This window comes from Aethalodelphis obliquidens, unplaced genomic scaffold (genome assembly GCF_003676395.1).
Source record: "Aethalodelphis obliquidens isolate GAN/ISIS:26980383/991018 unplaced genomic scaffold, ASM367639v1 scaffold1, whole genome shotgun sequence".
In the NCBI taxonomy this organism is placed as follows: Eukaryota; Metazoa; Chordata; class Mammalia; order Artiodactyla; family Delphinidae; genus Aethalodelphis; species Aethalodelphis obliquidens.
The window spans coordinates 104,170,534-104,241,375 of NW_020837945.1; the positions used below are offsets into that span (position 1 = coordinate 104,170,534).

General features: G+C 44.8%; 2 protein-coding genes and 1 long non-coding RNA gene across 3 annotated transcripts; 1 reads left to right on the forward strand and 2 right to left on the reverse strand.

Moving 5' to 3' along the window:
• Positions 1 to 12,099: 12,099 nt before the first annotated feature.
• On the reverse strand, positions 12,100 to 17,130 carry LOC113623566 (uncharacterized). The gene is made up of 2 exons (XR_003433994.1): positions 15,407 to 17,130; positions 12,100 to 12,306 (listed from the first exon to the last, which is right to left on the reverse strand). It is a non-coding gene; the product is annotated as an uncharacterized LOC113623566 (long non-coding RNA).
• Positions 17,131 to 19,325: 2,195 nt separating this feature from the next.
• On the forward strand, positions 19,326 to 56,482 carry LOC113623562 (NACHT, LRR and PYD domains-containing protein 1b allele 3). The gene is made up of 16 exons (XM_027113037.1): positions 19,326 to 19,679; positions 28,961 to 28,992; positions 31,774 to 31,818; positions 37,741 to 37,782; positions 38,117 to 38,146; positions 41,573 to 41,617; positions 42,188 to 42,234; positions 42,331 to 42,380; positions 42,667 to 42,884; positions 42,998 to 43,248; positions 45,594 to 45,728; positions 48,398 to 48,536; positions 49,834 to 49,887; positions 50,146 to 50,226; positions 53,000 to 53,272; positions 54,989 to 56,482. Exons 1-16 carry the CDS (start codon positions 19,648 to 19,650, stop codon positions 55,006 to 55,008), a joined length of 1,494 nt encoding a protein of 497 aa, XP_026968838.1. The 5' UTR covers positions 19,326 to 19,647; the 3' UTR covers positions 55,009 to 56,482.
• Positions 56,483 to 62,267: 5,785 nt separating this feature from the next.
• On the reverse strand, positions 62,268 to 69,779 carry IL12A (interleukin 12A). Its single transcript, XM_027113058.1, has 7 exons — positions 69,374 to 69,779; positions 68,566 to 68,720; positions 65,259 to 65,372; positions 64,848 to 64,889; positions 64,731 to 64,772; positions 64,485 to 64,628; positions 62,268 to 62,959 (listed from the first exon to the last, which is right to left on the reverse strand). The coding sequence occupies exons 1-7, from the start codon at positions 69,387 to 69,389 to the stop codon at positions 62,804 to 62,806; spliced, it is 669 nt and encodes a 222-aa protein (XP_026968859.1). The 5' UTR covers positions 69,390 to 69,779; the 3' UTR covers positions 62,268 to 62,803.
• Between the last annotated feature and the right edge of the window lie 1,063 nt (positions 69,780 to 70,842).

Here is a 70,842-nt window from a genome sequence, read left to right on the forward strand (position 1 = left end):
AGCACTGGCTTCCTTATTGGAGAGTTTCTCCAACATCACCCAAGACATAATGCGTGTTTCAGGTTTCAAGATTATTTTATGTCCTTCAGTCATAGAGGCAGCTTCAATCAATGCCCAATAATAGCAAGCCAATAATTGCCTCTGAAATGACTTGTACCATACTGCTGCATCTGAAAATTTTCTGGCCCTAAATCCCAGAGGTCACCACTGGGCAGTGTTCCTGGACTGTTGCCATAAACTCCAGTCTGTGTTACACACGAGTCGAAGATACTTCCAAAATCTTATCGGAGTATGAATCATAACGGCCCAATTTTGATTGAGCCATTGCTTTTGGCTGTTGTTACGACTCCCTTTCAAATACTGCTTTCTTTCAGGTAGTTTTACGATAGGAGTTAGCAATACTCCCAGATGTGGCATATGCATTCTCCAAATCCAGACCCTAAAGATGCTGTGCTCCTTACTTAGTGCCAGGGGTAGGTATGACACCTGTCTATTTTCAGTTGCCTGTGGAATGTCAGGGGTGGCTTCTGCCCAGGTTATTCCTAAGAATTTTACTGTTTGGGTGGGCTCTGGGATCTTTGCTGGATTTGTCAGCTATCCTCTGTTGGTCACGTGTGTTGCCACTGCATTTAAAATGTGCTTGCTTGTTCCTCAGTTCCTGATATTATCATGATATCATCAATGTAGCATATTATCAAACCAAATGATGGCAGTCAGCTGGTGAATTCAAATAACCCTGGGGCTTAACAATAAATGTAAATTGGGATCCTTCCCAAGTGAAAGCAAACTGTGGTTGGCTCTTTTCTTAGATTGTGTCGAAGAAAAAAGCATTTGCAAGATCAACCGCTGAGTACCAATCCCCTCTCCATTGTATTTTTATACTGTTGCAACCATAGCAGGGACTGCTAATGTTGTAGGCGATACTGCTTTATTCAAGCCTTGATAATCTACTGGTAGTCTCCACGAGCCATCCACCTTTTCATGGGCCACACAGAGCTAATGCACAGAGAATATGTTGGCAACAGCACTCCAACTTCTAACATGTCATTAATTAAAGTGCAAATCTCTTTTTGTCCACTAGGCCTCCAACACTGCGTCAAATTAACAACCTGTGTTGGGGCAAGCAAATCTATAGGTTGTCGTTGAGAATGTCCAATCAACGAGAGCCAAAAGGCAAACTTACATGCCTTCAGTTTCACAATACAGGATATAGGAAGTGTTCCGCAATCAGACGCAATATCCATCTCAGTAATACATTCAGGTGGAGGAAACACAACCACTTCACATTAAGTCTGTTCAAATGTTCCAATTTTCATCCAAACTTTCACCTTAATCCCATCACGGTTGCAGCTCCACATGCTCCAAAGCTAACTTAGGTTTTGAAATCGCCCAGAATAGTTTTTGTTCACCCTCTGGTCACTTTACCCACACACATGCACATGGCCTTTGGTCCCCAGCTAGGGATCAGGCCAAGGGACCTTGGTCCTTTTGTCAATCTTCATCCCGATTAATTTGCTGACCATCGTCCCCTGTGATAAAAGGTCAGGTTTTTCATTGCCATCTTTTGCCTTCTAGCTTTAAAAATTCCTCCAGACTAGAGTAAATAGAGTAGATTTGTTTAAGGCCCTTTAATGTTGGGGTACCAGCAGGAGCTCCATCAGTCCACTCAACCTCCAATAGAGCCTCATTAAGATGTTTTGACCCCATCAATGTCCTCCATATTCTGCCCATTTGTTTTTTCTTTTTTCTTTCTTTTTTTTTTTTTTTTTTGGTGGTACGCGGGCCTCTAACTGTTGTGGCCTCTCCCGTTGCGGAGCACAGGCTCCGGACGTGCAGGCTCAGCGGCTATGACTCACGGGCCCAGCCGCTCCGCGGCATGTGGGTCTTCCCGGACTGGGGCACGAACCCGCGCCCCCCACATCGGCAGGTGGACTCCCAACCACTGCGCCACCAAGGAAGCCCCTCTGCCCATTTCTTAATAACTATATGAATATTTCCATCCTGGTGGGACTAGCCCCTTTGAAACCACTAGGTGTTGTTCTGCGGGACTTTGAAGAGCTTTGCTCTTTTATGTTTCAGAGCAGAAAGAATTTAGCAAGAGGCAAAGTGGTAGATAAGAAGTGATTGATGAGAATAGGATGCCTGTGAGGCTTATAAGCGGGTAGGCAAGAGGGTGCCGCACCCTGAGAACTTAGTGGGCTACAGTTTTATAATTAAAAGAAAAAAAAGGAGGGAGAAAAGACCACCTTCTTTCTCATTCTTGAATAGACGTCACGCTTCCATCATCAGCTCCCACTCCAGGTTGGGCAGGGGAGTTTTCTTGTCCCTACAAGGTCAAGCCAGGACTGTCGTGGCACGATGGAAATGAGCGAAAAGGCAGTAACATACGCTAAAAATAGTAAGTCATCTCAGGTTTTAGTATAATGTGACCTTTTCCTTATATTTTTGTTTTTAATGTGCCCAGAAGAGTATGTCCTAGGAATCATTAACCTACTGAGCTCACTGGGCAGGATGTTTTATTTTTTATTGTTTTGGGGCATCTCTCATGCTTCTGTTGCCTGGTTTTGTTGTTAAGCAAGCCTGCTTGGTTTTGTGGTTAAGCAAACCTGCTTTCTTGAGTGATCATTAACTTACATGGGTCTCCCATACTTCTTTTTTTTTTTTTTTTTTTACTTACAATCCCCTAGTGGGATTAACTATTTAATTATCTACTTTGTCCCTTTACCCTGTCCCTATCACCTTGACTATCCCTTTCCCCCCTATGCTTTTGTGAATGGATCCAATTTTCTTAGACTAAGGGTGAACTGAGATAACAATTCTGTTATGGTCTCTTGAACTGTTGCTTGATTTTGCAGCAGTAGGTTTACACGCGGTGTCTGTGCAAAAGGGGCTCTCTTGATCACAGCATTTGCTATGATCTAAGTTAAGGAGCATATTACATAGGTGCACATCCTGGTCATCAGAGAGTCAACCCAGCGTGGACTGCATATGCAGCATAAGGGCTGCCTCATCTGGGGAGTTCCACTCAGCATTTAAGGAGGGGAGCCATCAGCTAACATTCTCAGGGAAAAGAAACCTTACCGTGGCTTTTATCCAGTCCCTCAGGCTAGCTGTCCCTTCAGGAACAACCTACTGTGTGTTTGGATCATATATAGCCATCTCTGATTTCTGATTGTTCAATAGTAAGCTGTAGGTCCTGGATCAATCAAACATGCAAAGCCAAGTAGACCAGTCCTAAGTTAAGTCACACTCATTACCCATTTTAGTAAAAGTTCAGGAAGCTGATGATATCGATCTACAAAATGAGATAGCTCCTTCACACTGTATCCTTTGGTTTAATAGTTTCTTGGTTTTTCACACCCTTAATACCTGCTTCCCTTCACCACCTGGACTACTTCCTTGGTGACCAGAGGTTGTAGAGGTATTATCTGTTGTGCCAGCATCATTTGTCCCTTTGGTAGTAGCCCTGAGGGTAGCAACCATAGCTCAGACCCACCAAATCCAAGCATGGCACAGTGCCAGGATCTGCTTCAATGCTCCTTTTACTTTCGTTTTAGTAATTACAGATAAAAATAAACAAGGGGTTATATATTTAACTTGTTTCTCATAGTTTTGCATTCTTTTCTGTATCCAGTTGGCCAGCTCTCTGGGAGTTGGGGCCATCATTTCTAATTCCAATTGGTAACCTTTATCTCTGTAACTGACAGGAGTGTAGCTGACGTCTCATCCCTATTTTGAGAGATGAGAGAACTAAAGTGCAGAGAGGTTATGTAGCATGCCCAAGGTCACACAGCAAGAGAATGACAGAACCAATATTTGAAACCAGCCCTATCTGACTTCACGGCCCTGCCCTTAACCATTAGCAACACTTCCTTCTATAAACAGATTCTAAACCTTAAAATCTAGAAGCTTCTCCCATCCCATTGGGCATTTTTTATATTATTCCATGGAAATTCCCTCTCTTCAACCTCTTCTCCCTTTGAGATTGGACAGTCCACTCAATCTTGCTTAGCTTCAGATGTGTATTGGGGGCCAGGAACATCCTCTGGGCTCCTCTTTGGGCTTCTTATCTGTTTCTACCCCAGGACCTTTGCTGGGCAGGAGGAGATGGCAGTTCAAATAGATTAGTGATTCTTAAACTTGGTTGTATGTTGGAATTACCCAGGGAGCTTTAAACAATACTAATGCCCAGGGTCACTTCCTAAAGAGCCTGATTTATTTGGTTGATTTCTGTCTTAGTCTTTTTGGGCTGCTATAACACAATACCAGAATACCAAATAAGTTTCCATATAAAGAATGGAAACTTATTTCTCACACTTCTGGAGGCCAGAAAGTCCAAGGTCAAGGTGCAGAAAATTTGGCATCTGGTAAAAACCCACTTTTTGGTTTATAGACAGCTTGTCTTCTTGGTGAGTCCTTACATGGTGGAAAGGGTGAGGGAGCTCTCTGGAGCCGCTTTTATAAGGGCACCAATCGCATTCATGAGGACTCCACCCTTATGACCTAACCACCTCCCAAAGGCCCCACCTCCACATACCATCCCACTGGGGATTAGGTTTCAGCAAGTGCATTCTGGGGGGGACATAAACATCCAGTCTGTAGCAATTATTAGTGGGTTGAATTGTTACTCCCAAAAAGTTATGTTCACTTCCTAGAAACTGTGAATGTAACTTTATTTGGAAAAAGGTTCTTTGCAGATGTAATTAAGCATATTGAGATGATATCATCCTGGATTATCCCAGTGGGCCATATTTCCAACAAGTATCCTTATAAGAGACACCCAGAGGAGAGACACATGCAGAAGAGGAAAAGGACAGGTGAAGATGGAGGCAGCTATGCAACCACAAGCCCAGGAACATCTGGAGCTACCAGAAGCTGGAAGAGACAGGAAAATCCACCATCCCCCCCACCCCTGAGCCTTCAAAGGAAGAGTGGCCCTGCTGACACCTTGATTTCAAACTTGCAGACTCTAGAACAGTGAGAGAATAAATTTCTGTTGTTTTAAGCCACCATGTTTGTGGTGATTTGTTGCACAGTCACAGAAAACTAATACAGTTGGGGCATGGCCTGGGCATTGTATGTTTTAATCCCTGGGTGATTCTAATGCACAGCTAGGGTGGGAAACACTGGAATAGGGCATTTAAAAAAATTTTTTATTGGAGTATAGTTGATTTACAATGTTGCGTTAATTTCAGGTGTACAGCAAAGTGAATCAGTTATACATATACATATACCCACTCTTTTTTAAGTTTCTTCTCCTGTATAGGCCATGGAATAGGGCGTCTTGGAAACATCTCCCCTAGCAGTTTCCCTCAGGTCCGGGAGTAAATGCTTTTTGCAATATTGTGATGTCTTGGGACTTCCCTGGCGGTCCAGTGGTTAGGACTCCGTGCTTCCACTGCAGGGGGTGTGGGTTCGATCCCTGGCTGGGGAACTAATACCCCACATGCCATGCGGCGCCACCAAAAAAAAAAAAAAATTGTGATGTCTTCTTACTTACGTTTTTATTATCTTTGAACAGAGCAAATATTTGGCGCACTATGGAAGCAGCCAGGGTATACAAAGTTTATGGTGCTTAAAAATACATACACTGCATACGTATATAAGGTGTAAAAAGCTTTATGTACAGGTATATAGGTATCTGTATCTTGAGTACAAATCCCTACACCCAGGATTTTTCCCTTTAAGCCTGCTTGGGCTGTATCTGCTACTGCTTTGTCTGATTTATGAACTATCCTGTCCCTTTTTTCTCCTGCCTTCCTGCTGCCTGTTCTTGAGCAGTTTATTCCAGGGCTCATTAGCACCGCTGGAAAGACTAGCCTGAGGAAGGAAAAGGGACGATGCCAGCTGCACACCTGCGGTTGCTCCGTCTGCAAGGCTGAGGGGAAGTTGAGTGACAAGGAGGAGCTGGCCTTTGTGAGGTTTCTGGTGTTCTGCCCTGTCTCTGTATCACTAGACAGGGAGATACTGTTTCTAATGTATAGTCACTTTTCAGTATAAACCTTGAGGATGAAAATGCTGGAATATGTTGGGCAGTATCTGTACTCAGATAAAGAGACTTTGTTACTCTCTTAAGGGAGTGGGGAGTAACTGAACTGATATTCTGAGAGTTTCCAGGGACTGGGATTCAACACATATTTTTGTTTTTATTTGTATTTTCAACACAAATTTGATAGTCTCTGAGGCCTAAGATTTCTCCATCATACCCTGTCTCTTCACACACACACACACACACACACACACACACACACACATGCTATATCTGTATCTATATATATATACACACTCATATTGATATATATGTAAAAACATATATATTGATACTGATATATACACCGATATATTCTACAATGTGGATTACCCTCAAAAACATTATGCAAAGTGAAAGAATCCAGGCACAAAGGCTACATATTGTATGATTCCATTTATATAAAGTGTCAAGAAAGGGCAAACTTATAGAGTCAGAGAGTAGATTAGTGGTTGCCTGAGGCTGGAGGTGGGAATAGGGATGAACCATGAATAGGTAGGAAGGATCTTTCTGGGACGATGGAAATGTTCTCATGGATGAAAATGTGATGGTTGCACAACCTGGTAAATTTACTAAAAATCATGGAGTCATAAACTTAAAGTTATTTTATGGCATGTAAATGATACCTCCATAAACTTGTTTAAATATATGTATATGTATGTATGTATGTATGTGTGTAAATATATATATATGTAATATCGAATTTAACCCTGTTACTATCAGAGTCGCACATTAAAATTTTTCATCTTTAGTGGCAGAGCCTCCTTCGCTTTGAAGGGCCTGGGCACCATGCACCTGCCCAGTCCTGGGAAGTCAAGAGGCCAACACCTGTGAGTGTAATCTGACGCCCAAGGAGTTTTACTCACCAGGCCTTCAGGTTAGTCCAGGGCCTTTCTCCTGCTGGATGGTTTGGAAAAATGACACTGTATTTTCCTCCTGTCAGCATCATACTGGGATATGTACAAAGGTTTTATTATCATCTTCCACAGGAAAATCATTAAAACCATATTAATACTATAAACTCTACATAGGGTCTTGGTTTTACTTCCTGTATCAGTCAGAGTGGACTGGGTTATGCTGCAGTAGCAAAAGATACCCAAATCTCAGTGACTTAAAAGAACAATAGTTTATTATACACTTTTGCTACATAATGTTGAGGGTTGGTGGGGGGCTTTGCTCTGTGTGGTCCTTACTCAGGGATTCAGGTTGACAGAGCCTCCACCATCTAGATGTTGCCAGTACCACGGCAGGAGGAAGGAAATATGAAGGATTATATACTGTTTTTTTTAAATTTTAATTTCGTTATTATTATTATTTTTTAGTTGAAGTATAGTTAATTTACAACGTCATGGTAGCTTCAAGTGTACAGCAAAATGATTCAGTTATACATACATACATATATATGTATATATATTCTTTTTCAGATTCTTTTTCCTTATAGGTTATTACAGAATATTGAGTATAGTTCCCTGTGCTATACAGTAGGTCCTTGTTGGTTACCTACTTTATATATAGTAGTGTGTATCAGTTAATCACAAGTTCCTAATTTATCTCTCCCCTGCCTCCCCCATACTGGTTCTTAAATGCTTCTACCCAGAGGGCACAAGTGTCTCTTCCACTCATGTTTTTTTTTTTTTTTTGCAGTACGCGGGCCTCTCACTGTTGTGGCCTCTCCCGTTGTGGAGCACAGTCTCCGGACGCGCAGGCTCAGCGGCCGTGGCTCACGGGCCCAGCTGCTCCGCGGCATGTGGGATCTTCCCGGACCGGGGCACGAACCTGTGTCCCCTGCATCAGCAGTCGGACTCTCAATCACTGCGCCCCCAAAGAAGCCCTCCATTCATGTTTTATTGGACTGAGCAAGTCACATGACATCACCTAACTTCAAAGGAACAGAGAAGTGTAATCCTCCCTCCTGTGAGGAAATAGAGAGGAACCCGAAGTGGGTGGACAGTAACAATGCCTGTCATACCCACTCTCACCAGAAGGCAGCAGAATGGTAAGGGCTTACAAGATGCCCTCTGCTGGGGGAGGGTGACCAACTGTCTCGTTTTGCCTGAGGAGTTTCCTCAGGACATGGCACTTTCTGTGTTAAAACTGGGAGAGTTTCAGGCCAATTGAGATGGTGGGTCACCCATGCTATGTTCTGCCTTGGGTTGCACATCCTGAGGATGGTGGATGGAGGCATCTCTCTGCCCATGAATACACCTTTCAGAAAGTCAGTTCCAGGGACTTCCCTGGTGGCGCAGTGGTTAAGAATCCGCCTTCCAATTCAGGGGACACAGGTTCGAGCCCTGGTCTGGGAAGATCCCACATGCCACGAAGCAACTAAGCCCGTGCACCATAACTACTGAGGCTGCGCTCTAGAACCCTCGAGCCACAACTACTGAAGGCCGCATGCCTAGAGCCCATGCTCCACAACAAGAGAAGCCACCACAGTGGGAAGCCCAAGCATTGCAACAAAGAGTAGCCACCGCTCGCTGCAACTAGAGAAAGCCCGTGTTCAGCAACAAAGACCCAACACAGCCAAAAATAAATAAATAAATGTATAAAAAAAAAAATCTAAAAACTGAGGTTACTACAGACTTCTCACTGGCTTCTAACTCTAAGAGGGAACTAGAGTACTGTCTCCCCTGTCAGGGCCTAGAAACTTCCCTTGCTCATTCAAAAGCCATCAGTGTTAGCCTTCACCACATGCCTGAGGCTTTGGTTGGTGAGAGCCCATCTCTGGCTTCAGGACAGCCACCTCATACTGTGAATGGGGTGGGGGGGTTGTCCTTGAACCACCATTCAGAGACAGCCTCCCGCCTTGGAGTAAACCTGCATTTCACAGAAGGACAATGAGGTCTTTCAAATGCTTTAATAACAATACTACCAGTGATCACACCTCTGTCCGAGTGCTTACACATACTGTTTTATTAAAAGCTTTTTAAATCCCAGTATGACAATCAAGGATAACCAGACTGGAGAGTTACTTGCACAAGTTCACAGAGTGGAAAGTAGCAGGGAAAGGGTAATAAGACTGCCTCTTAAATCCCCAACTCAAAGGCCTACTGGGCCCATTTCAGTCTATGAAGTGAGTCTATCCCATCCCAAGGGGGTTACATGCAGCTGATGAAGCTTAAGCCTTAGAGCTCCTTAACTGCACAGGGCACTTAAAGTCTTTCCATGGTCATGTGTTTTTGTAAAATTTGCAAAAGTAGGCTACATGTGTATTCTTTTTCTGAAAGAAGTGTTATATTCTTCAGACTCCACAAAACCTGATTGACTCCAGAGCATCAGAACATGTCCTCTAAGCTCTTCAACTCCTCCTCATGCTTCAGAGGGCGAAAGGGCATGACTTTCCTCTGCAAAACCTTCCCCATCTCTCTGTATAGCCATTTCCCCCTATTGTACATTTTCAGAGCACCATGTACCTCCCATTCATAACCAGAGCTGCAATTTTAACATCGACTTGTGCAATTATGTGATTAAAATCTATCTCCCCTGAGAGACTGTTCACTTCAGGAAGGCAGAGCCCATGTCTACCTTCACTTGTATCTCCAGTGCCTATCAGGGTGCTTGGTACATGGTCAGAGCTCAATAAATGTTTCATAAAATAATGCCAGAATATTGTGTATATTGTGTGCATAAAAATTATTTTAGTTAAGTTTATTTTGAAGAATTTGTTGTACCCTTAGAAATAATTGGAGACCACCAGAAATTCTGCAGAATTAGGGCTGAGTGTCACTGCTCTAGGTTAATATCTAGATATTGTATCTAAATATATCTAGATAATATAGGGTGACACACATACACTCTAGTGGGATCACCATTTCTACCTGGGGAAACTAAACCCCAGTTGTCTGAGAATCTGAAAATATCTCATTTTTAATACTCCATTTACCTCCAGAATTCCTTGAAATACAGATAGGAGAAAACTCAGCAATTACACAATACCCAGCAAACAATCCTTGTGGGATGCTGACAGTAGAGTTCAAGTTTGAGAGTCATCATACATCATTGTAGTTTCAATCTGGTGCTTCAATTATACAATCCTTCTCAATATTATCAGTAGTTAACATTTATTGAATACTTGCTTCGTGCCAGGCACTGAGCTAGTTACCTTACACGCACTAGCTAAATCCTAACAATGTGCTTATGATACTACTATCGTCATTTTACAAAGGACAAAACTGAGGCTCAGAGAGGATAAGTTAACTCGTCCAAGGTCACAGAGTGGTGAAGCTTGAGGAGGAAAAGACTCCTGGTTGTCCTAATATTCATTCTACCCTTCTTTCTTTCTTAGTAAAATCTATAAATTCTAGATGAGCACATGGCTGCCAGTATAATGTCTGTATTCCCCAGCCTTCCTCGGATCTAGCCATGAGATGAAGCCCAGACCCGTGGGAAGGGGGCAGAATTCGTGCTTGCTTGTAGAAGGAAGGGATGTGGACTTTTGTTCTTTCTTCCTTCTCCACTGGCTGGAAAGTAGACTTGGTGACAGAATTGGGAGAAACTGCCCTGATGGTTATGGCCCGACTAAATTCACTGGGATTTGAAGCCAGGTCTGTCTAATGCTAGAGTCTATGCTGAGCAAGGCCTTCAAAGGCCTTTCAAAGGCAACTGTGTTTATGAAGAAATTAGCAGAACTCAGCAGTAACCTGCTCCTGGAAACAAAAAGGCGTTGGCAATAAACCCGCATTGGGATGGATGTCCACTCCAAAACTTATTAACTGAGTGACCATGGGCAAGTTTCTTAACCTCTCTGTCCCTCAGTCTCCTTATCTGTAAAATGGGAATGATAATAGTAGCTACCTCATAAGGCAGATGTGAGGACTAAGCAAGACAATACACATGAAAGAGCTCAGTGCTATTGCCAATTATATTGTAAACAGCAGTGAAAATTAGTGATTACTATTATTGTAATTATTCCACTGTATAATCAACTGCAGAGCATTGATAATATTGTTGATAGTACCAAAGGGGATTTAAGATGATATATTTTATTTATTTTTTTATTTTTTTGCCGTGCCACGTGGCTTGTGGGATATTAGGTCCCCAACCAGGGATTGAACCCATGCCCTCGGCAGTGAAAGCATGGAGTCCTAATCACTGAACCGCCAGGGAATTTCCAAGATAATATATTTTAAATGCTTGGTATAATCTTTAGCATATAGTAGGCACACCACAAATGGTAGTTTTTATGAATACATACATATTCAAAATAGAAAAGGATCCCTCTCCCCACAAAAAAGGCAAGGAAATGAATGTGAATAAAGACATTTCAGTTTAGATAGGATGGTGTTAATATGTATTTTTCATCCTCTATTTGCAGAGCAGGGATTATAACAATAAAAAAGAAACCCTAATATTCCTTTCTCTACTGCTTTAACTGAAAAGCTATTTCCTAGGGCAGGCTTTGCCAAAGACATTTGACCTTGAGACCTCACCCAATTTAAAGCCCTGCTGAAAATCCTTTCACTTAAATGTAACATCAATGACAAAGAAATAACTAGAGTTAGTGAAATTCACAACAGATGATAAAAGAACTGTAGGGTGTGACCTACTGTTAAGAGACAGATGAAAGGAAACTATTGTGTCTTTCTAGAGAAAAAAAAACAGACTCATTATTTGAAAAACCCAAAATAAACATTGATTTTAAGAACAGAAGACTTGAATTCTGGTCTTATCATTATCCTGGTCCTTTAGCTGCCTTTGAACCTCCTAGAATTGGTCATAGGAACTTGTAGAAGAATGTGGAAAGTATGAGGATAAATAACAAATAATTGAAATGGTCATTTTAGTTCTTTAAAGTAGTTCAAAAGAAACATTTAAGATTTTCTCAGTTACTTTCTGCGGAAGACTCTAAACAATGAAACAACTTTAGTGTGATCATTTCCTTCCACCTGGGTTGCTAGGGTTTCCTTTATTGCTCATTCATATGCACATCATCACTAATATTAATTAGTAGCTTTTCCTGGTAATAGTTTTACCACAACACAAGGAGAGAAACACAACACAAGCTGATCCTGGGACCAGCATCTTGGTGGATGAGTCGATTCAGTTAGACGTGTATTTGTGGAATGTTACTCGAGTGCTAAGGAACACCTTTGATTGGAATAACACATTACAGTTTTCAATTTACTTTCACACACATGAACTCGTGTGGCTGTGGTTCCAGGGTCACAGTACGAGGGCTTGAAGATCTGGGGTCTTAGCACTCTCAGGTCGCTCTGTGCCTCTCTTTTCCAATATGTGAAATGGAGGTAATGCTACTTTATCTGTCATACGGAGTTGTCCTGTTGGTTCAAATGAAAATATATGCATGGGAATGCTTTGCAAACTGTAAAGTTCTGTGTCAATAGAAACTATCACTTTAAAGTAATATTAGAGATGAGGAAATCAGGCTATGAAATGTCCTTGCACTTGCTAAAGTTGTCTGGGCAGGTAATGGCAGAGCTAGACTCCACCATTCCTCCAAAAAGAAATACATAGGGAGAGGAGGTCTGTCATTCTTTTTGGCCACCCAGCAGCTGAACCCCCTTGCCTTTGTTTTGAAGAATCCCTCCACCTCAGAGGCACATGCCTCCTTTCTGTTCCTTGTCCTGGCCTCACCTAAGCCGGGGGTTGGGCTATGACCTGGGCCCCCAGGCTGCTGTCCTCACTGAGCTCCTCTGAGGAGTGACTTAGATTTTGTTCCAGATGTTAACATCGCAAATCTGGTCCTCCTGAAGAAGCGTCTGTGAACTACCCAGTATCTTTAAAATCAGTGCTCTCCAAACTGTAAGGTGGCTACAAATCACCAGGAGATTGTGTTAAAAGGTAGAGTGGGACTCAGCAGGTCTGGGTGGGCCTGAGATTCTGCGTTTCTAACAAGCTTCCAGGTGATGCCCCCGCTGCTGGTCTGTGGACCCCACTTTGTGCAGCAAGCCTTTTCTAAATTTGTTCTCAGTTTAACTAATACCCTAATATTACAGAGTCTGTCATCAAAAATGGGGGGAACAGGGTTTATACATAAAACAGTACTGAAACACATGAAAAGGAAAACGTGCAATTTTTCTAGGATGATAATTATTCTATTGTCTTCTAGAAAAAAGCCTGGATGATGTTTAACTTTCAAAATTAAGGTGAATCAAAATTGTGTTGAGGGACTTCCCTGGTGGCGCAGTGGTTAAGAATCCGCCTGCCAATGCAGGGGACACGGGTTCGAGCCCTGGTCCGGGAAGATCCCACAGGCTGTGGAGCAATTAAGCCCGTGCGCCACAACTACTGAGCCCACGTGCTGCAACTACTGAAGCCTCTGCGCCTAGAGCTTGTGCTTGGCAACAAGAGAAGCCACCGCAAGGAGAAGCCCGTGCACTGCAGTGAAGAGTAGACCCCGCTCACCGCAACGAAGAGTAGACCCCGCTCACCGCAACGAAGAGTAGACCCCGCTCGCCGCAACTAGAGAAAGCCCACCCGCAGCAACGACGACCCAATGCAGCCAAAAAAAAAAAAAACCAAAAAAAAAAAAGTTGTGTTGTGACATTTTATTGTTCTGTAACAGCCCTAGAGTTAATTGAAGACACAGTGATGTACTGTAAAATTAGATGTGGAAATGATTCTTTGAGGTAGTTACGTCTTCAGAGGCACGATTACAGTGGGAGCATAATGGGTGTAGGAGGGCAGGAATGCCAACTTCCTGACTAAATTCACTTTCTTGGAATCCCTTCCTCATACACTCCCTGTCTCTTTAAGTAACTGAGACAAAGAGAAAGTTCAGCTAGATAAAGGTAAAAGCAGAGTGGCCCTCCCTAAAATTATGGTAACAGGTGTCAGCCATAGAAGCCTAAAGACTAGTGTCTAAGTCATCTCGAGCTGCCATAACAAAATACCATAGCCTGGGTGGCTTAAGCAGACATTTCTTTCCCACAGTTCTGGAGGCCGGCAGATTTGGTCTTTGGTGAGGGTCTGCCTCCTGGCTCACAACTAGGCTGCCTTCTTGCTATTTCCTCACATGGTGGAGAAAGAGAGCTCTGGTGTCTTTTTCTCTTCTTATAAGGATATGAATCTCATTTTGGAGGGCTCACCTTCATGACCTCATCTAAACCTAATTACCTCCTAAAGGCCTCACTTCCTAATGCCATCACATTGGGGGGTTAGGGCTTCAACATATAAATTTGGGGGCCGGGAAGCGGGGGAAGATTCAGGCCATTACAATTAGATAAAAGATTCTTCTAGATTCTTCTAGATAAATGATTTAGCTTCAGTGCTGGGAGTCTGTCAGTTCTGGGCAAAGTTCCCTGTTGTCAGTGGTGGTGTGTTTTTGCTGTAATGAACATGCACCGTGGTGAGCTCTGACTGACAGTAGAACAGTGGGCAACACCCTCTTTCCCTGTGGAGCCTGGAGGATGGCACGTTTTGTCAGTTGGAGAAGCAGATGCATAGCAAGCCCTAGGATGCCATGTAAAGTACCTTAAACAAAAAAGTTGGATGCCCTTGTTCTAGAAAACAAACAATGCAAGCTCCAAGGTAGCTCAGAACTCAAGAGAATATATCAAATGGCCTTTAGGAAGAAAACCAAGAGTTGCTTGAACACATAAATAAAGATTTCCCCTGGCTAATGTCAGCACCCAAAGAACAGCTTACTGTTGGTTTCTTGTCTGCACCTGCCTTTCCAGGACGGAAACAGAAAACAAGAGTCTAGGACACAGAGAAAACAGACATGGAGAGAAAACTGAGTAGTTTTTTTGCCATAATTAAGTCAGAAAGTGGCTGGTCTTCTCTGAATCACAGCTTACATAAGCAATTCTCACCCTGGTATTGCAGTATTTAAGGAATTCTCCTAGATGTCTTCAGGAAATCCTCTCTTCAAATCTCTCTCCACTAACACCCCTTCTCCAAAAATTAAAATAAATAAACTTACATTTTTAATCTAAAAACGTGCATGACACATACAAATTTCATAGAGTACATTTAATATCAAAATCAGATAAAGTATTTTTAACAGAATAGTGCTAATAAATAAATAATAGTGTTAATAATAAATAAATAAATAGCAAAATTTGTTACTAAGATGCACAGACCTTTGAGATATATTGTAGCATAAGAACAAACAAATTGAAAAATAGTGCATATATCATACAATTTTTGAAGCAAACATACACACACAATGTTTTTTATAATATAGATGAAGATGCAGGGAAAATGGTCTGGAAGAGACACTGTCAACTGAGATGAGTAATTATCCCAGCAAAGGATTAAGCAGTAACCACCACACACACAAATCTAGTCATTGACCTTACCTAGAGAGATCCCCAAGAACAAGCCCCATTTGGGCCTCCGAGAACCAAATGTGCTGGGCAAAATCATACACCAATACATTTAAATAAAAGGAGAAGGAGATGGAAAAATAATCACCTTATCCCATTGCTCTCCTCTCCCACTCAAATAATGCCTTGGACTCCACTCTCTCAGGCAAAAAGAGTCGAAAACTAAAAAGTGAAACAAAATAAAGATGAAGAAGTTAGCTCTGGGCCAGGGCATCCCAATCATTTGTGGGACCCTGGGCTAGAGTACAAATGGACATCCATATGTAATATGTCTAAACATGTAAAAGTTACAAATTGAGTGAATGCACTGTTTAATGAAATATATTTTGTCTTCCTGCCTTGACAAATATTCCCGTCAAATATTCATTTGATTCATTTGACAGGAAGGACAGGTCAAGTGAGACTTCTCAGAGTCATACACCAGCACGAGGCAGCATTTGGAGAGCCAGCTTGGGGTCCGTGGGCTTCCCTCTTGGTTTTCCGCTGCTGGTCCGTCTGTGTGGCGAGGGGCTCTGTGCACGTGTGTAGGCCACTCGGCTTGCACACACAATCTACCCACATCCCTTTAAACAGCTGCACCTGGTCTCCCTGTGCCCTGGCATGGCTCTTTAGTGCTATGACCCACCCTTAGAAAGCTGGACCTGGGGAAAGTCCTATGCTGGCCCTGGAAGTGAGCTCAGGGCCATTTGGACAGGGATGTGGGGGTCTCTCATCCCCTGAGATTGGTCTAGAAGTGGGAGGCAGAGCACAGGCTCTGGAAGGGCACATCCCTTGGGGACTCCTTAGCCCGTGGGAGGTGTGATTGGAGGAGGGCCATGGAAGGGTCTTCTGAAGCCAGGGTCCCAGGGTTGGGCTCCCTCTTACACTGGTCTAAAGTCAGTACTATTCTTGGTTTGGGGATGTCCTGGGCTCGGGTCCTGATGAGTTAAGGGATTTCAAGGGTCATTTTGACTATGTTATATATAGATCCCAAGTCAGTGAATTAACTTATTCTTCCCACTTTGTACAAAACATGGATATTTAAAAATGTGCATTAAGACTTTCTTCTCCATGAGAGATGCCCAGGACTGGGTCAGAGACTGACTAATGAAACCAGATCTACCTCTTTCACCACATCCCCTTATTTCATTGGAGTAGCAGGCAGAATCGTTAACACTGTAACTTGTTCTCTCTCCCTCTTTTGCAGAGTATGGTTGAATTTACCTAAAAGTGCAAATGATGTGATTCCACCGCACTAACTCTAGGATCTTATTTCCTTTTGTATGAGTTATTATTTGGCTGCATAACAAATTACCCCCAAATATAACAGCTTAAAACAGCAAAAATTTATTATTTCATAGTTTGTGTGGGTCAGGGATATGTAAGTAGCTTAGCTGAGCGGTTGTGGTTCAAGGTCTGTGATGAGATTGCAGGCAAGCTGTCCACGAGGGCTGCAGTCGTCCCAGGACTCAGGTGAGGCTGCAGGATGCTATTCCAAGTCCACTCACATGGTTTTTCAGGCTTTAGTTCATTTGCTTATCATATCACAGGGGCCCCCTGGAAGCCAAAGGAGAATTTCCGGAAGGAGAGAAGAGTGAGGCAAGAGTCAAGTGAGACAATGGCATTTGGAAAAGGGTAACTCAGATCTGGCCGCTGCAAGGTAACTTCCCAAACCAGGGTCTGCCAACAGGTGCTGTGTCAGGCTACCTGGGGAACTTACGAAAAATATACCAATGGTATATATATCCTTAGAGTTAATAATACTGTACTGTATATTTGAAAGTTGCTAAGACATTATATCTTAAAAGTTCTTGGCACAAGAAAAAAAACTTTTAGGGCTTCCCTGGTGGCGCAGTGGTTGAGAGTCTGCGTGCCGATGCAGGGGACACGGGTTCTGTGCCCCGGTCCAGGAAGATCCCACATGCCGCGGGGCGGTTGGGCCCGTGAGCCATGGTCGCTGAGCCTGCGCGCCCGGAGCCTGTGCTCCGCAATTCGAGAGGCCACAACAGTGAGAGGCCCACGTACCTTAAAAGAAGAAAAAAAAAAAAAGAAAAAAAGCTTTTATAATTATGTGTGGTGATGGATGTTAACTGGACTTATTATGGTGATCATTTCACATATATACACGTATCGAATCGTATTGTTCACCTGTGACTAATAAAATGTTGTCTATCTCGATAAAAAAATACCAGTTCCTAGACCCACTTTTATTTTTTTTCTTTTGCAAGGAAGCTGAAGTCAAGAAAGTTAAATGACTTCCTCAAGTTCCCATAGCTAGAAAAAGACTGAACTGCAAAAGACTGGAATTCAGGCTCATGTGGAAGCCACAGTTCCTGTGAGGAAGAAACACACAAGCCTGGCTCCCCACAAAGCCAGGTGAACATGAACCCTGGCTCTCCATTGACCGCCAGGCAGCCTTGTGTGAGTTTGAGTCATAGGATCTGTACAAATCCTGGTTAGCTTATACGTGAAGAGGGTGTAATATTTACCTTGTGCTGCTCTTGTGTCGACTAAGTTATTTTTAATGCTCCCTTGCCAAATACCCCTAGGAATATACCTATAGTTTACATAGTTGAATTTATTACTCATTGCAGTGAGGGAAATGCACACCATCCTGGAGGTGTGTCAGTGAGAGGGTATTAGGAAATATTATTAAAGGATTTGGGTTTTGGTTAGCTGATTGGGGGAGGGCTTAGGAAAGCAGGGGTCATTCTGTGAGTGTGTATCCTTATAAATCTTATCCATAGAAGGGCAGACCAGAGAGAGGCTAAGGTTGTTAACTGGCAAAGAAGCAGCAGTCACTCTAACTGGCCAGGATAGCTGTGTGTCCACTGTGGCTTGGACAATGTTCATATTTTGTCTGTGTTTAGACATGATTAAGGAGTCTTGTTCTTGTCTTCATCCGTCGTGGTCACAGAGGGGCCTTGTCTCAGGTTGATGTTCTGAGAAATTGTCCATGTTTATGTTTAAGAGAAGAACACCAAGGCCCAGTGATAGCACCAGGCCAGCTTTTTCCCAGAGTATAAAATATCTTATCATAGTGCTGGACTCACAGGTGTTCCATCCATCGGGGTTATGACTTTATTGCACACACCCACACTGCCAGCGCTGGACCTTTGAGTCACAGTGAGGCAGGTAAGGGGTGTTCTGGGGTGGAGACATTTGGAAGAATCTAAAAGACAGATAGCCCTTCAAGCTGCAATGACCCATTTTCTTTCCCAGCTTCAGGCCTTACAATGAAGCCATTTCCATGAGGTCAAGGGTATGTCAGCCTGTGGAGAATTTCAGAAAGAGCAAAGAGGGGTCTACAAGGTAGAGGGCCTATCCCTGACCCTGCCTTGCTTCCTTCCTGCGGTAAAGGCATTCTGAGCACTTACAGGGAGTCAGACCTGGGCTAGATGCTGTGTGACACCCACCACCTCATGGAAAAGACAGACAAGCAAACAATCACGCTGAAAAACGGGGTAAAAGAAAACAGTGTACAGTGAGGATCACCGACAGTCTAAGCAGTGGTTCCCACACTTTCCTGAATATTGCAATCACCTGGATCTTTGAAAAATACGGATGACCGGATCCCACTGCACTAACGTAATTGATCTGGGATACTACTCAGAGCGTCGCGATTTGAAAAACTCCCTGGGTGATTCAATGTGCAGCAAAGTTTGGGAGCCATTGGTTTAGTCCATCCATCCTTACAGTCTGGGGTGGGGTTGGGGTCACACAGCTGTTTTATCTTAGGAAGCTGTGGTCCCTCATCCCAGACACTTGTATTTAGGTACAAAATCTGAAAGAGAATTTTAGGGGGCTTACAGATCCTAAGAAGAGAATCTGGGAATTCCTTGTAGGGGGCGGGCTGTCTCGTGAAAACCCCCCAGACACAGGAGTATCCAATCCCAATCAGAATGACATGAGCTCTCCGTCCCCTCCAGAATGGCGCTGCCCCTTCTCTTTCACAGAAGCCTCGGCTTAGTGTTACCAAACCTAGTTCGGGCATGGCGGTAAGCAGCTACCGAGCGGCCGGTGTGCGCACGTGTGAGAGTGTGCACACGTGTGAGACTGTGCACGCCGGCGTGCACGCGCAGGGCCGCCGGCGAGCGTGCGTTTCCGTTAGGGAGCCCGGGCGGCCTCCGGCTGCGGCTGCAGCAGCGCGCCCGGCGCCCCCTCCCGCCCAGTCCCCTCCCCCTGTGGCTCTCGCTCGCCCTCTTCACTCCCCCGGCAGCGTCGGCCGCCGCCGGGTGCGCAGGGCAGCGGTCGGCACGCGAACCCCTCCTGCAGGCGCCCCGGCGTCACTCGAGCGTCGAGCCCCGGGCGCGCGTGTCGTCCCCCCCGCCCCCCAGTCGCCGAGCGACGATGAGCCGAGGCGCGGGGGTCGCGGAGAGCAGGTGAGCGCAGCCGCGGGGCTGGGGGGGGGGGTTCGGAAGGAGAAAGGGAGAGCGGGGGTGGGGTGCGGCTGGACCCAACATCGCCGCGTGGAGAAGGGGCTTTGCGGTCTTTAGCACCCTTCACCGCAGGCTCTGCTTTTGCCCTTTCCCGGGTGGGGCGAGGGCTCCACTCCCGCCCCGGCATCCCCGCTCGGGCCGCACAAACAAAGCGCGCTTCGGCGGCGGCGCCTGCCCCGCGCGGGCACGGAGCATGGGGGAGGCGACGCGCCGTGCTTCCCGGATTCCGACCCCCTACCCCCCGGCGGGGGGCCCGGGCGGTCGCACCTGGGTCGGGCGGGCGGCGGCGGGGTCGCGCGCAGGTGCTCGCGCGGAAGGCGGTGGCGCGCAGCTCGGAGGCCCAGGGCTCCCGGCCCGGAGGCGGGGCTACGGGCAGCACTGCTGCCCCCTGTCGCCGTGGCTTCCCCACGCCCGATACCCGTCCCCAGGCGGGGGCCGCGGCGGCGGCAGCGGCAGCGGCAGGTGGGCCCGATTTGTTCACATACACCTGGCGGCGGGCGGGTGAGGAGGAGGGCAAGTCTCCCTGCGGCATCCCCTTTGCTCTCAGCGTGTGTGGACCGGCTCCCTTCCCGCCTCCGTGGCGACTCCCCGCCCCCGAGGCCCGGTTCTGCTGTCCTCGTGTGTCCTCAGCCCTTGAGCTTCAGCTCTCTGGAGTTCCTGCGCCCTCTGCACCTGGAGGAGGACTGGGGAGGTTTTACTGAACACCATCGGTGCTTTGGCCACCCGGCTTTCAAGTTGAGTTGAGAGCAGGATTATTTCCTTAATCCCTTTTTGCCCATGCGTGGGACACCCCCGTGCCCATCATCCCCTCAACGCCCCCATGGGGCCCTAACAATGTCTTGAGCACAGTAGGCGCGAGATCAACATTGCTTGAAGGATTTCTGCTATTACTGTAAAGGCAGCCAAAGCCTCTGTGTGTTATCAGCGTCCCACAGCCCTTTAAAAGCAGTCGCTTTTTACGTGGAAATGTCTATTAAGAGCTGGTTTGGGATGTTGTGGTCGAGTTCTCCAGGACTCACTGTCATCTGCAAAAGCAGGCTTTTAGTTGTAGTGTTTGGATGTAGTGTTTCAGCAGAAGACACGTGATGGCTTGTTTGTGAAATATATCCTTTAGGTAATCCTCTCATTGCGGTAAATACTTGCAGGAAGTCCAACCCAAAACAGTGCAGAAACGCTCGGCAAAGATTGAGACTGCAGAGGATTTACTTATGGGACAGTCCCTGACACAAAAAGAGTTTCTACAGGATCAGCTAGAGGAAGAAGAGAATGTGGAGGTTTAAAGTGTTCACGACTTCAGTTTTTCGTGGATCACTCATGGAACATTAGGCCCAGCTTCTCTCAGGAAGGAGGGAGGGATTTTTTGGTTTTGTTTTGTGTGTGTGTGTGTGTGTGTGTGTTTTCCTCATCTATTCTTTAAAACACTGTTGCAATCAGGAAGACAGTCTTAGAAAAGTCTGTTGTGGATGGGTTTTGCTGTTGAATTTCTTGAAATTAGCATGAATAAAACTACACTAGGACATAAACTGTATCTGCTTGGAATATCAAAAACACTTCTTTAGAGGTGGTCAGTTAACAGCAAGACTTGTAAATGATTGTTAAAGAGAACTTTGAATCAAATGATGGCTAAAAGTAAAGTTTAGTTCCTCAAAAAAAAAGAGGAAGTGAATTGAAATACAGTGTGTGAAATTAGCACAGTTACTTACACAGAGCTAAGGAAACCTCTACCAGCCTTCCTAGTATTACTCTGAAATGTGGGCCCTCCCCACCACTTTCCCTGAAAACTTGTTAGTCCACCACCTGTGATCTTTCTGGCCTTTTCAGGGAGATTGTTGCCAATGTGTTGTTTAAACACTTCAGTGTGGTAACAAAGTCCATATAATTGTGTGTCAAACAAGGGGGAGGTGCAATTCTCAGTAAACTGTAAAGCACCCTACAGATGTTTGCTACAGTTAGTTGTAATTTGTAGTAGCTGCACAGTATGCGCCTCTGATACTTAGCCATTCCCACATTTTTGGCCATTTAAGCTGTTATTACTGATTTTTCAATATGAAGGAAGTCTCTGTTTTATATCTAATTACCACATTCTTTCTGTCATTTATTTGTCCAATGAACATTTTTTTTTTTTAATAGTGCGAACTATATGCCAAACAGTGTGTTAGATGCTGGGGATGTGGAATCCTTGGCTGCACACGCGCACGCACAGACAGACACTCATACACACTCCTTGTTCCTTCAGTTCCCAGAGGTTATAAACAGCTTATAAACAAAGCACAGCAAAGCAGTGCAATAAAACCATTCATCTAGGTGTACATCAGACCTGGGCTCAGGGAGGGGAGTAGAGAAGGGATCCCTTCTACGGGGCTGAGTCATGGGAGTCACCCCACCCCATCCGTCCCCAGTCAGGTGAGCTGTCCTTCTTGCCCACCCTGGGCACTTAGGATTTCTTTCTCTTCCTTCTTCTTCCTCTTCCTCCGTCCCTCCTTGTCCCCTCACTGCCTGAAGTGTTCCAGCTGCCTCCCGTCTCCCTTAAGCCAGCTTAGTTCCAGCCCTTTTCCCTCTTGGCCCCACTTCCCTTTGGAGTACATTATGCAGAGATTTCCTTGGCAGTTGCAAGGCGAAAGAAAGGAGTAAACCCCGAAACTGTTCCTCCTAATTCCTGCCACCCCACAGCAGCCGTTTGAGCTGTATCCCCAATGCGGTCACCTCTTCCTTCCACCTAGGGTCATTCTCCATTCACGAACGTGCCCAGTAAAGCTAAAGTCCTATATAATACTTTTCCTTTCCCAAGATGCTGAAAACCCTTCCTTTGTGTGTATGTGTATACGGTCACACAGAAAACACAGCATCTTAAGGGCACAGCTTGATGAATTACCACAAAGTGAACACATCTGTGTAACCACCACCCAGGTCAAGAAATAGAATATAACACCCTAAAAGCCCCCCTTGTTTTCCTCTTACTTTCCTGTCCCTCCTCCCCAGAGGGACCAGAGATTGGTTTTGCTAGTTCGTAAACCTTATAAAAATAGAATCATACAGTATATACCCTTTTGTGTCTGGCTTCTTTTGCGACATTATGTTTGTGAGATTAATTCTCTCGGTTGTGTGTAAGCAGTTTTTCATTCTCATGGCTTACAGTTTTCCATTATATGATGATATCATATTTTATTCATCCATTCTCCTCTAGATGAACACGGTAGTTTCCAGGTTTTGTCCTTTACCCCTTGGATGCCCAAAGACCTACCCATTTCACTATTATTTTTGCCTGCTGGTGTAACTGAAAAAAGGAAGGGAGAGGGTAGATGAAGGAGCCAGCCTGGAGAGCCAGGCCTGTGGAGTTTTTATCTTTGCTGGTACTAAGTGTTTTCTGAAACATTGAAGCCTGTGCTCTCATTCAGAACCCTGAACACAAGAAAAAAGCTATGGGATGGCTTCCATCATGGGCGGGCGAGCTGATTGCAGTTGGTGGTCTTTGGGATGCTTAGAATAAAAGAAATTGGGTGATAATGGGAAACCAGCCTGGCTTGGGAAGTATCCCCTGGGGGCACTGACAGCTGGCGGCTCGACCCTGACCCTCCCCCAGGGCCTGGTCCCAGAGGGCTTGGTACTCAGGAAGCCCCTCTGTCCTGGCCAGTGTGGAAGAGGCTGTGTAGTTGGCTTCCAGAGCTTGATTCTGAGTGAAGGCAGTTTCCTTGGAGTATGTTTTAAAGTTACCTAGCCTCTTGAGGGGTTTTTGTCATCTGGTACTACAACTTCTTTTCAGGGTGGTCTGGCTTTTGTGGTCTGGGGGACTGAGATTTTCTTTGGGGAAATGCTTGGGCCTCTTGGACTCAACACAGGCAGTGTCTGAGCCTGTAGAATGTCAGGGGGTCTCACAGGATCAGACATTCTCCATGAAAGATGCTGATGACAGCAGACCCTGCATTGGGACCCTGCATTGACGACTTCCTCCTTTGCTCTCAAGCTTCAAATCTTCCCCAGGGGGAAATACGAAGACTGCTCAGTGGACTGAATGGTCGCCACTCAGCATCTGGGGTTGCCATCAGTTTGGTTACAGTTAGAGTTTCCCCACCTCCCTGTCTTTCCTCGTCTCCTACCTCTCTCCCCCTGAACACACTTGCTTTCCTCCTGTTCGCGGACCTTGATTAATTCCTTCCTGGCTCAGACAGAAGCTGTGCAACATTCTCTTGTCCATTCTTGCTTGTCCTTTGTGGCTGTTTAAATGTCACTTCCCCAGGAAGCCCTCTCCAGTTTTTCAATCTTAGACAAGTGCTCTTGAAGCACTTCCTGTCTCAGATACAAGAAGACAGTCTTCCCCATCAGGCTGATGTGTTCTTGAAGGCACAGACCCAGTTGCTTTGTTCACTTATGCCTGGCACATAATCCATCCATGTTTGTTAAATGGATGAATTGATGGGCAAACCAAGAGGCATGAGACAAGTTGTGAGATTGTCTCTGCTCATAATTTGCTGTGGGATCTTGGGTGTTCATTAACTTCACCTCTCCTGGAGTCTACCTCCCCCTCTGTAAAATAATGCATCAAGCTGGAAGATCTTGTAGGCACCTTTCCGCTTCAGTTTTTTTCTGAGTCTAACAGTGAGAAGATCCTACCTGAGGCATAGCATTCTTTGAAAATGCAGGCTGGCCTTAACATCATGGTTTAAGTGGCCTTAGTTACACGCCCATGTTCTTAGCGTAAGAGCTCTGTCCTTCCCAGTTCATCATAGCCTGCTCTGGGCTAAGACTATAGCTTATATTGGCTTTTATTTTGCTCTTCCCACATCATATACATTTATTTATTTCCTGATCTGTCTTCTCTTCCATTAGTGTGCCCCTTGGGGACAAGGTTCATGTGTCACGTGTTACTTTTATATCCCCTTCGCTTAGCACAGCACCTGTGAGTTAATTTCAGTTGATGAAAAGAGATCTGTATTGTAGAGAATATTACTTTCATTGAGATTATTCTCTGGAAAGTATAGCTATTTCATGATTATGCAGATTAACTCTAGTTTGTGACTAACATAAACTCTTTTCCACTTTCCTTAACCCATTTACCTTCTTCTGGCCTATTTCCCAGAAGGTTGATAGGGGCTAAAAGAAGTGAAACACTAGTTGGTTTAATTCTGGTGAAAAGTTAAGAGGAGGATTTGGGGCTCATTATGGGTTTAATTATACCTACTAACTAAGGTCTCTGAGCCTTATTTCCTCATCTGTGAAACGGAGATGACACTAGTTCAGTATCAAGCACTAAAAAGGTTGTTGCAGTGAGCCCATCGATGGGCTTGGGGTCCTAGGCTTGGGTTCAGGCACACAGTAAATATTTTTAAAATATTAGTTAAAGAAAATAATTCGGTATTAGATTACATTTTAATTTTCACTCTAAGAATTGCTAAAGATCTTTAACTGGAGAATTATTACTTATCAAGCCAGATTTGAGCGAAATCCTTCTGGCATCTACTATCCACCTGTCAGGCTGGGAGTGGAGGTGGGAGAAAGGCTCCCTCAGGTTGGATTTTACTATGCTGAGATGCAGGGTTTTTCTCCTCCCGCTGAAGGAAAGGGGCCTGTATGATACGGGGCCTGGGAGCTGATAGGCATGGGGCGGCATTGAAATTATACCTAGTCATCGTGGTGGAGTCCCGATCAAAATGTAAGGAATTTTAAGTGATACTGAGTAAATGTCCAAGTCCCTTCCCTGCTGATCCTCAGCCCCTAAATTATACTGGGAACATTTGGAATGGGTGCTCTCTCTCCGTGGTTGCCGTGGTTTTCCTTTTAAAAAACCACATGGAAAAAGCAGAAAGGAAGAGGATGTGGGGAACTAGCTAGCATCCATGTAGTGTGTTAGGGAGAAGGGTTCTTCTGGTGTAAGGATTTAAACTGTGACATGACACAGATTAACAGGAGAAAGTCACACAAAAATATAATAACAGGGACACACGGGAGATACCGAGGAAAACTTGAAAAAGGCCAAAGCCCTCACCTTAAATACCGTCCTCAGCTAAAGACGAAAGAGGATGTTAAGGGTGAGAAGAGTGAGTCCTGGGAGGTCACCAGGAAGAGCACGGTAAACACAGGTAAGGTTTGTGATGCACATTTAACTCACTGCCTTCTCCACTGATAAGATGCAGATTTGGACACCCATGCAGACAGCGATTTCCCTTACAAATGTAAATGTTTCTTACAGAGGGTAACTCCTGCTTGGTTTTCAATGTTTTTTCCCTTTGCCTGCTGTTTCCTAGAGAATAACCAACTTAAAATAATTAATATACCAGAGGGACATATTTTAGGGTAGCAAATTCCGCTGCTCTGTAAAGTGGCTGGGCCCCTGTGGGTCCCCTGGGGTTGCTCCCTCCACCCGGCTGTGACTCCTGGAGCTGCCCTGCGGGCGGGCTCCTCCACCTGGGGGCTAAGTCTCCTCCCCCATAACTGTCAGGTGTTTTAGTACAGAGAGCTGGCCCTCTACCCTGCAGCCTCACTACATGGAGAAAATAAAGGTTTTCCATAAAGGTTTTCTGGTTTTTAGCAGAAGTTCTGGTATCTAGACACATGTACACACATCTGGAAATAAAGATAAACAGCTGTAGAAAGGGGAATATGAAAGGGACAATTAAGAGAAAAACGCAATTTGTCATTGGGGACACAGAGTGGGTTTTAAGCAGACATATTTTGTACAATAAGAACGGCTAGTTCTTATTCTTATTCAATACAAGTTCTCATAATTATTTTTAAATTAAAAGGCACAACGACTGCATTATAAGAGGTATGAGTCTAGAGAAAAAAGATGCAGTGGTTAGCCTTTTCTTCTATGCATTTCATTGGGAACCATATTTTAGCCTTTCTTAGTGTCTTGAAGCATTTCCTAATTTCAGGTTTACCACCACTCTCTGACCTTTTGAGCTGGAGTTTAGGATTAAAAAATAAGAGGACTTAGGTCTGAAAATGAAAATACATGTTTTTCCTAGAAAATACCAAATACTTGGGAATGTTCACCAGAAAAAATCTTGATTCAAGGAGGTTTTCAAAATCTGGAGGCTCCTGACTAACTTGACTGAAGAAGAGAAAGGAAAGGGCAAGCAGTTGGTCTGCTGCTTTTGCTGTTTTCTTCCTCAGTCTACTTTCACTGCCAGGATTGGGGTTTGGGGTGAAGTGGTGGGGAGTGAAGGGAGACATGGTACCAGGCACCTATGGGGCTTTGAAGTCATAATGGCCTACCTAGGGTCAAGTGCTTCTTTTCTGTTTGTTAGCTGTGTGACCTCAAGGAAGTTAATGAACCTCTCTGAGCCTCAGTCCCTGCATTTGTAAAATGGCCTTCATAGGCTTATTGGGATGATTCAGTGAGAAAATGCAGAAAGATTTTACATCCCCATAAGTGCAGATAGCATCATTGTTGTTTTCTGCCTGCTTTTTCATTTATTCATCAAAGATTCTGATTCGGTGGGCCCCGAAAAAATGGTTTTTAGAAGGTACCCTTTAGAGTTCTAATGTCCTCAGTCTACACCTTGAGAAATGCTGTCCTTAAGGGATGAGGAACAGTTTGGGCATCAAGGGGGAGGGCAGGGCTGTCACGTACATGCACACACAACCCGAGGGGATACCCCAACATTGTAGTACATGTCCATGGAGCACACATAGTTGGGGTACCTGACCTGCAAGGCCACAGGCGGTGACCCTTTTGGGGGGAGGGTGCAGAGAGAGTGGTGTGCGTGTGTGTGTGTGTGTGTGTGTGTGTGTGTGTGTTATGCAGGGTATGCTTGGGACACTGAAGAGCTTTACCTCTGAGGGAGCACGCAGGGTGGGAGACGAGGCAGCAGGGTGGGGGTCCTTGTGTGCCATGCCAGTAGCTCAGGCTTTGGCCAGGAAGTGGTGAGAAGCCACAGAAGAGTCTAGGCAAAGACATGATTAGGTCATGCTGACGGTCACACGAGGGACGAACCAAGAGAATGAGCCAGTAATTGTGAGAGAATATAATCAACCAGCTGGGTGGGGAGAGAGCTTGAATGGAGGCGGAAACAGTTTGCATTGAGGAGGGGACAGATTTGAGAGATGTGTTGGACGAGGCGGAGGAGGTTAGGAGGACACGATTGTGCTGCTTGCCGAGAAAAAGGAGCTAGTGATGACCCGGAGGTTCCAGTTAGGTGACCTGGTGAGGTCAGGAGGAGCGGGTTTTCCTGGAGAGGGGAAGACAGTGATTAGTTAAGTGCTGACTGTAGTCCATTGAAAGTGCTGAATTGACCCTTGGGCCCTAGGCACCTGGGACTCTGGGAAGGGGCCTGGAAGGGGGCAAAGATTTAGGATCTGAAACCTTGGCGTGAAGGCGAGCAGGAGGCAGTGTGAGGAGGGTGCACTGATGTGATCCTGGGACACGGCGATCTAATCCCCAGGAGGCTGGGGCCTGGAGCCAGGAGATGGAGCACATGGAGAGGGGAGAGGCCACTGAGGCACGGGAGGGGGGAGGGGGGAGCCTGTCACGTGCTTCAGCTAAAGAGAGAGCAGTCACTAAGGACGGAGAGGGCCCACTGGGTCTGTCGGACAGGAGTCCTCGGTGGCTGTAGCTCGGGTGGTTTCGGTAACGTGGGAGAGCAGAAGGCAGGTGGCTTTGATTCCGGGAGAGGGTGGGGAGTGGGAAGCGGAGACCGTGAGTTCTCGCGTGAGACCGGCACTAGCAGGGCAGAGGGAGTCCAGGCGGTGGTGAGGACGGAAGGTCAGGTCAGGCGGGGGATGGACCGGTTAATTGAATGGGAGCTGTCCGAGCCCTTAATTCTCAGGCGTGCTGTGACTGAGGGAGGAGGCCAGAGAAGCAGGTAAGAAGACCTGGGCAAGGGAGGGCGACTCAGGGAGCAGCTCTGGGAACCAGAAGGAGGGGCTGGGGACCAGCGCGGGCTGGGCGGGGCAAGGAGGATGGATCGCTGGAAACGCGGCAGAGCAAGGGGCGTGGCGGGCACGGGGATGCCGTGCAGGGACCCGGTGCCGGGGTGCCGGGGTGTGAGCGGACAAGCTGGGCTTCAAGGGCACGCTCCATAAGCCCCGTCTATATCCTGTGGTTTGGAGTCAGGCCGTAATGGTAGGTGGGGAGTGAGAGGGGCAGGAAGAGCCTTGAGGAGGGAGAGAGTTCTTTCATCTGCAACATTTCTGCAGAAACATAGTATGATCATTTTGAAGACTCATAATTATTTTGTATAAAATTAGTATCCGTTTATAAAACTGGTTTTCTTTTCTTGTTCTAGTGATGATCACAGTGCCTCTTCAGAAGAAAAAGGTATGGAACTCTTATGTCAATGTTGAGTTATCGAAAACAAACTATACTGTGGAAATTTGCGTTTTTAGAAAATGATTTTTTTATTAATTTTATCTGTTGGCTGCAGTTTACATTCATGCATTCACCAACTTATAGAAATGTGTTAAAATAATCAACAGGTTAGGATGATGCGATAATGACAATTTTTCAGAATTTTCTTTAAGATTGTTTTTCAACAGATATTCCAAAAGAAAAAAGAAGTGTAAAGAACTTGGGCCTTTGTAGTTTTTATAACTTAAGAATAGAAAATAAGTGCTCTTACATCTCTCTCCTTTAAAACTCTGGCTCTAATGTTCTTTTTAACCTTATTTTAAATTCAATAAAGTAAGATTAGAGAAGTATTGTCAATTGAATTCCATAAATGTTCCATACACAATGACTAGATATTTTCTTTAATACTTGAGTGTTGTCGTCAATTTTAGATACTTAATGAAAATGACAACACACAATTCTATCCCTGAAAGTGGGTCAAATAAACATTTATTTATTTAAAAAATTTATTATTTATTTCTGGCTGCGTTGGGTCTTTTTTGCGGCTTTGTCTGGTTGCGCGAGCCGGGGCTACTCTTCGTTGCGGTGCACAGGCTTCTCATTGCAGTGGCTTCTCTTGCTGCGGAGCTCAGGCTCTAGGCGTGTGCGCTTCAGTAGTTGTGGCTCGCAGGCTCTAGAGCGCAGGCTCAGTAGTTGTGGCGCATGGGCTTAGTTGCTCCGTGGCATGTGGGATCTTCCCAGATCAGGGCTCGAACCCCGTGTCCCCTGCGTTGGCAGGCGGATTCTTAACCACTGCGCCACCAGGGAAGCCCAATACTCCTTTATTAAAGGAAGGTCTTGGTCTAGGTTTGGGGGTTGCTGAGGGTCGAGTCCTCTCTTGGGCCTGTGCTGCTTGTTATTAAAGGCTGTAACCAGTGTGTGGGGATGTGTTTCTTGCTTTGGCTCCTTCTCTTTATCGTGTGCTGCATGGCTCCGAGTCCTTCTGGAGGGTGGTTCCGAGGCCACTTTAGTTGTTGACCTGTGTCACTTGCCTGCAGAGTGGCTTAGAAACTCCTCAGCTCATCCCTGGGCCACTGTCTTACTTTTGCAAGTTCCATATCCTGTGTTTCATTTTTCCAGTACAGAATAATAACCTGCCTGATAAAAGTATTCTGATTAAAATCTAATAACAGTTTCTGCAACATTTGGCTGCAATGTGTAGTGTATGGGACTGTCGTGAATCTGTCAAGTGTAGGGTTGGATCTGGCCAGCTTTTCTGCTTCCTGGTGCTGACCTCAACCTCACCCGTCCCTCTCTTTGCTTTTGCCTGTTTCTGTCTGCTTGAGATGCCTCTCCCTTCCTGCACACTTAACCTTCCAGGCTTGTTTCAGCGCTACCAAATTCAAGGACTTGTGCTGAATTCCACACCTGCAGTGAGTGGTCTCAGTTTCTCTCTTGGACCAGCAGAATACGGGCCTTCCTTCGTTTTGTACTGTCCTGATTTCTTCATTTGTCTGTGCGTGGCTACTGCTTGCCCTCGCACAGGCTGTTTGCTGGGACATGGATTTTCTCCTAATGCTGCAGAGTGCCCATCACACGGTGGACACTAAGTCAATGCTCATTAAATTGAAGGGACAGTAGTCTCTGCCCACACCCAGGGGAATTAGTCAACTGGTAATTAAGCCCCTGTTGTTCACCAGCCTGGCGTGGGTGAATGTTCCAGACAAACGAAATGGAAGAGTTGTCTGTTCCATGAGCAGGCTAATTGAGCGTGGCGTAAATACAGACTAGGGACATGGTAGCTGAGGGGCAATCCTTCCCTACACAGAAATGCTCTTGCTCTGTTTAGCATTGTTGGTAACTTCTGCAGCAGTTACCCCTTCTTCTCCTGTACTATAATATCTCCATTCCCATGCATCCACACTGGCTTAGGCTCTCATCACTTCATATCTGGATCTCTGCAGTGGCCTCTGTGCCAGGCTCTCTGGAGTCTAATGACACATCCTGAGCGTCAGTACCCCCCAGTGTCCACCAACATCTTGGGGAACACCATGGCCCATTCCAGCTTGAAGCTGTCATGTAATTCTGCATCTCCATGTTATTCCGCGTCTCCATGTCATTCCCTGTAGGAGAACCATCCCCCAAGGCTAGTTCTTCCTGACTGCATTCCAGGTCCTCCCTAGTCTGGTCACAACTTATCTGGCCAACTTTACATCCTCACCTCTAACCTATTTGTGTCATTTTACGAAATTGTTGACAGTTGTTTGCCTGAATTGACTGTTAACTGGGGAAGGACACTGATTCTTTGGTATAGTAACATCGCTGTCTGCCCTTCAGTTACAAAATCTAATACCAGGTGCTTTTTTTTCCTTTCTGGTGTCAAGTTACTTAATCACCAGGGGTGTTTTTAGGGAGCTGCTGAGTTAATCAAACAAAGAAACAATGCCCTGTGGCACGAAATTGAGAGATTGCCAGGGATCCAACCAAATGTAATGATAAAGTTTGTTGGCTTTCTGTTTGCCCTCTATTGGAAAAGGCTTATGGTTTCTTGAGCTAAATCTTTTTTCCTTTGAGAATATGGCATTGTTTACCGTTGGTAACTGGGCATTCATTTGACAGGCAAGGCTGCTTTGGCTCTAAAGAGGTGATTCAGTTTACGGAATAGGGTGCTTCTGTTATTTTTGGTTTAGCAGCTTTTATAAAAATGGACGTAATCTTCTATTTTATCCTTGTATTTATACTATTAAACTTTGTTTCTTTCTCAAAATTTAGATTGCCCCAGTCCCAACCTAGATACTTCAAAGGACTCTAAATCAGGTAAGGGATGTGATTAATATTGGTAAATGCCCAAATGAAATTTTTACAAAATAACCAATTCATAGCAAGATAAATTACCATTTATTTTTCTGTTTTACTTCAGACAATCTGAATGAAAGGTAGGGACTTTCATCGTTCTACTTGAAAGAGTTGAATGAATTTTAAACTTCCGTGATTACCTAGCCTAGTGAAATCAGTGACTTTAAAGTTTGGTGATAAAGAGGTACTTAGTGAAACTGAGAATTTATCTGATGGGGCAGTCAGGCCATTTCCTAGATTGGCTCCACTAACCTAATAGAGGGTCCTCTGTGAGCCCAGCCAGGTGGTGGCTAGGGTAGTCCTGGGAGGCTTCCCTGAGGAGGTGATGGTCGACTTGAACTCTGAAGGATGAATTGAGGTAACAGGGCAAAGGTGGGGAAAAGAGTTGTCTTAGTTCAAAAGGCTTGCAGGTGTAAAGGCCCTGATGTGGGAAAGTACACAGTGCTTGTTTGCAGAGGCTGAAGAAGGTCAGATGACTGGAATCAGAGAGAGAGGGGAAAGGTGGCAGGGCCATAATGTGTCTGCAGAGGCAGGTGGGGGCTAGATTACATAGGCCCTTTGGATTAAAAAATCTGTTCTCCGGAGAAGATGTACAAATGGCCAATAAGACATAAAAGATGCTCAATATCATTTCAGGAAGATACACATCAAAACCACAGCAAGATACCACTTCACACCCACAAGGATGGCTATAATGAAAAAGATAGTAGCAAGTGTTGTCAAGGATGTGGAGAAATTAAAACCCTCATATACCGCTGATGGGAATGTAAATTGTCACAGCCATCTGGGAAAACAGGTCATTCTCAAATAGCTAAACAAATTACCATTTGATCCAGCAATTTCTCTCCTCTGTGTATACCCAAGAGAAACTTGTGCATGAATGTTCACAGCGGCATCATTCATGATAGTCAAAAGTTGGAAGCAACCCAAAAGTCCATCAGGTTTTAAATGCATAAACAAAATGTGGTATACCCGTTTGTATTACTTTGTTAGGACTGCTATAACGAAATGCCACAGACTGGGGGGCTTAACCAACAGAAATGTATTGTCTCACAGTTCTGGGGGCTAGAAGTCTTTTTTTTTTTTTTTAAACTTTTGTGGTACGCGGCCCTCTCACTGTTGTGGCCTCTCCCGCTGTGGAGCACAGGCTCCGGACGCGCAGGCTCAGCGGCCATGGCTCACGGGCCCAGCCGCTCCGCGGCATGTGGGATCCTCCCGGACCGGAGCACGAACCCGTGTCCCCAGCATCGGCAGGCAGACTCTCAACCACTGCGCCACCAGGGAAGCCCTAGAAGTCTTGAGATCAAGGTGTTGGCAGGGTTGGTTCCTTCTGAGGACTTGGAGGGAAGATCTGTTCCAGATCTCTCTTGTTGGTTTGTAGATAGCCATCATCATGATCATATGATGTTCTTCCTATGATGTGTCTCTGTGTCTGAATTTCCCTTTTTTGTAAGGACACCAGTCATCCTGGATTAGGGCCTACCCTAATGATCTCATTTTACCTGAGGTAAATACCTCTATAAAGACTCTATCTCCAAATAAGGTCATAGTCTAAGGACTTCAAACATGAATTTTCTTTTGGGGTGGGGGGGAACACAATTCAATACACAACACCATATAATGGAATATTATTCAGCCATAAAAAAGAATAAAGTGCTGATACATACTATAACATGGTTGGACCTTGGAAACGTGCTCAGTGAGAAAAGCCAGGTACAAAAGCCTGTGTATTATGTAATTCCATTTATATGAAATGTCCAGAAGAGGCAAATCTATTCAGGCAGAAAATAGAGTATTGGTTGTCTAGGTCTGGGAGGAATGGGGAGGTTGGATAGTTAAAAGGTACAGGGGTTTTTTTTGGGTGATGAAAATGTAAAATTGATTGTCATGATAGATGTACAACTCTGTGAATATGCGAAAAGCCATTGAATTGTACACTTTGAGTGAATTGTATAGTATGCAAATTCGATCTCAATAAGGTCGTTATAGAAAAAAAAAACAACAGCTTATATCAGAAGAAAAATATCCAAAGCTTGTTGTCCAGAAAAAATCCACATGTTTTCTTGAAAAACTTAAGCTCAGTCATGTCCGTGCCCAGGGTCCTGCTTCCCGAACAGTTTGCTGGGACTGTGGTTTCTGCACACTTGACTTATTCCTGTGATTAGGTTTATGTGGAATAGAATATGCTTCAGGACATACAAGTAGCAAAAGTTGTCCCTCTGATTTGTTTCCTTACCCTTGTCATTTCTGAGAACAGAGCCAACTGGCAATCTTGTTGCCAGATGGTAGAGTTTTTATTGTTATATCTGGAAAATTAAGTATATTTTCTCTTTTTCCTCAAGGTAACATTGTACGGATTTGATGATTACGTCGGCTATTTTTATGAGGTTTCCATGTTCCTAGTGACAAAAGGGGAACCGTACCTAAAGTTACGTGAAGTACCCTTTGGTTTTAACGTTAAATAAAAGAGGAGAACTATGGATTTGTAAGATATAACCAAAATGGAGATTAAAATGGGATTGTGCAAGGACAGCTCTCCCCCAGCTGTCTGAGAAAGGAGGAGAAAGTCCGCTGCTGGTGATAGTGTCCGAATCAAAAGATGAGAGTTAAAAGTGTGTACCCGCAGAGTATAGTCCAGCCAGTGGGTAACACAGATGGTCAGGTGAGTGAAGGGACAGACACCTCAGGCCAGAGTGGGGTGGAGCCTTCTCAGCTAGATGAAGGGAGGTTGGCCTTGTCAAGAAGCAGAAGGTGATTTCTGTAAACTGAGAGCAAAGCTGATACGGGGTACAGGGCAGGGCAGCGAGCCCCAGAGGGGAGACGGGAGTGACCCCTGACTTGGCCTCGGGCGTGGAGAGGAAGCGGGCTGTGCAGCCGCTGTTTCTCTCTAGGCTGAGAGTATGTGGAAGGGGCTGTGGCCTGCATTCCCCTGCTGTCTGCCCCGAAGTGTCCAACCCTCAGAGGGGAGAAAATGCACCGGCCTCTGGACCAGATAAGGCATGGGACCTGCTCTTTCAGTTTGCCTGCTGTCACATTCCCTCTGTTCCCTTTCTCACCTTTCCCTCCTTTTATTTTTTTTAAAGTAAAATTTATTTTTAACAGCTTAGCGTTTTTTTAGTTGAATGCAGTGGATCAAAGGAAGGAGTATGGATTTTGTCCGCATCTAGGCTGGCGTTCTGAAGGGCAGCCGGGCGTGGCGAAGGTGGCACCCATCAGAATGAGAAGCTGGGAGAAGAGAAGCTCAGAGCTGAGGGTTGTTTGTGCACCAGCTTCCCTGAACAGGGAGCCTGCTGCCAGAGCTTTCACCTGCACAAATATGGGAAGGGTTTAGTGCTTGCAGTAGCAGGCTTGGACTGGCCTGTCACTGGAGTTTAGGAGTGAATGTGACCTATTAGTAACACTTATTAAGTGCCTACTGTGTGCGAGGCCCTGGGCTGGTCCCTCTTCGCAGACATCTTATTTAGTTCTCAAATTTGTGCCGTGAGGCAGAAAAATGGTCCTGGGGACTTGGGCAGGCTCACAGGGCAGGGAGGCAGAAACAGAATCAGGAGTCCGAGGTCCAGAACCAGAGGGAAGGTGAGCTGAAGGGCTGGCCCCAGACTCCCTCTCCCAGGGACCTGGGGCAGAAGGTGGGCCTCACCTGGGACTGGTCCAGGCAGAATTACAGCCCTGCAGAGGTCCCAGACTGCCGGATGGAACCGACAGAATAAGGAGGGGCCATGGTGGGGGCTGCTTGCTTCTTTAAAGCTGGGCAAAGCATTCGTTCGTTCACACATTCATTCATTCATTGCGCATCTGTGTAGGGATGCGTGCTGGGGAATCAAGGTGGTGAGACACAGCCTCAGTCCTCCAGGGCTCACAGACCAACAGCTAAGCAAGCAGGCACTGCTTGGCAATGGGGTAAATGTGACAGGATCAGGAAAGAGGCAGGGCTCACCTACCTTGGTGGGGCAGAGGGAGACTGTGAGCAGAAGTGACACTGCGCTGGCTCTTAGTGGATACCTAGGAGCTCTGGAAGTGGGGTCCGGGGAAGGGATTTCCAGGCAATGGGATGGCATCTGTAAGGGCTTGGAGGAAGGAGTGGTAATCATCCTGGGGTACAGCTTGGGGAACGAGGAAGTGATTAAAATGGGTTGATTCTAGGCCAGTGGTTCTCAACCCTGGCTGCACACTGCAGTTATCTGGGGACCTTTAAAAAAAATACTGCTGTTCGAGCCCCATCCCAGAGTCCCAGGCATGGGTGTGTTTAGAAAGCTCCCTAGGTGATATCAGCATGCAGCCAAGGTTGAGAACCACTGCTCTGTTCTTTCAGCCCTGGAAGACCAAGGCCATGTCCTATCACTTTGATTTCCCAGCACCTGTTTCAACACCTCGCCCTCCCCTCAGGCATCCTCTCATGCAGGAGTCTGCCTCCTACTCCCCCCACCCCGCCCCATCCAATCAGTCTCTAGCTCCTGGGTGTTGAACTGCTGAAGTAACAAGAAGCATGTTTGCAAGTGTAACAACACGGTTAAGAGGGCAAGTTCAGGCCAGACTGCTCAAGTTGAAATCTTAGCTCCAGGCTTCCTGGGCGGGGGATAAGGGGTAATGCCCTGGTGCTCCGTGGTGTTGCATAAGTCAGTTAACTGACCTCAGCTTACCTCATTTGGAAGTGAGAGTTAATGTGTAAATATACGTAAAGCTCTTACGTAAATATATGTAAATATATATACATATGCAAAGTGAGTAAATACATGTAAATGAGTGAATACACGTAAATGAGTAAGTATATGCACAGCGCCTGGCACATAGTGAACACTCCAAAAAGCTGCTCTTAGCTGCTGTATTATCGTCCTCATCTTTATTCTCAAATCTTTCCATTTCTCCATGGAACTATTGTCCGTCCTTGGCTTTGGTTGTCAGTAGTTGTGTGTAGGGAGGGAAGATTTGAGAATAACATGAATAGCTTTCCATGTATTTGCTCAGGGGATCCTGAGCCTGCGTGGGGGGCGAAGCAGGACGGCAGTCGAGGGGAGGGAGTGGAGGGGGTGCACTTGGCTGACTCTGCCCGGGTGCTCATCTGGGCAGCCAGGGGAGGCCCAGGGTGCGCCTGGAGGTGGAGGTCAGATCCAGATTTGGGAGTAGGTGGCCAGCGCTCTTGGGGCTCTTGAGGTGGAAAGAAGGCTGGAAGCGGGGAGTGTGGGTGGAGTGTGGAGCGGAGCAGAAGGCAAATGGAGGACACACGGAGAGGCAGGCGGAGAACCAGGACAGACGGGAGGGCTGTGTGGGCAGGACGGGAGGTAGGGGTCTCGTCTACTCGTGGCAGTCATGGGTCTGGGGCTTAGTGGGCCTTTGGGGACATCAGGGAAAGGATTCCAAACTAGTTGTGGGAACAGAAGCCTGACTGCCGTGGATGGAGGCACTGAGTTGGGCGTGAGAAAGAGGAGGGAGCATTCTTGGGGATCGCTCTTTCCAGAAGTAGTTGAATACTATAGACTGTTTGTCCTATGCTTCAGGGAAATGGCATTTACACTACAGTATTCTGCACTGTTGTGTCCTTGAACTTTTTGCATGGAGCCTTCTAGACGTACGAGTGTGGGTCCAAGACAGGAGCAGCGAGAGCAGGTCAGGCTGGGTGGGACTTGGGTGACACCCAAATAAAGTGATTATTGCAGCCAGAGTGTGATTTGAGCTCATATTTAAGCCATTAAAGTGTGTTTTATCCAGCTCCAAAGAAAGATAAGCCTTCTTTTCTGTAAACCACGCTAGTTTGGGACTTAGTGAGAATGGATGAAAAGAAGAAATTAGTTGAGTTTGGATCTGTTTTATTATATGTATAATTAAAAAAAAATAGTTCCTACTTTTATTCATTGTGTGCTTCTCCTGGCATATGCTTTTTTTAAGGTGAGGACAGCAGTTCTGAGAGCAGTTCTGAAAGTGAATCTGGTGAGTTATCTGTGTATGTGTTTCTTTAATTACAGAATTCTAGTTAAACATAGACACCTTTATTTTTATTTTAAAGTAATGCCCAGATCACTTACATTGCTTGAGGACATAATAATTACTAGTGTCGTTTTTGTGAAGTACTGAAAAAGTGCTCACATGGTAAATAATTGCTAGTTGGCAAGCAAAGTGGCAAAACAGGATGAGCTGAAAAAGAAAGACAGGAAATGGTTGCTATTGGTGAGAGGCAAACATTTTACCTATTCTCCCGTTAGCCTGTGTTTTTTCTTAGTTGTTGTATGAATCTGATTTAGACCTTTTTTTTTTTTTTTTGTAGATAATGAGACGCCAAAACCAGAAAAAACAAGTGAGTATATCCTTCCTTCCTCTGACTTTCTTTCTTGTTGTTGAAAGGAAGAAAGACGGATAGGCTTTGAGATTTTTAAGTTGCAAGTTGCTTGTTCGTGATCTTTTCCTGTGTAAAATTGGGTTCAACATTGGGAAACGAATAAGCATTTTGAAAATTTGAGCTCAGTAGACTTGGAATACAAAGGATGTGTTCCTGGTCTGCATTGATGCCAAGACTCTGCATGTGTGGTTCTGCCCTCACGGTTCCCAAAGGAGAAGAGATTGAGGGACTGGCTGAAATCTGCATTGTCGCCGCAGTGGCCTTGGCTTCCTTCCGAGGTGGTCGCCGCCCACAGTTTATCACAGAGTAAACTGTTTGCTGCTGAAAATGTTGTACATTTGTGGTTTAAAGTTTCTGGCTTGCTCTTCTGGCTGTTTGTGAACAACTTGGGTATGAAACCACTGTAAAGACGTAGATTCTAAATATAAAATTTGGTTTTGATCTAAAGTTTTGTGAAAGACTTAGGAAAAAAATGTTGCATGACTAAGCTTATATTCTAACTGATTTTATTTTACTGCAGGATTTTTTCCCCCAGTTCTTAGAATATAATCTGCTTATGAACACAAATACTATAGCATGGCAGTCAGAGGGCTCCTTTGTAATATTTTTAAATTAATGAAGTCTCTTCACTCAGAAGTCCTTCTGTCTTTAATCTAATTCTCTCTGCGGTTTCCCAGCGGAGAACCCGTGAAGGTAATTGTAAGCTCCTTGCAATCACGTTATGTATTGATAAGAACCTGTAATTATTTCTGTATCACACTCGTGGAGTGGATGTCACATTCTGATACCCATAAGGAAAGAATGTGTACCAGCCCTCCTACTTCCAATCCCCTTTATACATTGTAAGGACTATTTCATCCTGCAAAATGCAGTCAGAAGTCTAGCCTCCAGCAGATCGGATTAGGGTAGAAGTGAAGTCAGAAAGCTGTGTATTGGGATCCGGTCTTTGTTGTCCCTGGTTAATAATTGAGTAAATGGCCACAGGGACACAGAGTCCAGAGGCAGGGCCCTCAGGGTCCTGGAAGCCAGGCCTGGACCAGGTTCTCACCAGGGTGGCAACCAGGTGGAAGACATTTGAGTCACAGAGGCTCGAGATAGGCTGATGTTTGGGTGGGAGGGCACGGTCAGTGCGGTCAGACAGGGCACGTGTGGGTCAGGGAGCTGCTGGACCTGGCCCTTGGCCAAATTAGACTCCTGGATGTCTCTGGCACTGAAAGTGGGTGGGCTGAGGATGCTTGACTCTGGAGCCCCGAGGCTATCCACAGGGCTCTCTTTGTTAAAAGACCTTTTATCCTCCACCCTGGGGGGAGAAATCAAAGAGACCCCCCCCACACACACCCCATTCACCTCCATTCTCAGGTCAGGTGGAAGGACCGGCAGGCTGCCCTGGGATGCTTACTTTTCTGTGGGCTGGCTGGTGATGCAGGCCCACCCATCATCCTCATGATCGGATATGCCTTCCACTCATAGGCATGAGCTCTGAGGTCACCTGTGTCGTGTGGATTAAAGAGAAGCTGTGGTTTATGTGTTGGAGAGAATTGCATCAATTTCTCTGCTTTGGCTGGGAGGACCTGGTGGAAGACTCAGTTTGCTGGGTGGTTAGGATTCTCTAACCTCTTTTCTTTTCTCTGCTCCCAAGGCAGATAGGTAGAAACAAAAACATGGGATGTGGATGAAATGCAGTGTAGATCAGCAGTCCCCAACCTTTTTGGCACCAGGGACCAGTTTCATGGAAGACGGTTTTTCCATGGACCCGGGTCAGGGGGGTGTGGATATGGCTCAGGCGGTAATGCAAGTGATGGGGACGGTGATGGGGAGCCCCAGAGGAAGCTTCACTCGCTCGCCCGCCACTCACCTCCTGCTGTGAGGCCTGGTCCCTAACAGGAACCAGGGGTTGGGGACCCCGGGTATAGATGATAGCCGCTAAATAATTTAGAATTTTATGATGCTTTTTAGGATAGTGGCTGTGGAAATATGATTGAAGAATTTTGTGGTGCAGGACTTAGGTCAGTATTTAAGAACCTTTGGATCTATAGTATTCTGAGTCCAGAATTCTGAATACTTTTAGTCTCTAGTTTCTATTTCATCTTAATGCTGCTTCTTAAAGCTGGTTCTGTCTTGCAACTCCTGGTTCCTGTATAATGAACGCCCTGATAGCAAGCAGCTTGTGTGGCCAGGGCTGGAGCAGCATCCTGGGGAGAGTCCACACCTTCTGGGCGTTGGTGGTGGCCTAGGACCTTCCACATGTGGTAAAGATGCCTGTCTTACCCATGGGCTCACCCTTCCAAAGCTTGTTCAGATCTTTAAAATATAAAACCAAGCATTCAACATATTAGGTCTTATCCCAAGTGAAGAGTTATTGTCCACTTTAGAATTCTTTAATTTTTTAATGAGTTCCACCCATTGCCCTAGCGAAATAATAGTTAATAACAGTTAGCTAGCACTCACTGAGTGCTTGCCGAGTGCCAGGTGCGATACCTACCTGTAATTTTATTTTCTATCTTTCTGGGGGTGGTATTATGTTAATCCTCATTGAACAGATGAGGAAAGTAATGGACAGAGAGATTTAGTGCATAACTAGAGTGCCCAAGCTCATGCAACTAGTGGCCGGTGTAGATAATAGGAAAATTCACCACTGTTCCCTTTCATAATACATTTTTGTCTTCTGGAATTCTAGTCAATCAGAATGTGAGCACTTACTAGGCCCTGGGGTTACGGTCCTCATGAGGCTTACATTCTAGTGGGGAGAGAGACAGGAAGCAGAAACACTGAACTGTATAGTGTGCAAGGTGGCAGGCAGTGCCCTGAAGAAAATGAAGGGGGAAGAGAGGTGTCAGGCAGGCCCTGCTTTGGTCGGGGTGGGGGCATCAAGAAAGCCTCTCTGATAAGGCGACATTTGAACAGAGGCTGCAAGGATGTAATGGAGTGAGCAGCGTGAATATTTGTTCTAGGAGACAGTAAGTGCAAAGGCCCTGAGGCAGGAGCGTGCTTTGGTGTGGAGAGTGGCACAGAGTGACCGGAGGGCAGTAAGCGTGGGGAGGCTGATAGAAGCTGCAAGTAGTGGGGAGCCAATGGAAGGAGCCTACATGCTAAATCGGAGACGCTTCCAAGACAGTTCCAGTTTAAGTATGCCTAAAATCAGACGTCAACTCCTCTCTTCCTTCCAAGCTTATCTCGAACTCTGTACTAGCCTGAAGGACTGATGCCAGTCAAGCCCTACCTTGGGGATAATGACTCCAGCTTAGTTCCCGACTCCTGGCCACCGTGAAGGGCTCTTCACTGGGGGCTGCGGCTGTCCAGCTGAGACGCTGGCCTAGGTGAGGAGTAACTAGTGAAGAGCTCGTTCATGACCACCTGTGCCTCGGTCCCTTCTTGTCTCCACAGATGGGGAGCTAAGAGAATCTTCCACCGAGGAAGCGTCTAATCAGGGTAAGAGCGAGGCAGTGCCCTTGCCCTCTCGTTTTCTCTAATTCATCCTGTTCTCCCTGTGCCTGTGGTGTGAGAGGAGGATTCTGAGAGAGCTGTTGCTTCTGTGCCAGAAGATCAGCTAAAGACTTAATGTGCCAAAACGGGGTGCATGGAAACTTAAGAGTCGCTTTCAAGCTCGTTTTCATGCCTTTAGACCTACAGCGGGACTCACAAGCATGATGCCTCATGTGGCACTGAATCTACTCGCGGAGATGTTGAATGTATGTTTAAAGCTCCTGTTGGTTGTGACGCTGGAGATGGGGGTTTGAGTGATTTACGCTGTGACTGACTTACGCCAATACATGTGTGACCATATCTTTTACAGTTGAAGAATGGGAGGGTAAAGAATTGCCCACAGATCATTTTAATTCAGGTGTGAACTGATGTTTTCCAAAATAGTCGCATTATTGCTGAGGGACCTGTACCTTTGAATTTTGTAATCTGGTCATATCTTATATATTTATTAAAACAATTTTTGTCTGAAAATGCCGGTCACATTCCTATAAGCAAAACTTTTTCTCTGTCATTTAGAATTTAATGAAATCCAATCTCACTGTGAACACTGTAATGCTGAAAATGTAAGTATCTTTTAATTATGAAGGGATGATTCTTTAATTTGCTTTATTTAAGAAAACAGCATTTACTTATAGGTTATATATGTGCTTTTCCTCCAGAAACACAATGAACTAGTGACCCCCAGGCTCCTTTCCCGGGGACAGTTTTTGTAAGTAATTGTGAATGCAGAAGACATATCTTCAGTAATTTAACTTTCTACATAATTATAACCCCAAGTAGGGGAAACACAAAAAGCATAACTAACTTTACACATTTTATGTAATTACTTGGATTGTTTTCTTTGATAATGGTGCTGCTTCAAAATGTTATAGCGTTCCCTTAGTGCTTTTGAGTGAAATTAAAAACAAAAAATGAATTGAAAAAAAATAATTTTCAGAGGTCTTCTCCTAACCAAACATCAGGACTAAACAGGTGTTCTTATCTATCCAATGCAGACTGAAGGTGGACACAGAGGGAACTTACCAGTGCATGGAGACTGGTCTGATATTTGAGGTTAACAGAAAAGTTGACATCAAGTATTGTGTCCTGTCCTGGAGCAAATACGCGGACCTGGTTGTGAAGCCCTGGGTTGTCGGTGGACCCTTGTTTGATGTTAAATGTGACCCAACCTGCCTTACCTCCATTCATTTTCCACATTCCCTCTGCTTGGGTCGTAAGTACTCGTTTGCTAAAAGTTTAGTTGGTGTGTGCGTGTGCACATGTGTGAGAGTATGTGTGCAACCCATACAATACCTGGAATACTGATTCACCTTCATGTGTTAACAGACTGCGATGCCAACATGACGTTCAAAGTCTTACATGTTAAAAGTACTGGGGCCTCGTTAGAATATACTGTGGACCATTCTGCAACCCATGTCAAATGGCACGTGAGCTCTCTTTCTCCTGTGGGACCCGTTATTCAAAGCGAAGAAACAGTATTCCACCACGGGGCTGTGATCCTGTACAAAGCCATCGACCATAACCCGTCCTTGTCTTTTCGAGTGTACATAGCAACCAATAATGAGTCCTTCATCAAGGTAAATCGATGAAAGTGAATACTAAGTGTCGAATACTCTGTGTTCAGGCTTTACATGACATCTGGGTGGGTCCCGTCCCTGTCGATTTAAGCGTCACCCACAGCGGGTCTGATTTGGTGCTCGCCCACAGAGGTCATCAGGTCAGTGCCTAGGTGCATGCCAAGTCCTCAGATCCATGGAGTGCAGGTGTTTATACATGTAAACAGTGTCGTGAAGACAAGAGATAGGAAAATAGCGCTCCAGAGGTGGGGATGGCACAGACAGGCAGGCCTGGCCTTGGAGAGGGTTGCCTGGTGGGCAGCCTAGGCCATCTGTTCTCTACTCCTTGCTGCTCGACATGTGGTCTGGGGACCGGGGGACCGGGGGACCAGGCGACATGGAGACCAGCAGTGGCTGGCTGACATTAGCAGGGAGTTCGTTAAAATGCAAAGTCTCAGCCCCACCCAGACCTGCAGACTCAGAGCCTGCACTGGTCCACATTCCCAGGTGATTGGGACGTTAGAGTTGGAGAAGCACCTGCTCTGGACACACTGGGGAGCCGTTTCAGGTCTTTGGGTCAAGTGTAGGGCGACTGAAGGTTTCTCCTTGGCCTAAAGCTCCGTCAGTAAGATGGTTCTCTTAGGGTAACTCATTCCAGAGCAATTTTTTGGATAAAAATTGACCTTGGGTTCAACATTCTGGGTTTTGTAGCAGCAAATGTTCATGAAGCACTGGAGACTGGTCTGATATATGAGGTTAACAGAAAAGTTGACATCAAGCATTGTGTAGCATGGCCTGAGGGGAGGGGTGTGGATATTCATGATGGAACCGGTTTTCCAGAACACAGAATAAGGCCATGATGTTTAGCCCATTTTCTGCACTGTAGCTATAACAGAGAATTGAATCTCCTTTCGTAGGCTGACTCACTGTCAATACAGTTATAACGACTTAGAGGCGGATGGAGCACTGAAATATAGCAGATAAAGCAGTGACTCAAAATTATACTTTCAGATTCAAAATTAGGGTTTAACAGAATTGGAAAAAAATAAGCATTAGAGCTGTAATAAAGTGTACTAATTTATGAGTTATAATTTGAGTTATAGAATTTATATCAAACTACCTTCTCCCAGTGGTTTTAGGTTGTAATATTTCCATGCTTTAAAATATTATACTGATTTTAATTAGCAATATGTATTAAAGTATAAAAACTTGATTAAGTAATAGGTTCTTAGTTTCCTCCTAAGCAAGTCGAATATGCTTCCTGTAGTCTCCTTAAAGATAATACTTTCCGTTGGGAAAATAGTCTTTAAAACGGTATAAAAATAATCACATCTAAAGTATAATTAGTATAGCACAGGGCACTCTGCTCAGTGTTACGTGGCAGCCTGGACGGGAGGGAGTCTGAGGGAGGATGGATACATGTATATGTATGGCTGAGTCGCTTTGCTGTGCACCTGAAACTATCACAACATTGTTAATCGGCTATACTCCAATATAAAATAAAAAGTTAAAAAAGTGTATAATTAGCATTAGATTTGGAATAAGTACTATTATTTGATGAACTTTATATTTTTTTAAAGTAAAATCAATTAATTAAAAGAGCGTTATTCCACACTTCCTGGGAAGCTGGGGTAGGGAGCTGATTGTATCAGCAAATGTAGAGAAGGATGCCACCAGAACAATGGGGAGTGTGGCATGCATAAGGCAGGATGTCCTTCCTGGCTGGTGTTTTATTTTTGCACCTTTCTTCTTGGGTTGATGTTTTTCCTACGTAGGAAAAGATTTCCTTGAACTCTGCCTCAGGAAACCTAAATTTCATGTTCGGCTCTACAGCTGCTTTATCAAGGGAGCTTGGGCCAAAGGTTACATTAACCTCTTGGGGGCATTCGAACATTACATGTAAAGTCAGTGTCCCCTCTAGGGCCATGTCAAAGGGATAGTTGTGAAAATAAGGATGGAAACAAACTCCGAGTAGGCTGGGACCATGTACAGTAAAAGAGTTGCTTTCTGTTCACACGATGGGCATGCAGTTAGTAATACAGATGTGTAATGCTAGTGCTAATTTAATTTTCTCAGATTCTTCAGAAGCAGATTTTTTGGTGCCACACAGGGTATAAGTGTTGCTTTTGGCTGTAGTGCTTTCGCAGGAAGATGTTTGGCGATCTGGGTGCCGGAAGTGCAGATCACAGGCGACTCAGCCTCTCTGTGGCTTTTTTCCCTTGTGAGCACTGTGAAAGCTACTCTCCCGCTGTCGTTCTGTAGGAGGAAGTGAAGATAATGCAGCTGGCACATGCACAGCCTGGCTCTTAGGTCTCTGACAGTTGTTGCTGATGGATTTCGAAACCAAAACCTATTTCCTCCTTCAGGATATTTCCAAGTCTGTAAAGCACTCCTCTAAGAAATTCATGAAAATCGACAAGCCTCCCGTTTGCCAGAAGTTGTTGCAGAATGGGAAGAAGTACAGGCTGATCAGTGATCCAGAAGCTGAAATCACCCCCGAGGTAGGTATTTTAAAAACCACCTTGGAGTAGTAGCAAGGATGTATATTTCTTAGATATGGTGTTTTGAAGATATTCAAAATAATGCATTTTGTTTTCCTTTTTTATTTCCCAGTTTCTAAGAAGGCAGTTGTTTTGCTAAACTTATTGTTTATTCCAAAAATGCAGTTGAATTTCAGGATTTATCTGCAGTCATTGGAAAAATAGACTATCCAATCTCTTTCCCTTTAAAAAGGTTTTAAATGTTCTTGCATTTTAAATTAAATTCTTCAAACAATGTTCGCAAGGGATATTGGGCTTTTCTTACTGGAAGGCATTTGAAAAATAGTTATGAGGACAAATTGTTGTTAGATTTGAACTATTCACTGTACACACAGTGACATTTGTAAGTGGTCTTGGTTTCTCGGAAATGACTTCGTTTATTTTTAAAACTTATTTTCATTATGTGCTCTGAGCATATGCCACAGCTTCTCTAGTCTGCATGTCTGCATGGAAATTCCTTTTGTACACCTCCTTTTGTTTGTTTGTTTGTTTTACAGTTTATGAAAAGTTGAAAACATGTTTTGATTCCATTAAATTAAAATGTGAGCCAAGAGAGCTAATGGCAGTGGTCCATGTTGTACTGTTTTATTATATTATTAGGGGCCTCGTGCCCTGTAGAAGCAGTCAGGTTGGTCAGACAGTCTTCTATAACCTTCCTTCCTTTCCAGTTTCAAAGCGTCTCTCCACACCCTTTGAACCATTTGAGCCTTACAACAACATGGCTGAGGAAACTAATGTGCAAAGCAGGTGGGCGATCTGCACACACCTGGGCGTTGGAGGGCTCGCCCAGGGCCCTGACTGCCCTTGGCCTCTCAAGCCACTGTCCCCGCACTGGGATCTGAGAGGCTGATTCTCAGCCCTTCTAAGCTGATCAGGCCCTGGCAGATGGTACATCAAAACAATCACGAGGAGCAAACTGCAACCTTGTCTGGGAAGTGGCATTAAATTAGAAGGGTGTGCTTAGAGCAGTGATTCTTGGCCTTTGCTGCATAGTGCAATTCCCTGAGGAGCTTTAAAAACATTCCGTGGCCTGGGTCCCACCTCCAGAGATGCTGACTTAATTGGTCTGGGAATGGCCTGGGCATTGGGCTTATTAAAGCTCCCAAGGTGACTATAATGTGCTGCCACGTTTAAGAACCACTAGGAGAGGGAATAATACATGTTGAATGGATGGACGTGCCCGGCAAGACACCGAGGGGGTCCCAGGAGTTCATTCTTACAAAAGATGTTGATAGCTGGAGGGCTTTAAATAGTCTACGTTATGTTAACCACATTTCTGGCCAATAAAATGGGGATAATCTCCCAGGATTGCTGTAAGGATCATACCAAGTAATGGTTTGGAAGCACTTTGAAAGTTATCAAACTGTGTAAATATAAGGTGTCCTTATTAGTTTTAGACGGTTAATGATTTGCTTAACTGACATTGATCGGAAGTGCCTATTACCAGTCAGCTTGAGATAAGAGCTAAGAATTAAAAAACAAATAAGTCACAGTCTTTTCCCTCAAAGTGAGAGAAATACTCCATTCATGAAAAGCAATAATTTTAACATAATGTGTTACTATAGAGATGGGTACGAAGTGCAGTGGGTCTCCAGGAATGCTTTTCACATGGGTGATGTTTGTTCTGGGTTTGAAGGGTGAGGGATTCCCCTGAAGAGATGAGCTTTCCGAAGCTCTCGCGGAAGAGGGGCCGCTGGTGTCTAAGTGAGGGGGCGGGGATGTGCATTTGGGCTGGAGGCCCCAGGATAGTTCTGGAGAAGCTGAACGTGGAGGGATTTAGGAGGAGTAGGGCCAGGAGAGGGCGCTGTCTCAGCTTTGTAGGCCCTGGTGACTGACCCTTAGAAGGTTGTGAAGATAATACTAGTGACTTGGAACGGAAAGGGTGGGGGACAGGTTAAGACCATTGGTTTGTGATGGTGATGCCCAGTGCAGGTCACTGATAGTTTTTAAAAGATGTATTTCTCCCGCCAGCCTTGCTAGCCAGCCTGGAGAGCAGCAGAGGAGGTGGAAGGCAGGAGGCAGTCTGTGTAGTGGTTAAGAGCTCACACTCTGGAGTCACGAGGTGTGGATTCAAATTCCAGTTCCGCCACTTCCTAGGTGTGGACCTGGGCAAGTTCATACGCTTCTCTGGGATTCTTTATCCGTAAAATAGCGATACGAGGATTTGTTGGGGGACGGCGGTGTTCAATGAGGACACGTGGACAAAACACCGCACGTAGTTCTATAAACGCGGAATCAACTGCAGATTGGAGAACGATCTAGGAAAAAGATGGTGAGGAGTTTAAAAGCACCGAGGATAGGGTGGCTGATGGGTGAGCACAGGTGCCATTTGGGAAAGATGAAACGTTGAAATCAGGAAAGGCTGAAAAGTTACACTTTAGAAAACTAGGGCCACGGGACTAGAAGCTTCAATGAGGTAGAAAAGCATTTTGGAGTAAGAGTAAGGAGGGATTAGAAACAGGAGCGTGAGAGGATGTATGATTAAGGAGTGGGATTTCCAAGGTCAAAATTTCAGTGAGCATTCAAGCACTAACCCTTCTCATTGCCATTATTCCTTATCTGACATCTTATGTTGTTAATTAACGCAACCTTTAAATTTCAGAAAATCATGTTTGTTTGTTTTTTTAAAGGAAATTGAATTTGTGGATGGTTCACTTTTAAAATTGAAAAGTTATAGTGAAGTGTATTTGGAGCAACCAGTGGAGTTTAAATTACTTTTGGTTGAAATGGATTCCGAGGAAATTGTATGGAAAGCAAAACTGAGAGAGTGTGAGTGTTTTGTATCTTGAATTAAAACTCTGTTTGGGGGTTGAGGCGGGGCAGGTGGCCTGGGTGGAAAAGCAAATAGAGTAGTTGTCTGTCCCATCACTGTAATATTAAAACATTCGATTAAGAGAAACAGAGGCCCCAGCTCCTGGGCAAAAGTGCCGGCTCTCCTTCTCAGGCACCCACCGTCCAAATCCCCAGAGTCAGTGGGTGCACAGAGTCCATATTTGCTCTCATGTCTTTTTACTCCAGAAACGAAACCCAGTCTAATCAGTTTGGAATTCTGTGCTAGTTTAAGCAGGAAGCTTTTCTATAGGTGTGACTCCTGTTCTCAATATTATACCCTTAAGTTAGCCAGTTTGAAACAGGCCCTTTTATCCAAACTACAGTTACTTAGCTGGGAAGAGTCCTAGTTGGGACTGTGTATTGGGGATTGTAGTATTTTTGCTCGGTATTCATTAATATGCTCAAATAAATGAACCTGAAAGATGTTACTTTTTAACCACAGCAAATGCCACGGGAATAAAGGTATTTAACGTGTAGCAGCCTGAATGACAGATGTTCTTCTAGACTAAGCCTCTTGGCAATTTTAAAGGCCACTTTTTAAGACTTCTTTTTTTAAACTTACTTAATAATATTCTGCATTGTAAGATGATTCTGGTCTCCATTATTTTGGCGGCCTAAGCTAACAATGAACTGAAATTGCCCATCACTATTAGGCAGCTTCACTAAAGGAACCTGCGGAAGGCCTGCCTGACACGTAGGCATCGGTTAGAGCAGGGGCTGAATTTCACATGGGGCAGGTGGTGTCGAATCACAGGTGAAGTGTCCAGAAAGAACCCCTCAAGTACAGAATGATAATACGTATATGAGATTCTTTTACGTGGAGTACATACAAATACACTTAAAATTGAACGATGTTTATTTTTATGGCTTCCGTCTCCATATGGCACATGATGCCACTGTTCTATTTACGGTAGTTGTAGATTTAAAGAAATACGGAGCGAATGACATTTCACCTGGCAGATGGGTATGGCAGATATCACGACAGTGGTGTGCGGATGACTGAAGTCTGGGAAACACTTGTCCCGCAAGACGTGTCGGAAGGAGTACTTGTTATTTATCTCAAGAGTTCAAGCCCAGTGCATTTGCATACATACTAAGTTAAAACCCCAAACTCATATTTGAACTTGAGAGAGGTTGCCGAGACCCTGGGGTTTCAGGTGCTTTCATAAATCGATTGCTTTACTTCCAGTTTCAAAACCATTTTTTCCAATTGCTGCTTATTGTAATTTAACAGGTGACTGGGTTCAGCATGATCAGAACCCGAACATTTCGAAAAGCAGCACAAGTGGTAAGTGCTCGTCACTGGACGTTAAACTCGTCTATACCTTCCATCCACTAGAATTTTAATTCTGCTGTGCAAATACGGTAACGTTAAGGATCTGTTCAGTGTTCCATAACTCTTAATCATCGGAACGACCTTTGAATCCATTTTCAATTTGTTTCTATCTCAATGATGATTTCTTTAAAAAGAACTCTAGTTTGAAGATGGGTAGGTAATAAGGACCCTAAGGGAAAGCCAATGTTTTGTTGTTGTTGTTTTTTAAAGGTAATAGGCGGCGAAAGATGAGTAGCAGCTTACCCGATGAGGTGGTCTATGATAAAAGAATGAAGCAGATTGGCACTTCAGGTTTGTAAAAACGTCATCCGTGGCTATGAGTCGTTTTCCCTCGTCTCCCCCATTGACTTCCATGCAACACATGTGCTTTTTGGGTCAGTCCTCCTGGAGCCACCTCCTAGGTGTGCGTGCCCTCCCAGATGCTTTCCCCCCGTGTCCCAGCTCCTTAGGGCTGGACAAGGGTCCTTCTTGGTCTGCCCCAGCTTACTTTTCCAGCTTGACTACGCACTCCCCCTTCCCTCGGTGAAAGTAGAATGGAGGGCCAGGGGAAGCTCCTGCAGCCCGTAGGGACAGGGGCCGTGGCCTGTCCGTCTGTGCATTTTCCCATAACGCTGAGCCTGCAGCCTTTTATGTAGAAGACAGTGAATATTCATTGAAGGAGTAAATAGTGAATGTCCATGTGTGCACTCACTGGCCTCAAAGTTATTAGCGACTTTTGGGGGAAGGAGCCGCCAGCTCAGTTATTGGAGACGAAGGTCAACTTAATTTCTTCCAATTAAATGGCAGAGACCAAGGCTTGATAGTTGTGAAAATACAGTAGAGATTTAAACATTTAAAAACAATACTCCAAGGAGCCAGAAGATGGAGTATGTACCTCAAAATTCAAGTCCAGCCAGAATTCACAAATTTAAGTGAAAATACCCAGACTCCAATTATATGAGACAAGATCTCAAGGCTTTGGGGGCCTCATGTAACTCCCCAGATTAACCCTTTCATCAAAATACCTTTTATTCTACCACTGTAAGAAGGTATGAATCTCTAAAAGCAGATAAACTCTGTAAAGATTAAAATAAGCTATTCTTCACATGCTAGAGCAGGAGGTTGTGAGGATGACATATGTCTGATTTTACTGTATGTCACTAGAGAAAAGTTTATTGTTTCTATTTAATGAACATCAAAATGAGGCTCTGGAGTTATTTTAAAAGCTAACCAAATTGGGATACAATATTTTTCCAGTTTTATCGAGATATAATTGACAAAATTGTGTATACTTAAAGTGCACAATGTGATGTTTTGATGTATGCATATATTGTGAAATATTTACCAATCACGTTAATTAGCACATCTGTCATCTCACATAGCCTTTTTGTTTTTGGTGGTAGTGAGAATGCATAAGACCTACTCTCTTAGCAAATTTCAAGTGTACAGCACAGTATTAATTAACTATAGTCACCATGCTGTGTATTAGATCCTCAGAACTTATTTATAACTGAATGGGAAACAATTTTGTATTAAATTGTTATATAGGGAAAGTTTTTTTCTTGCAATTATTTGGCTATTTAAAATTAGCTCCAACAGCAAGTAACTAGAAATAGAATTAAAATGAAATTTTAATTAAAATACTACCTAGAAATTAAGATTTCCAACCTTTTTAGAGATGACAATGTAGTAGCGAATAAATTAATAAGATTTACTTTTTTTTAAAAAACTTTTTATTTTATATTGGAGTACAGCCAATGAACAATGTTGTGATAGTTTCAGGTGCACAGCAGAGGGGCTCAGCCATACATATACATGTATCCGTTCTCCCCCAAACTCCCCTCCCATCCAGGCTGCCACATAACATTTTGGGGGCTTTGGGGATGGTCCTGAGAACTTACTTTTTTGACAGATCCCATGTATCAGGAGACCACTATGGGGCAGGGGCCATCCTTCAGAACCCATTCTTCAGTCTAGAACGTTAGAGAGGAAACTGAAGTGCGTTAGGGTCCAATACAAACGTTAGGTTCACTTTAACAGATTGGCTGTAGATGAGTGAAAGCGTCACGGTCCTGGAGGAGGGGCAGGAAGGATTCTTCCTCCCTCTTATTCCTTTCTGATGTCACCTCCAGTGTTTGTAAGGCCTTGAGGATCCTTAACCGAGACTCCGTACCCCATGCGCTTTGCTGCACCGTAGCTCAACCAGCTGAAAAGTGGGAATGTAGAAAATCCACCTTACTGCTAGGGCTGATATTTTTTATGGGGCCAGTGGTTTCCATTGGCAAACATATACCCTTCCAAGATTATGACACTGTTTCTTAGTGAGCAACAGGTATTACAGATACCGTCCCCTGGCTTTTCTGTGGAATGTGCTCTTTCCCCTAATGCCAGGAGATGGTGGAATGGAGACTGCAATTCATATCTCTTGCTGTTCTCTTTATTGACCGCTAAAGGTAGCATTTTGTATGTGGTGTTAACACTTAGATGAAGTTGCAGAGCTGGGCAAGGGCAAAAGCTGTATATGTTTCTTTTTGAGCCACATAAATTATTTTTGGTGCCCGATTTGTTTTTTTTTTTTACTCCAACCTAATTTGTGCTGCTTTATAAAACAATTTCATTCCCTGACTTATTGAATTATCATGTGAACATTATACCCCAGTTTAATGTTGTATGAAATTGATTCCTTTGGTCCTTAAAATAGTTGGGAAAGCGGGGATTTTTTTTGACACTTAAATATATATATATATATATATATATTTTTTTTTTTTTTTTTTTCTTCTGTATGCGGGCCTCTCACTGTTATGGCCTCTCCCGTTGTGGAGCACAGGCTCCAGACGCGCAGGCTCAGCAGCCATGGCTCACGGGCCCAGCCGTTCCGCGGCATGAACCCGTGTCCCCTGCATCGGCAGGCAGACTCTCAACTACTGCACCACCAGGGAAGCCCGACACTTAAATATATTTTAAAAGCAGTTATTAAAGTTTCGAATCATGGTTTCTTTTCTTATATAAAGAGAATACGTTTTCATTGTAAATGGCTATAAATGAAGCGTTTAGAGGAACAACTGAATTCTTCATGTGCTTTTAGATGGAGTGAAGACTAAAACCTTGTTAACAGACACTCAGTTGATTAACCTTGCTGAGAAGTTGGGAAAGGAGTGGGTAAAGATTGCCATTGCCAACCTGAAGTTGAAGATTAGCGACATTGATGCTATCCTGGAGAAGAAAGAAGATGTCACGATCAATAAGTTTAGGATGCTGAAGAAGTGGCAAGAAAAGGAGCAGAGCAACGCCACAGCTCAGAATTTATGGAACTGCTTGAAAAACATCAATTCAGTTGAAGTCCAAGATGTGCTGAAAGGTAAGCAGGAAGTTATCTTAGTCATTTACTTGAAATCAAGCTGTGTCTTTGCAAATAGCAGATTTCTATTATAGAATGTGTTGCTTGTGTATTTATAAGCTCGGGTTTAGAGAACTGTGCAAATGCTGTAGCAGTCAGCATGTGGGCTGCCATAATCTAAGTAAAGGTGACTTGTGTATGCAGTCAGAGGAAGTGTTCAAATCCCATCTCGAGTGCTGGCTAGGTTTGTGACTAGGCAAAAAACTTTTTTTTTTTTATTGAAGTATAGTTGATATATAATATTATATGTCACAGGTGTGCAATATAGTGATTCACAGATTTTACAGGTTATACTCCATTTGTAGTTATAAACTACTGGCTGTATTCCCTGTGTTGTATGATATATCCATGACTAAGCAAATTCCTTACCTGACTTTAAACCTCTCTGTTCCCATCTGTCAGATGGATGCAAAACCCCAGTGTCCTGGGTCTGGTGTGATAACGAAAAGAGGTACTGCTTGTAAAGCTCCAGGCAGGTAGTGAGGCTCAGGCAGGGACCTGACTGGTAGCATTCATTGATCCTTCTAGGCCTTCTGTGGTGCTGAAGCAGTGCTCCAGGAGGCCACTGTGTGGCACTAGTCAACCTCCAGCAGCAAAGAAGGGAAGGGAAAGAGCAGAACCCAAGAGAGAGCTAAAGGGAGTTGTTTCTGGTCTCAATCCAGAAAACCACAGGGTTCCTTCCTTTGTTTTAAGCACTTCTTTTTTTGTGGCTTGACTCACTTATTAGCACATTGTTAGAATCAAGGTCAAACCAATTCACAGCTTTGATTATTATATATTGTTACCATGATTAACAAATGTGGTGTTACTCCTCAGAAGCCTCAGCAAATCAGAGAGAGGTTTTTATTTGGAATTCTATTTGGACTTTTTATCCCTTAAAGAATGTAAAAGTGTGTCAGCTCCCCAGAAGCTTATATGAAAAGTAAAAGTCTGGGGCGGCCAACTCTCAGGATGCTGTCAGGTGTGGTGGGCAAGCTTTCTGAACTCCCCCACCATTGTTTGGATGCAAAAGCTGCAAGCAGATAGAAGAGCCAGTTTTTCAGTATCACATTTTTCATTCTTTTTCTTGGGTATGTTGAAATTATGTAAGTCACTGAGGCCCACATGTGGAGATCTACTTGTTTGCATTTAGGCACTTCTGCCTCTTGACGGTCTGGCCTCTGTGCCGTGATAAGGAAATAATCACAGCCTCTTCCATCAAAGGAAGGCTTGGAACTCTGACTATCTCACAAATCCTGTAGAATGGGTTGTTATTTTTTGTTTTCTTTTTCTCTGCTGTTGACCTCACTAGATGCTTGACTTGCTGACAAGGGTTTGTGACATATTTTAGCAGTGAAGGGGATCGTAAAAGCTTCTTAGTCCATTCCCCTCGTTAAATAGGAGAAAAATCTTCTGTGAGTTAAAAACAAACAAACAAAAAGCCAGAGATTTACCAGTGTTTTATGCCCTCATGTAGCCAAAATGTCTGGCTAATTGGCTGAATTTTGGTTTTTTATCGGGACGTTTTAGTATCTTGTAACTACAACCTTAAAAAATTGTACTGGTTTATCTTCAGCTCAGGAAAACCCAGCCACGCCCAGGAATTCTTTTTTGAAATGGACAAGTGACTTTCTTTAAAAGCATGTGCCCTTTCCCCGGCAACAATGAATCTCTGAATTCATTTCTCTATTTTGTTAGGTTTCTTACAGGAAACGTGAAGTTTGGAAGATGAGCTGAAAAAGGAAGCTTCAGGAACTTTTACCTGCAAAGACCCTCGCCTGGTAATTGGGTGTGGACTCCGGAATCTAGAGCTGCACAGCCTGTGGAAGCAGCTCCTTTCACAGGCTGCCCACAGCTCACATTATTCAGGGGCAAAGGGAATGAAAGATTTGGAAACCCTGAGGAAGAAAAAAACCTCTGCAATATCAAGATTTTTTTTTTTTTTTTTTTTTGTACCTCCCACTCACACCTTCCCACCCGCTTCCCCACCCAAACAAATACACTTGCAAAGGGTGCTTAAAATGACGCAACGCAGTCAGGTGAGAAGTGCGATAGTTTTCCTTTTGGAGTCTGTGAACTATGAAATATATATCAAGTGTTTGAAACATTTTTAGCAGTTAAGTGTTGGAGTACTTAAATGGCACAATTTCGTTTAGCTTTTTTCCTAATGACATTAATAATAAAGAGAGGTTCCTGTTCTTTTAGCTCCCACGCAGTCAGACACTTATGTGCCTCCAGGTACAATATGTCTTTTTATGTGGGGTGTGATTTCCACGTCTCACATTACTAACCAGTCTGGCTAGTGGTCTGTTAAAGCATTAAACCAATCATGTTACCTGGTCCTAGGGTGATTAGAAAGGAATGTAATCCTCTCCCCGTCGGTGTTGGTGCAAACCCTCAGAGGTGATTGCCTCATCTCACTGGGCAAGTTCAGCCGGGTCCATCTTCAGAGTCCCTGCAGGTTCATCAACCTTCTGAAATCACCAGGCCAAACACTACATTTCTTGACTTTGGCCCCTGGGTCATTTACTTTGGGGAGGGTTGGCGGGTGGGGAGCACAGGAATGCCACTCAGAAATAGCCTTAGCCAGGACCAAGGGAAAACTGTCATCTCTTCTCAAAGAGGACTTGCCCCAGGGAATCATGGGCCATATTGGCTCTTGTTAATGGGTGAAATCTTTTTTTTTTTTTTGGTATGTATAGAGACTGTCACTCTCCCAGAATTATGCATGTGGTGATTAACATTTTGGATATGTTAACTTATTTGAAGAAACTATAAATTACTATTAGTCTCCTGAAGACATTAGCTGGAGAGTAAAATTCAATCTCAATGAATTAGAGAAACACACTTTAACTATAGCTTTGCCTGTGAAGAACAAATTGACTTTATAGGAAAGAACATATTTGTAATGGTCAGGGATTCTGTGGAATTCAAATCAATGTCACTTTATGAGTTTTTTTTTAAATTGTTCTATATATTATAGGAAACACATGGAGTTTTAACCTTCAGAAGTGTAAAATACTTAAAGGACTTGAATCTTTTAAACGTTTATTATTTTTTATAAGTTGTTTTCCAAAGAAAAGCATAATTTCAGAAGTGCTTTGTATATAAGCTGCTTTCCTAACAATTTCCAACCTTTTTCCTACTATGGATAAAGGGAAGAACAATAAATCTGCATTTGTACAGTGCTAATATGTCTTCTTTGTATTATTATTTACTGACACATTACTTTTTTTTTTTTTTTTTTGCGGTACGCGGGTGTCTCACTGTTGTGGCCTCTCCCATTGCGGAGCACAGGCTCCGGACGCGCAGGCCCAGCGGCCATGGCTCACGGGCCAACCGCTCCGCGGCATGTGGAATCCTCCCAGACCAGGGCACGAACCCGTGTCCCCTGCATCGGCAGGCAGACTCTCAACCACTGCACCACCAGGGAAGCCCGACACATTACTTTTTAAAGCATCATATTCCTTGGTTACTATTATCTTGGCTGTTGGGGCGTTAGTTGGTTTTGCTCCCGGCCCCAGTTCTTGGACTGAGGCCGAGTGAGTGTAAGCCAGGGTAAACTAACCCAGGAGTTTGCACAGATTCAGGAGAACCTGCACATCCCCTAACCCTTCTCACTCCAGGAATGGTTTAGAGTGTGTTGCCCCGCCGCCCCGTGGATGGGGAGGTATGTTTTTATGTAAAACCAGGTGGATTCATAATTAGTTCCTTACTTGTGCATCTCTGTTAACAGGATTTTTCTGCATATTGGGGGCACGTATTGTTATTTTTTTGGATTGCTTTAGGGGACAACCTTTCTTCCCTGCTTCATCATGTGGAAGTGTGTTTCCACTCCATTTTGTAAAGAGGCCAGTGTATTTGCCGATATTTAAGAGTGCTCTCACGAGGACAGTGGTTTTCAGCGGTTGGCCCAGCCTGTTGCAGTTGCTGGAAGTCCTTCTTGGGTTGAAGCAGCGCACTGTTTGCTGAAGGTGGGGATTCCAGACTGCTTGGGAATGCATCTTTTCCAGCCCACATTCCAGGGCTTGAGCATTTCTGTTAATGGCTCTGTGGCTGCTGGTACTAAAACAGAGGCCCTGGGGTTGAATTCTGAGTGCAGAGTTCTGAAGTTCTTCCTGCTTTTGTAACTGGGACTTCCAGCCTTGAGCCTCCAGAGGATTTAAGATCCAATTTATTCCAATCGTGATGTAAATTTCCGGTTAAACACCCTGTAGTTAGGCTGCTATCTTTATTCTGCAGAAGTACATTCTTGCTGTCTGCTGTAACCTTTGGCACGAGTTTCATTTTTAGAAGGGGGTCTGATCTATGCATTTATAGCAGTGTTTTATTTTCAAGCAAGTCGAGAAATCTAAAAGATGGTTTTGTGACTTATAAAAACTGAACTGCGGGGAGGGGCTTGGCTGAGTTCTGTTCTTTCTTTAGCTGTAGGAGCCTTTTGTGAAAGGAAATCTCACCTGGAACCTGCATTGGTAAAGCGTTCAGAAGTGGAGCTGCTCTGCTGGGGGGTTTCTGGGGGCTGATGAGGGGTCATCGAGGCACCCTGCTGGACCCCTGACCCACTCCTGTCGGGGGCAGCGTGAGAACCAGCTGATAAGATGACTGCTTGGGTCTCTGGGAGCTGTCGTCCAGGAGTTTGTATCTACGATGTCTGCAACGGGAGGTAAACCCCTTTCCAGTTCACCAGTGACGGATGTTTGGGCGGCACCTTGCTCCTGAAGGGATCGCATAATGCCAAACCATAGACATGTAAATTATTTAAGTCAACAGGCTTGTGGAGACCTTCCAGCCTTCCTTTCCCTCTGCAATGATGACAGCAGATGACAGCTGATGCTCCATCAGCCTGTGTTCCAGAAGAGAACCGTGAGAGCAGAGCCCCCAGCTGATAAGCAATGAGCATGTACCTCCAGCAAGAAATAAACCTTTGTTTTAGGCCAAAAAACCAAAAACAATGAATGAATTGTTAATGAATGTTGGGTTTTCCCCCATTCTAAGCATGTATAATGGTTTTGAGCTGAGCAAGCACGTGCATTTTACAATTTTTAACTTTTTTTTTGTAATTGGGAATAATTTGATTTTTAAAGACTAAAGGCTTTCTTATGTATTCCTAGATTAGGAAAAGAAATGAGAAACGTGTGGAAACCCATGAAGATTTGCCTTTCTCTACCATCTTTGAGTGCTGGGGCCCGAGTACACAAATACTTGAATAACATGACATTTCCTGTACTTGAAGCTCTCACAGTGTAGTGAGGGAGAGAGGAGAAGCATAAGGAACTATGATGCTGTTTGCATGGTTATGATGAGTTACTGTGTGACCTTAATATGAGAAGCAAAGGATACTGGCGTTGTGTGCATAGGCCAGAGCCAGGCCGCCTGGGCTCAGATCCCAGCATCTGCCACTTACCCTGTAAGTGTCTATGGCCTCTTGGTTTAGTTTCCTCACCTATAAAAAGGGGAAGGTAATAGCACCTCCTCCTAGGGTTTTTGGGAGGATTCTGTGCATTTGTGGTAAACACTTGTAGAAACATGCCTGGCACTTAGTAAGCACGGAGTAAGCATTAGTTCCTATTGCTTCTGAAAAAGGTTACGTGAGTGTATTGTCTCTGATGTTACATTGATGTCATAATTTATACTCATAATTTTAATATACTCAAAGATACATACATGCAACTAAAGTTTTTGACTTGTTCTGACCAAATACATTTCAACCGAAAAGTTGATACAATTCAGTTTTTGGAAAATTGTCATTGGGTTTTTTCTTTTTTTTTTTAACATCTTTATTGGAGTAAAATTGCTTTACAATGGTGTGTTAGTTTCTGCTTTATAACAAAGTGAATCAGCTATACGTATACATATATCCCCACATCTCCTACCTCTTGTGTCTCCCCCCGTCCCACCCTCCCTATCCCACCCCTCTAGGTGGTCACAAAGCACCGAGCTGATCTCCCTGTGCTATGCGGCTGCTTCCCACTAGCTAGCTATTTTACGTTTGGTAGTGTATATATGTCCATGCCTCTCTCTCACTTTGTCACAGCTTACCCTTCCCCCTCCCCATATCCTCAAGTCTGTTCTCTAGTAGGTCTGTGTCTTTATTTCCATCTTGCCCCTAGGTTCTTCAGGACCTTTTTTTTTTTTCTTAGATTCCATATATATGTGTTAGCATACGGTATTTGTTTTTCTCTTTCTGACTTACTTAAAAGTTTTCTCAGCTCAGACTACTACAACAAAAAACTGCAGACTGGGCGGCTTAAACAACAGACGTGTGTTTCTCACAGTTCTTGAAGTTGGGAGGTCCAAGATGAGGGTGCTGGTGGATTTGGTGTCTGGTGAGAGCTATCCCTGGTTTGCAGCAGGCCACCTGTCACTGTGTCCTCACATGGAGGTTGGGGGGAGATCTCTCCAAGTCTCTTATAAGGGCACTAATCCCACTATGAGGGCTCCATGCTTAGGACCTAACCTCCTAAAGGCCCCGTCTCCTAATACCGTCACACTGGGGATCAGGGCTTCAACATATGAATTTTAAGGGAACACAAATGTTCAGTCCACAGCGATATTGTAGGTGCACTCTGCCTTAAACTAGGAAGCCACAGTTACGCTAGCTAAAACCAAATGTTTTGTCCTTAAACAAGGACAACAACCGCATGGCCCAGGGTGACATGGCCAGTGGGACTCACGGTCTCTGTCGGTGCTGGCTTCAGACAAAGCTGGTTTTCTCCCCTCCCATGTTTTCTTTCCTCCTTAAGGTGTCTAAGGCCCTTGTGCATCTCTTGAGTTTTCCCAAACCCACCTTTGGATGTCTGGCCAGACCACTCCCCAGAACTGACCCCTTTCCCCAAAGCTCTTGGCTCTCAGTAGGGCAGCTGTCAGCTGTTCTTGTTAATTCTCTGATTCAGTCATTTTTACGTGTGAGAAACACTTAAACTGTTTATTTTCTTTTTAAAAAAGTAATTTGTTATCAAATGTCTCTAGTAGTCTAGGTCTGGGGCCTGGTTTTAGGGGGGACCTCGGTCTCACCAAGTTACTTTGCTCCCACCCTCTGTTCTGGAAAGGCAGGACCCTGCTTTTTTTGCTGTCGTGTCTTGCACCAGATGGCCTCCTCTGCTGAACTCCCCGGATAGCTGAGTGCCCTGGAGGGACAGGGCGTCACTGAGGTCTTCAAGCAAACAGTCTAACAATTTTAAAAAATTGGTGTTCGGCACTGACTAGATGCCAGCACTGTACTGAGTGATTCAGTCCTCACAAGAGCGCTGTGAAATAGGGGCTACAGTTTTCTGAATTTCACAGATAAGAAAATAGTAGCAAAGAGGCTTTAACCAATTTGGCCCGGTCACCAAACCCAGAGGCTAATAAACATTGTCAACGATGGCTCACGTTTACTGTGTACAGATTATGTGCCAGGTGCAACGCTAGTGCTTTGTAGGAGTTGCTCCATTTAACCCCTGATCAATCAGATCAAGGTTCTAGTAGTATCTTCACTTTTTTTGTTGTTTTTGGCCCGGCCGCGTGGCTTGCGGGATCTTAGTTCCCTGACCAGGGATCGAACCCGTGCCCCCTGCAGTGGCAGTGCGGAGTCCTAACCACTGGACTGCCAGGGAAGTCGCTATCTTCACTTAGAAGAGGAAACGGGTAGGGTGAGGGCAAAACAACACGGCCACATCATACAAGTTATAAATGGCAGACCCAGGCTTAAAACAAAAAAACCCAGAAAACTGACCATGTAGTGAAGAATGGAATTAGTTGTGAAGTTGTTTCTTGGGCCAGTCATGTTTCTGAAGCATACGTCATGGCAATTTCTAGAACGAAAGCGACCCTTTGTGTGCCACTTTGTCCCTTTGTATAAACCCAGTCTGTAGCACAGTCAACAGGCTTTCCTCTCCTTGTTTCTGGGCACAGACAACAGGCCAGACAACAGACAAGTCGCCATTCAAGGGGTGGGCGGGGGGAGGAAGGAGAGGAAAGCAGGGTCGGGGCGGGGATGGCAGCAACTCTACAGTGCCAGCTTCATCAAAGCCATGAGTTCTCGCCACAATCGAAGCTGCCGACCCCAAAACCGAAACTTAAAGGCAAGAAGCTCCCACCTGTGAATCACCTGCCCGTCATCCAGGCTTGGGGAGGAATTCCTCAAGAAAAGAAGGTATGTGATGGGATCCAGCTTGATGATTTCTATCTAATTGTACGTCAGGTAGGGTGAGACTCTGGAAAACGCGTAAGTTTCCCCACAAGTGAGGACCTGGGGTGGCCATACACATTCCCCTCCCTGTTTACAGGGATAAGAATTGAGCTCTGGACGGGAGGATTCACATGAGGAAAGGTAGTGGGGACAGGACGGACTCTGAATCGTTCATTTCTTATGACCTTTTCATATTAAGGAGGAATGTGATTATCAGAGTTTGAAAATTACATGGTATTCCATCAGGTAAATCTTCTAAAATTCTCATGGTTTAAAGAATTAAAAAGCACATCTCTTAAGCCAGAGGAAGGCAGTTATCCATGTGGTTCAGGCAGAAGTTCTATCTAATTTAAAGCAAAGGGAGAGTGTTTCTAGTTGTAATTTAGAAGCAACTTCCCCCTGAGAGCCCAAGGGTCACAAAAATTAGAATAATTTGACTAGAAGACCTCTTAATGATGCTTTTCCCAGTTGGTGGATATTATTGTGTATTTGTTTAATGCACAGTATGTTATGGGGCTGTGGTTAATAGGGAAAAACATTTTTATGTATTTCATATTTAGATTCAGATGTTGAACAAAAGTAATAAAGTATATTCTCAAAAACTCACTCACTCAATGGCCTCAGTATTAAGTCAGATCTAGCCTTATGAGGCTCCCTTTAAAACGTGAGACTAAAGGAACTAGGAAATGAGTAAGAATATCATGGCATTCTTTCTAAGGTGACTTTGTTCAAATTTCATCAGAGTTTTCAGTTTTCCCATGATGTGTATTTTAACACTCAAATATTCCAATCACGTTAGAAAAATATGAGAATGACTTTAATTCAGTCATTTTATTTTAAAACAACATAAGGTATATCTCAAATTCACTTGACAATAAATATCTTAATAAATATAACAAATAAATATAAGTTCACATGCTTTCATGAACACAAAATTATATAAATAAATATTTTAAAATAAATTATGCTTGAGTGTTTGTTCCTACAAACTCTTTGGTACTGAAATAGCTTATAAATTCTTGCTCGTCTATTAAAGGGAAAAAAAGAAAAACACGTTCTGGGAGGACATTTCCCCTCATCAATTTGCTCATGAAAACTTAAAAATAACTTATCCATAGTAAATATGAGATAGACTTGATCAAAGGAATCATGTGGATAGAACAGTCACATCCTGCAAATCTGGAGTAATGACTAATGTAAACAAGCATGAGAATTCCTGTACCAGCTTAAGTAGGAACAGGTCAAGCCACCCCCGCCCCAGTTCTTAACCCGTGCCCTATTACAATTTCTTTGGTTCCAATATTTATAAAAATGACTTTAAGTTTAGGAGAGACCTCAGCTTTTTAGGAAGAACTCAGATAGCTCATCATTCTGTCGATGGTCACCACACGAATTCTGAAGGCATGAAGAAGTATGCAGAGCTTGATTTTAGTCTTATAAAAATCCAGTTCTTCCAGGGAGGGTTTCTGTGACACAATCTTGCTGTGGGAATTCAGGGCCTAGGAGAATAAATATTGAGCATGACATAGACAGTATTCCAAAATTAAAACGTTCATCCGTAAAGATGGGTGAAGCCAATACACGTCTCAGAGCCTGCAACCCACTCCCTCACTGCATCTCCTAAACCAAATCAAATCTACTCCCAGCCAGATGGGCAGGCAGAACCTGAGAGAAGAAATGCTCATTATCCAGGCACATGGATCTTCAGGGAGCTCTGAAAAGACCCTGAGAGCTATTTAGAAAATCATCAGTGGGAGTTGTATTTTAGCAAGGAACAATTCTGTTAAGATGACATCTGCTGTGATATGTAATTAATTTTTATATGTTACATTAAGAAGCGGCATCCTTTTCAGAACGGGGAGGTGATGGGTTGCTATTGATTGGAAACTCTCAGTCAGTATCAGACCTGTTGACTAAAGACACTTACTCGTGTGAGACAAATAAACCTGACAGTTTGAGCCCTTTAATTTGATAACACAATGCAAGACCATATATTTGCACAATGATCAGCAATTTTGCTTGTACTTCCTCACAAAAAGCCTAAAAGAAAGGTAGGGTGGGTAAAGTCATCCCATTTTACAGAGGAAGAAACTGAGGCACAGAGGGACAAAAGGTCTGGGCATAGTTGTCTGATTACTGGTAGAACTGATTCGACTCTTGGTCCTGAAAATGAAATATCATCTACAACTCTCTAGATGGTAACATTCTTTGATACTTGCACGGTGTTCACTGCCTTTCAAACCAGTAATCTGGTACCCCCCCCAAAAAAAAATTAAAAAAGGATGAAAGAAATAAATTTCTTTTCAGACAATCATTTCTGATGCCGTATTTTTATCCCATGCCCTGGCCAACATGGCACTCACCCTGCTCTTTCTTAAGTGGATAATTCTGTGTTTTATGTTAGCATCATGTGCTATGGTGATTCAGAAAGTTACAAAGCACGTTCTTGTCTATGAGTAACACTGTGGCTATCCCCAGGTGATAGGTCATTCTTTTCTTTCATTCACATTTTGGTTCAGCACGCATCATATCCAGGCACCAGCCCCGCTTGTCTTCTCTGGCAGTATTTGCAGATATGCATGCCAGCCCCTAGCATGTACATCCCAGAGGCTTTAGAGATGCATGAGAAGATGAGTGCAGTGGAATCCCTTTGATGGGGGTTTAAATCCTGCCTCTGCCGCTTCCAAGCTGTGTGACCTCAGACCAGTGGCTAACCCTCTAAGCACTGGTCTCCTCATTTGCACAGACCCCAAGTGGTTGCCAAGGGGACAGCATAAGGAAATGTATGCACCTTTGCCCAGAGCCTGGTGCGTACCGCATGGTCCACAAGCAGGAGGCTGCTTTCCTTAATGTGACCTGCTTACGTTGCCCTCTCTCTAGAGGGTGCTCCCAAGGCTGTCTCCCCCAGTATGTAGCTGGCTTCAGAAGGGGGCATTTCAGGCCTCCACCAACCCAGGAAGAGCTGATGGTATACCCCTTCATCAGGGACCCTCGCTGGCGGTCTCAGCGTGAAGAAGGCCTTACCTGCATCAGCTCAGCAATAGCCGCCAGCATGTCCTGATCCACAAAGATCTGCCTCTTAGGATCCATCAGGAGCTTTGCGTTCATGGCCTGGAACTCCATGTGGTACATCTTCAAGTCCTCATAGATACTGCTAAGGCACAGGGTCTGCATAATACGACAAAGAGGGGAAGGAACTACTGAGATGGGCTAAAAACGTACCCCCCCTTCCCCTGCCGTTGCATTTGAGGAAAGAATTTTGTGTCTTACCGTCATAAAAGAGCTCCTTCTGGAAGCCAGGCAACTCCCATTCTAGAAGAAAAAATAATCAGATGTCAATGACATGAATTCATAACATGAGCTAAAACCTTCAATTTTCTGACTTACGGTTATTAAAGAGGTCTCTCTGGAAGCCAGGCAACTCTCATTCTAGAGCCAAAAAAAAAAAAAAAAAAAACCACACATCAAAGACATTAATTACTAATTCTTAATATAAATTTTTCTGACTTTTCTTCTCAAACATATATATATATATTTTTTACTGTGGTAAAAAATACATGTACAATTTACCATTTTAACTATTTTTAAGTGTACGGTTCAGTACTGTTAAGTATATCTCACACTGTTGTGAAAAACCACGTTTTTATAAATTTTTTTTCCAAGTTCAACTGCTACAATGGGACCTGTTAAAGTCCTATGGTGATGGACTCCAGAAACATGCACATTTTTGGAAGAAGACGAGGTCTGATGCACAGCTCTTAACTGTATTACAAGCTTTGGGAGGAAACCCCTCTATACCGTGGCTAATTCCAGTGGTAAGCAGGCCTCCACTGTGCTGGTTCTATCTTTGGTGACATCTTCATGATCAATCTCTTCAGAAGTGCAGGAGTAAAATTCTAGGGTTCGTCTGGCCTGTAAAACATAAAGAGAAACCCGGTTTACAAGATTAACAAGGCACCCAGCTCCCCATGGCACTGGCACCAAAGCTAGAGCCGGCTGCCCTTGACCTCCACCTCTGATCTGTAGGAATTTTAGGGTCTTCATAAGACAAAAGGAAACAGATCATGTACACTCTCTCTCTCCATCCCTCCTCCCCTTTTGCTTAGGACATGTGTCTCTGGATGATATGTTTTTCCATTACGTAAACACTATAAATCATTTCAACAGGCTGTGCTAATCAGCCTCTACACCACGCTGTGACACTTGCTTCTGGTGAAAACGTTGTTTTCCTTTTGTCAGCATGGCTGTGTTTTATGAATATCTTTTTCAAGAAGAGCTTCTAAAGGGGGACTGTTAGGTCACTACATGATGAACATAACAAACATGCAACCTTAAAGACAAGCGGAGATTTAATATGTGGTGTACACACACGCGCGTGCGCACACACACACACACACATGTCATCTTACAGGCATGTTGACTATAATTATGATATTGAGAAGTCGATGACTTTTTGATTGAAGAGCGAGATCATTGTTCCATTTAACAAGCCTGATGTGTGCCAGGCACTGTGCTAGGTACAAAGGAAGGTGACAAAGAAGGGGACTATGTTATGTTCCCAGAATTCCAAGTTCAGCTGTGGAGTCAGGCAAGTGCCCAAATGACCAGGAGACATGCTGGCAAGTGAGAAGGGCTGAGAAGGGTCAGAAGGCTCTGGGAAGGGGGTGGAAAGGAAGCAAAGTCTTCCCCAGAGATGGGGCATCTACAGAGGAGGGGGAATTTCAGGCTGAGGGAACAGCGTGAGCCATGAATCAAAGCTTGAGAGTACAGAACATGCTGGGGTACAAGTAGTAAAACTCCTGTCTGTGGTAAGCAGAATAATGCCCCTGCCAAAGATAGCCACCTCCCAATCCCTGGAACCACAGACTAGGTTATGTTACGTAGCAAAGGCGAATTAAGGTCACAGATGAATTTAAGGTTGCGAATCAGCTGACTCTAAAATAGAGAGGTTATCCTGGAGTGTCTGGGTTGGTCCAGTGTAATCACTGGGTCCTTATAAGCAGAAGAGAGAGGCAAGAGAGTCAAGCTCAGAGTGATGCAGCATGATTAAGTCTCATTTGTTGGCTTTGAGGATGGAAGGGGGCCACCAAGGAATGTGGGCTGCTTTTAGAAGCTGGAAAAGGCAAGAAAATTGGATTCTCCCCTAGAGTCTCCAGAAAGGGATACAGCTCTGTTGACACCTTAATTTTACTCCAGTGAGACCCATTTTGGATTTCTGAACTCCAGGGCTGTAAGATAATAAATTTGTGTTGTTTAAAGCCACTAAATTTGTGGTAATCTGTTACAGCAGCAATAGAAAATGAATACACTGTTCCTGGAGGTGGTCAAGCAGATCGAGGCAGCTGCTATCCCGAGCAGGTTCTAGAAAGTTAGATTTGCAATTATACTTCAATGAGAAAAAAAAATCTCCAAATAACACAATAGTTTTATTTCCGTGATAATTGCTTTCCTTTATTCCAAAATGAAAACGGCGACTATCTCTCTATTACTATTGCATGGTTAAAAAAGAGGACCTTCAAGAATCTATAAAATAGTGCCTGGCATACAGTAGGCACTCAATAAGTACTTGTTGAATGAAAAAAATGAATAAATAGAGCCAAAAAAAATTAGACTTGAAAATGTGGGCCCACTGCTATAGTTTTTCAGATCTTTTCAGGAGAAGCTGGAAATTTGAATCCTTATATGGGAGGTCTACTTTTTCAGTGGCATGAAACTCAAAAATCAGAATGAAATAAAAAAGACATGGCTAAACTCTACAGATCTGTGGACTAGATATGGCCTGTGAGTCACATGCATTTGCCACCTCTATTTTCTCTGCAAGTAGCCAGCTGATTTGTTCTGGCAAAACTGATGCAGGAATCATATTAAAAAATCAAATTGAGTTCAGCAATCTTTCACCTTTGGTGATGCATCTGGGAGTAGAAGAGTCAGCTTTTTCACATAAAGCATCTATTTAAATAGGAGCTCCTAAATTTTACCCATATGGAACCTTTCTTTAGGAATCAAAGCACCTATCTCTGCAGTTTTCACTTGGTGAGCTGCCTTTTTAATTAAGATGGATTGAACTGTAAGGAAAAACTGGCAGCAAGTTATGAAAGATTAGAAGGGGAAAAAAAGAGTTCTTTAAGAAGGACTCGTGGCATTGAGCTTCCTTTAAGATATTCATAAAGCAACAAGCTAGAAATCTTCAAGGAAGATTTACTAGAGAGCAAGAAGGCGAAAGGACATCTTTTAAAACATCAGTCTTAGGCCGTTGCAGCAAAAGCAATAGATGTTGGAGTGCTTTTAAAGGAAGAAAAAAAAATTTTTTTTACATTAAAATATGAAAGCTAAAAAGATGACTGAAGCTGTAAATAAAATTAGATAACTCTCTCCCCAGAAAATGAAGCCTGGATGTGCACTGTCACGAGCTCCCTGAAATGTGATGCTCTAGCAACAAGCCGAGTCACCAGACTGGAAGCTGGAGAGGAGCATTAGACACAAGGCTAATTCATCTTCGCAAGCCCTGGAGCACACAGGCCGCCCCTAATAGCGGTTTCCTGGATTGATAAGTATGTCAGAGGAACAGTGTGGGCCTGACACAATTCCATCTCTGTTGGCAGGCTACAAGGAACACTGTAAGTATCCACTTTCCTCTGTGTAGACACAGCCCAAACGAATGCCATTATAATTTATTACCCCTCCTGCTTTCTCTGGAGACACAGTTTCATTGCAACTCTTTAGCTAATAGTTGGGCCATGTGTAAAGTTCCCTCTTCTTCTCTTTTTTTTTTTTTTTTTTTGCGGTACGCGGGCCTCTCACTGTTGGGGCCTCTCCCGTTGCGGAGCACAGGCTCTGGACGCGCAGGCTCAGCGGCCATCACTCACGGACCCAGCCACTCTGCGGCATGTGGGATCTTCCCGGACCGTGGCACAAACCCGCGTCCCCTGCATCGGCAGGCGGACTCTTAACCACTGCGCCACCAGGGAAGGCCCCTCTTCTTCTCTTGACAGCTCCTGATTAACTTCCACAATTTTCCTGCAGTTCCTTCAGGTGACCAGGGGTTCGGAGATGCCCCTTCACTACAGAGGCTGCTAAGTGGGAACCAGGACATTGAAAAGCTCACCTTCTCAAGGGTGTTGCTGACGGCTCTCAGCAGGTTTTGGGAGTGGTTGAGGCACTGGAACATTCCGGGGCCCGCTGTGGTGGCGGGTAGGCTCCTGGCCAAACTAAAGTGGTCCAGGTGGTGGAGGAGGACCAGGGTGGCCACAAGGAGGAGTCCTGAAAGGGAACGGAGGGGCAGGATGAGCTGGCCTACCTCCATCTTCCATCTCTTCTGGCCATCTCCACCCATCCACTTCTTCTGGGCACCTGCCTCCCTCCACCCGTTTCCAGTCTTCCTTCAACAACTGAAAGATGAATCGGGTTCTTGCAAGACAGCGCTCTGTGCTAGCGTTAGAAACCTACTCGCTGTCACGGCCACCTTGTGAATTCAGATAGGGGTGTGGACAGAGTTCACCCAGAGAAAGTCTCCATTTCAGGAGGAGGGAAAGTGAGGCCAGGTGGTGAAGCGACCCAGTATTTTGTAAGCAGTGGGGTGACAAAGCCTCGCTTTGAAGCCGGCTGGGATCTGCCCTCTTAGAGCTGTAGCCTAGGACCCTGGGCAAGAAACCATCCCGTGGGGCCTCCGTTTCTCATCAGTGAAGTGGGCATAATACTTAGCTCACAGGGCTCTTTCAAGGTTAAAAGAGACGATATCCTATCGAGCGCAGGGTAAGTCCGCAATGCCTTTCCTCCTTTCGTTCTCCTCTGCCCGAAGTTTGCTGACTGCTTTCCAGGCTCCGCGGAGCCTGTCCCAAGTTTCTGCCTCCTCTTCCCGGCCGCCGCCCCTCCCCACCCCAGCGCCGAGCGCTAGTCTCGGGCTGGTTACTTACTGCGAGGCGGGCACATGCTGAGCGGCGCTGCGGGGGCACCGAACCGAGCGGGCAGCTGGACGCAGACGGGTGCACGCGGCAGGTGAGGGTGGTGGCTGGAAGGCCGACCCGGGGGGTCACATTTTTATAATTGCCCGAGGCGCGGCAGGACTTTCCCGGGACTCTGGTCTCTTGCTTTCTTTCTCTCTCTGTCTCCTCTCTACATCAGCTTCTCGGTGACACGTGGAGTCTGGCCCGCGGGGCTTGCGGCGCTTTCGGATTAACTCCCAGTGCGCCCGGCCGCAGTCGTTCCGGGACGGCCCCGCCGCCTCCGGCCTGGCCCAAAACGAAAGAGAAATTCGCGCAGAGTCGCGGCGCGGGGTCCCCGGGCAAGCCCGACCCCTGGCCCTCACCCTCGGACGGCCCCCGCCCCCAGGTACCCACCCCTGGCCCCGCCTCCCTGCAGCGCCCCCTCCCGACGGAGCGCCGAGTAGGGCCACCCGCTCTCCATCTATATCCAGGATGAGCCCTGACCTCCGGCCTGGTTCTGGAGGGGGGTGGGCAAATCATTCATTTATCATTCCTTTATTCAGATAGTCCACGGTGTGCCAGGTGCGGGGCACCCAGCAGTGAACAGGTCACTTTGGGGGCACTCCCACACGAAATCTGACTCAATGTATTTTGTTCCTGGGTACCCTCTTAAACACGGAAAGGGATGAAAATCAGACTGGCTATGCAGTAACTACTCTCCTAGAGAATCCAGTTTTTTTACAGTGTCCAGGAGAGAATCGTTACAATTTAGTGGGATGGATGTGCAGGGTCTTGGCAGGAGAGGCCAGAGAGAGGGCACGTCAGCAGGAGCAACGGGGGTGAGGGGGCAGCAAAAGCTCCCAGAAGCAGGGGGCTGCGACCTGAATGTTGAAGGGTGAGTAGGCATTAGACCGCTTCCAGTGGGATGGGATGCAGGTTCTAGGTTGAGGGAACGGGGATCAGAAGTACAGTCAAGGAAGGTAGAGGGAGGTGGCGATCTAGCGGTCCTATACAGGGTGTGAGGTTGGCGAGGGTGATGGGGCTGTGCCGTGAGGGTAGTAGATGCCGTGCTAAGGAGTGTACATTCTGGTGAGGGTGGTGGGGAGCCTTCTAGGGTTTTAGGCAGGAGACATGGTTGGATTTGCATGATGGGAAGATCTTTCAGCAGTAGTATGGAGGATGGATACCAGGGGTCAGGAGTGGGAGGGCGTGGCCAAGGCCCTATTCAGAATGGAAGGTGGGCAAGAGGGATACTTAGGGTGGGGAGGGACCAAGACTTGGTAACTCCTCAGGTGAGAGGGATAGGAAGGTGCTGAGAATGGCTGAATGGAGGTTGTTCCAGTTCCTGCACAGGGGTTACTGTGAGAGGGGAGTGAGTTTGGAGGAGACACTGAGAAGTTCCACTTTGGATGTGTTGGGTTTGAGGTTCCTGTGGGACTTTTCAGTTCACTCATTTGTAC

Bases quoted from the DNA above. Each gene is read 5' to 3' on its own strand.
- LOC113623562 (XM_027113037.1), top strand. From the start codon at position 19,648: ATGAGCCGAGGCGCGGGGGTCGCGGAGAGCAG. The intron at 43,249-45,593 runs GTAAATCGATGA...TTCCTCCTTCAG, and splicing joins ATAATGAGTCCTTCATCAAG to GATATTTCCAAGTCTGTAAA. The intron at 48,537-49,833 runs GTGAGTGTTTTG...GTAATTTAACAG, and splicing joins GAAAGCAAAACTGAGAGAGT to GTGACTGGGTTCAGCATGAT.
- IL12A (XM_027113058.1), bottom strand. The intron at 64,773-64,847 runs GTAAGTCAGAAA...TTTTTCTTCTAG, and splicing joins GAGAGACCTCTTTAATAACC to AATGGGAGTTGCCTGGCTTC. The intron at 64,629-64,730 runs GTAAGACACAAA...CGTATTATGCAG, and splicing joins GAAGGAGCTCTTTTATGACG to ACCCTGTGCCTTAGCAGTAT.